Source organism: Syngnathoides biaculeatus, chromosome 16 (genome assembly GCF_019802595.1).
Source record: "Syngnathoides biaculeatus isolate LvHL_M chromosome 16, ASM1980259v1, whole genome shotgun sequence".
NCBI classification, from domain to species: domain Eukaryota; kingdom Metazoa; phylum Chordata; class Actinopteri; order Syngnathiformes; family Syngnathidae; genus Syngnathoides; species Syngnathoides biaculeatus.
Window position 1 is genome coordinate 18,595,367 of NC_084655.1, and position 60,948 is coordinate 18,656,314.

At 44.9% G+C, this 60,948-nt stretch overlaps 7 protein-coding genes across 17 annotated transcripts in view; 4 read left to right on the forward strand and 3 right to left on the reverse strand.

Annotated features, from left to right (window-relative positions):
- srcin1a (SRC kinase signaling inhibitor 1a) overlaps positions 1-6,367 on the forward strand; it is a 102,703-nt gene extending 96,336 nt beyond the window's left edge. For 5 of the 6 annotated variants that reach the window (XM_061845413.1, XM_061845414.1, XM_061845415.1 and 2 more), the window contains 2 exons: positions 577-705; positions 6,251-6,367. In XM_061845413.1, the coding sequence (XP_061701397.1) occupies positions 577-705; positions 6,251-6,256 (135 nt within the window). In that variant the 3' untranslated portion in view covers positions 6,257-6,367. The remainder of the gene's footprint in view (positions 1-576; positions 706-6,250) is intronic. The other variant, XM_061845419.1, reaches the window with a different exon arrangement.
- On the forward strand, positions 6,319-6,777 carry LOC133514643 (transcription elongation regulator 1-like; the record flags this gene model as incomplete). Its single annotated transcript, XM_061846474.1, has 1 exon — positions 6,319-6,777. A coding segment is annotated over one exon (459 nt), but the record flags the coding sequence as incomplete, so codon positions are not given.
- A 7,363-nt stretch (positions 6,778-14,140) lies between these two features.
- Positions 14,141-27,979, reverse strand: fmnl1a (formin-like 1a). Of its 2 annotated transcripts, XM_061845422.1 has the most exons (28): positions 27,858-27,979; positions 27,632-27,746; positions 27,262-27,410; positions 27,005-27,163; positions 23,449-23,532; positions 22,809-22,895; positions 22,631-22,701; positions 21,591-21,674; positions 21,343-21,498; positions 21,137-21,245; positions 19,587-19,663; positions 19,429-19,522; positions 18,716-18,790; positions 18,524-18,634; positions 18,303-18,452; positions 18,121-18,222; positions 17,282-17,879; positions 17,077-17,201; positions 16,789-16,991; positions 16,473-16,707; positions 16,342-16,410; positions 16,184-16,264; positions 15,915-16,044; positions 15,672-15,835; positions 15,495-15,596; positions 15,330-15,422; positions 15,035-15,140; positions 14,141-14,941 (listed from the first exon to the last, which is right to left on the reverse strand). In XM_061845422.1, exons 4-28 carry the CDS (start codon positions 27,107-27,109, stop codon positions 14,877-14,879), a joined length of 3,276 nt encoding a protein of 1,091 aa, XP_061701406.1. In that variant the 5' UTR covers positions 27,110-27,163; positions 27,262-27,410; positions 27,632-27,746; positions 27,858-27,979; the 3' UTR covers positions 14,141-14,876. The 2 variants fall into 2 exon arrangements, with proteins under 2 accessions (XP_061701406.1, XP_061701405.1); XM_061845421.1 differs by having other exon boundaries at positions 27,005-27,410.
- On the forward strand, positions 27,903-35,921 carry mlx (MAX dimerization protein MLX). 3 transcript variants are annotated; one of them, XM_061845450.1, is made up of 8 exons: positions 27,903-28,011; positions 29,665-29,704; positions 29,786-29,875; positions 30,010-30,119; positions 30,204-30,303; positions 31,724-31,946; positions 32,469-32,670; positions 32,755-35,921. In XM_061845450.1, the coding sequence occupies exons 1-8, from the start codon at positions 27,973-27,975 to the stop codon at positions 32,809-32,811; spliced, it is 861 nt and encodes a 286-aa protein (XP_061701434.1). In that variant the 5' UTR covers positions 27,903-27,972; the 3' UTR covers positions 32,812-35,921. The 3 variants fall into 3 exon arrangements, 2 of the variants coding, with proteins under 2 accessions (XP_061701434.1, XP_061701435.1); XM_061845451.1 differs by having other exon boundaries at positions 31,724-31,823; positions 32,755-35,909; XR_009798714.1 differs by lacking the exon at positions 32,755-35,921 and having other exon boundaries at positions 31,724-32,061; positions 32,469-32,607.
- A 30-nt stretch (positions 35,922-35,951) lies between these two features.
- psmc3ip (PSMC3 interacting protein) lies at positions 35,952-40,818 on the reverse strand. 2 transcript variants are annotated; one of them, XM_061845452.1, is made up of 8 exons: positions 40,527-40,818; positions 40,198-40,298; positions 40,014-40,103; positions 39,803-39,914; positions 39,207-39,352; positions 36,288-36,341; positions 36,152-36,211; positions 35,952-36,081 (listed from the first exon to the last, which is right to left on the reverse strand). In XM_061845452.1, the coding sequence occupies exons 1-8, from the start codon at positions 40,546-40,548 to the stop codon at positions 36,025-36,027; spliced, it is 642 nt and encodes a 213-aa protein (XP_061701436.1). In that variant the 5' UTR covers positions 40,549-40,818; the 3' UTR covers positions 35,952-36,024. The 2 variants fall into 2 exon arrangements, with proteins under 2 accessions (XP_061701436.1, XP_061701437.1); XM_061845453.1 differs by having other exon boundaries at positions 40,530-40,816.
- Positions 40,819-41,706: 888 nt separating this feature from the next.
- Positions 41,707-50,590, reverse strand: retreg3 (reticulophagy regulator family member 3). Of its 2 annotated transcripts, none has more exons than XM_061845440.1 (10): positions 50,486-50,590; positions 49,542-49,756; positions 48,387-48,493; positions 46,836-46,866; positions 46,618-46,744; positions 45,274-45,358; positions 44,873-45,010; positions 44,712-44,791; positions 43,964-44,096; positions 41,707-43,106 (listed from the first exon to the last, which is right to left on the reverse strand). In XM_061845440.1, exons 2-10 carry the CDS (start codon positions 49,754-49,756, stop codon positions 42,568-42,570), a joined length of 1,455 nt encoding a protein of 484 aa, XP_061701424.1. In that variant the 5' UTR covers positions 50,486-50,590; the 3' UTR covers positions 41,707-42,567. The 2 variants fall into 2 exon arrangements, with proteins under 2 accessions (XP_061701424.1, XP_061701423.1); XM_061845439.1 differs by lacking the exon at positions 50,486-50,590 and adding an exon at positions 49,997-50,399.
- tubg1 (tubulin, gamma 1) lies at positions 50,578-60,114 on the forward strand. Its single transcript, XM_061845442.1, has 11 exons — positions 50,578-50,718; positions 51,062-51,174; positions 52,747-52,914; positions 53,013-53,081; positions 54,701-54,780; positions 54,859-54,985; positions 56,452-56,538; positions 56,640-56,789; positions 56,859-57,011; positions 58,085-58,246; positions 59,463-60,114. Exons 1-11 carry the CDS (start codon positions 50,670-50,672, stop codon positions 59,658-59,660), a joined length of 1,356 nt encoding a protein of 451 aa, XP_061701426.1. The 5' UTR covers positions 50,578-50,669; the 3' UTR covers positions 59,661-60,114.
- The last annotated feature ends 834 nt before the right edge of the window (positions 60,115-60,948 follow it).

Genomic DNA, 60,948 nt, shown 5'->3' on the forward strand with positions numbered 1-60,948 from the left:
ACCCTTTCTGTGTACCGTGGCTTATAACCAGGTGCTACTGCTAGGGCAGCGCTAACGCTAGCGTCGCATCACTGGATAAACCGCAGGGTTGAAAGCTTGTGGAAAAAAGTCACGGCTCGTAGGCCGGAAATTACGGAATTGGCTGCAGTAATTTTTTTTTTTTTTTTTTTTACGAGTCAGTACTATACAAAAATTATACCGTATATACCCAACTACATTGAAATACCGTAATTCCCATCTTACAGAGTGCACCTGGTTATAATCCTCGGAACACAGAAAGAGTTTAACGCTAGCGCCGCGCTAATGGCATTAAACTCTTTCTGTTTACCGTGGCTTTTAACCAGGTGTGCTAATGCTAGCGCCACGCTAACACTCGTGCCGCGGTTGAAAGCGTGTGAAAAAAGTCACGGCGCGTAGGCCGAAAATTACGGTATTCTCCTGAGCCAACCTTTTATTCTTGTAAATTTCTGCTTTATACCCATTTAGTACCATAAATTCCTGTTAATTCCCACGCCGTTTGGAGATCTTTAAAAGTTTGTGCAGAGTCTTTAAAGACACTCGTGGGACTTTTTCCAGGGAGGGAACGGCGCCCTGTGCAAGGTCCCGCCGGCCCCGGCCTCCAAACTGAAGCACCTGCAGCAGCAGAACAGCACGGACAAGTACAAAGGGGCCAAGAGGGAGGACTTCCTGAAGGCCCAACAGCAGGTAGGCGGGTTTCCTTTTCATCTGAGGATGGGGGGGGGGGGGGTGTTTGCACGTCGGGGTGACTTCACCTGCATGCGACCTCTCCTCCATGCTGTGGTAACCACAATTGCTGTCATCGTGAATGTTCCTGATTCACCGAAGCGCATTTGTTTCTTAAGAACTATTCGGAAAAACAGATAAAATTGCTGTTTATTAATATTCTTCTGTATCGCCTTTTTGGGTACCTCAACATGCCCGACTTTTTTTTTTTTTTTTTATGTCTTAAATGTATTTTACTATCCAGCATGAAATTTGGTGAGCTTGCCTGTCATATAGTACAGAAAAAAAAAGTCTTAAAGACCCAAACGTTATATTGAACAGGAAGACGGCCATTTTGGTTTGGCGCGGCCATTTTAGGCGAAGTCTGGGCGACGAGGGTATACATTAAATTGGAAATAAGGATTATTTTTACAAGCTCATGTAATATGGTTGCAAGAAAATAATAAGTATAATTAATTGTAATAAATAAAGGAGATATCTATGCTCCCTTGGATTTTGTTGTCTCTATTCGTACCATATTACCATAATTTCCAGCCTACAGAGCGCACCTGATAATGAGCCTCACTCAGTACATTTGTAAAGGAAATACCATTTGGTACATGCATTAGCCGCACCTGTGTAAAAGCCGCAAGTACCCACATTGAAACACGAGATATTTACAGAGAAAGATGGTACACAGAAAGAGTTTTCAAAGTTTTAATACCTTAGCTTAGCTAAACATAGCAACAAAACGGTAGCACGAACTGGGCTGGTTAAAAAAAACAGCCGCAGCAGCAACACGGTAGGACAGCACTAACAGGGCCAGTTAAAAAAAACAAAAACATACCTAAATCAACAACGTGCTAGGGCGATGCTAATGCTAGCGCGGCGCTAACAAAGCTAGTTAAAAAAAACATCACTGAGACACGGCAGTAACACATAAGCAACAGGCTAAAAAAAAAACAACATACCGGTAAAAGTCACTTCCTCGGCACATACGTTCCTCCGGTGTCACTTTTCCGCTCGAGTGCCCTCTTGCGGCCATTAGAAAAAAATGCACAAATTAGCCGCATCACCACATAAACCGCAGGGTTGAAAGCATGTGAAAAAACTCGCGGTTTATAGGCCGGAAATTACGGTATATTGTATTACGTATCCTGTTAGTATTATAAGTATATTAGGGGTCTCTCAATGGCCATGAGGCCCTGATCCATAGTCCGCTTTGAGGAGAGATTCTGGGTTTGACGAGGAAAAAAAATTGACGTCTCCCCGTTCGGCTGCCTGCATGTGACTAACTTTGGTCTTGATTAGGCATCAAAACGGTCCCGTAGCTTTGTTGATTTGATGAGACGACGCTCGAGCAATCAAGATGTTTTTCCGCCGCGCCGCCGCTCGTCTTTTTTGTGATTACTCTCGTCATCTGTAAGATCATTCACCGGGATGCAAATCAGTTCTTTCTTTTTTGGTTTCTCATCAAAGATGGCGAGCATCCGCATAACAGAAACTGGTAGCGCGATGCTAACGGGTGCAATCCATCGCAAATGACTACAACTGCAATTGGCTGGCGACCAGTTCAGGGTGGACCCTGCCTCCTGCCCGTTGACAGCCGGGATAGGCTCCAGCACTCCCCATGACCCTCGTGAGGATAAGCGGCAAAGAAAATGGATGGATGCATATATTGGATGCATATTGCAATCACCTTTTAAATAACACCTAAAAAAGAACACTAATTAAATACATCATGTGGCATGGGTCTGGATGCTCCCCAAAAATTTTGAACAATATCCATCCATCCATGACCCAAGCCGCTTATCCTCACAAGGGTCACGGGAAAGCCGGCGCCTATCCCAGCTAGCTTCGAGCGAAAGGCGGACTATACCCTGAACTGGTCGCCAGTCAGTTGCAGGGCAGATATCGACGCCATCACTGAGCGGGAATCGATCCCACGCTGCCCGCACCAAAGTCAGGCGTGTGTGCCACTCCATTTTGAACAATATATGCATAGTAAAATAAATGGCTAAATAGACAAAAACATGAATATAGTGTATACATAACAAATATATGTTTAATGCATTTTTAAAATTATGATCTGTTTTAAGTCAGGCACATAGTATGATCATGGTGTGTGCGTGTAAAAAATTCAAATAAAAAATAATATATATAACAATTATTATTGATGACAAATGCAGCAGATGAAAAATAATCTTGAATTAAAAAAAATATCAAAAACAAAATGTAGACTAATTTATGACTATATGTGTCGCAAATATGTAATATAAAATCATTCACAAACAAAACATATGGCAATGTAATATATGCACGTATATATATGTATATACATATATATACGTACGTGTGTGTGTGTGTTTATATATATACACTTTGAAAATAATTAGAAATCACAATAAAATTGTTTAAATAAATAAGTAGAAAAGCTATGGATATGTGTAAAAAAACAAGTGACATCACATTGGGTCAACATCTTTTATTATCTTTTATTTTATTATTTATTTTTTAATTGTATTTTATTATTATTGTGCAAAGGTCAGTCCGGGTATTTGTAATTTTGTCCATTTACTGTAGCGCTTAGCCGTATCACAATTGCGGGCGTGCGACGTCTAAAATGACTCGTGGACATCGAGCCGACTTGCGAAACTCTAAAGTCGTAGAAACGCACAGGCAAATTCATCGACTGTTCATTTTTTAATGATTAATAATCTTCAGCCGACGTCACGCGGCCGCCACCCTCGAGAGACATTGATGTCCGCAATTAGCTTAAAGTGTCCGCGCGCTTTCTTTTCAGCGAGACTTTTCAAACGCGGACAAAAAAAAAAAAAAAAAAAAAGAGGAACGGCGAGCTGCGAGTCGGCGTCACGCTGAAATAATGAGATTAATTTGGCTTTCATGAGACGAGCGCGGGAATCCGCTCGGCTCGCGGCGAAGCTGCCGGCGTGAATTGCGGCAAGCGGAAGCTCGGGAGAACAAAAAAGAGGAAATAGCGAGGAAGGGGAGAGAGAGAGAGAGCACTCACTCTCTTTCTCATCATCTTCATCCTCATCCCCGATAATCAGAGAGTGAAGAGGCGCCGCTGGGATTTCCAGCAATCCCGTCTCACTCACTCTGAGACCACCGGAGATTCTTGTCATGTTGAAAAATTACTTTTTCTTTTTAATGTTCCCACGTAAAGAGAAAAATAATATTAATATTAATCCTTGTGACTTTTCTTGACATGCTTCATGAACTTCCATTTTATGCTTTCTTACCGATGCATAATATTTACACATGAGTCACTGTCGTATTTTACGGTTTGCAGCGCTTTAATAATTCTCCAAGATGTATTTCCAGAAAACGTCGTAATAAGAACTGGCTTTTAATTGCTTGGGTGGTTTTGGGGGCATCTGGCCGGCCACCAAGAGAGTGCAAGATTGAGCAACTGAGTAAATATTTTACTTTATTTTATTTTATTTTATTCTGTTTTATTTTATTTTATTTTATTTTATTTTATTCGCTTACTTCCCCAAATGGGACTGGTTTGTGAGCCAGAGATCTTGTGAGTCTCGCAGGATTGTGAAGTCACGTTTGTGCCATGCACGCGGCTCAGCACACTAGTTCACACGTGTAGTTCGGCGGCTTACGTCTATAAATAAATACCGGAATTCCCGGCCTACAGAGCACACCTGGTTGGTAAGCCTCACCCAGTAGATTTGTAAAGGAAATACCATTTGGTACATACATAGGCCGCAGCCGTGTAAAAGCCGCAAGTGCCCACATTGAAACACGAAATGTTTACAAAGAAAGACGGTACACAGAGAGTTTAACGCTAGAACCGCCACGCTAACGCTAGCACCACAACGCTAATGCTCGCACCGCCGCGCTAACACTAATGCTAGTGCCGCGCTAACAGGGCGGGTTAAAAAAAAACATACTGGTAAAAACACCAAGACATACAGTAACACGCTAGCGCAGTGCTAACAGAGCTGGACCGGTAAAAGTCACTTCCTCGGCACATATATTCCACCGTTCTCACACTTACCTTTTCCGCTCGAGTGCCCCCTTGCGGCAAATTAGCTGCATCGCCACGTAAAGCGCAGTGCTGAAAGCGTGTGAAAAAAAGTTGCCGTTTATAGGCCGGAAATTACGATATGAAGATTCTAGAGTGTCATATATTTTACTATTATAACTCTTGTGAAGCTTCCCAGCAGAGAAATGTAGCTATAAACTTAGCCATTTGCGTATTGGCACACCCCGCAGTCGAGGGCAGCTGGATGAGAAAGGAGGCCCGTCCCCTCAAAACAGGAAAATCAAAAGCAAGGATAGAAATCAAGTATAAAGGTTTTTCTTTTTTTTTTTTTTTTTTTTTATAAAAACATGATCAGGACATATTTTTTAATAGCGCTGGGAATTTTTTTCAGATTGTGAAAAATTTTTTTCGTATATGCCATTCAAAATCTGCTGGTATTGAACCAATTGTGGCCGAAAAACGGGGATATGACAACGTCGTCAAACCGAACCGCAAAGGTATCAGTGCCGAAGTGTCTGGAACGAGCTCATTCTCGAGGAAGTAGGACGATTGATTGGTTGAGGACTCTTCGAAACACTTGACTTGCCTCTCACGTTTGATGAAGGAGGCGCTCGTGTTACTTCCTGTTGACGCTCTTGTTGTGAAAAGCGTTCCACGGAAACGGCGCCGCGAGCCCCAGTTCGGCCGCTCGTGTCGGACTTGGGCCTGTTGTCGTCACTCGGCACACAACGTGAAAAGTTTACGAGTCGCGCCAAAGGTTTTTGAAATTTAAGAGTAGACAAAAAAAAAATATATATATATATATGCAGACCAAAATGGTGACGACCTGCCATTTTCTGGATGATGAAACCTTTGATCTGTTAAATTAAAAATACAATGCAAAAGTCCACATTTTGTTAAATGTCATCTTCCATATTCCGGCAAGTACGCAATCTGGATCAGTCAGCCGCAAGATGTCTAAAAATTAAATACTGCAATACATTTATATAACTATATATATTTTATATATTCGTTTTGAATATTTTCTTACCTTGAATATTTTTTATTGAAACATCATTATTCGTTTTGCTTTTTAGGATTCAACAAAAATATTTTCTTGATGTGTCGGAAAATTTTTTTTTTAGTTTTTTTTATTATTGGAAAGAATTTGCCCTCCGCTGTGATGCACGACTGCAAATATGTATTCAAACATTGCCACCTAGTGGCTCATCCCGCCATTACATGTGATTGTGCTGTGCAGTCGTTGAGATTATTTTGCATTTTTTAATGAACCGCCGTCATTAAAAGTCAAAATAAAATGTGTGCCGGTCTTCATGTGTCGATGGGCGCCGCCCCCGTCGCACATGCTCATGTCCGCCTGAAATAATGTCTCCTCTGTTTGTTCTGTCCCCCCCCCCCCCCGCCCTCCTCCTCCTCCTCGTCTTCCTCGTGGTGGCGTGACCCCACCCGCCTGGTCAACGCACGATAACCGCCCCTCCTCCTCCTCCTCCCCCCCCCCCCCCTCAGCAGTGAGCATGCGTGCGCGGGCAACCGCCACCTTGTAGGCCCCCATTCCATCGTTCCGCCCCTCCCCCCCCCCTCCTACTCCCCCATCCTCATCCTTCCGCGCCCCTCATCGCGTGTCCTGCTCTGACCTGAAGGGAGCCGCGGGCGTCGAGTCGGGCATCCGCCGCAGGCGGGCGGACGGCCCCGCGTTGAGAGCGTCGCCCGTCCAGGCCAGGGCGCTGCTGGCCAGCTTGTCGGCGGCCGGCCTGAGCGCCGAGGCCCTGCTTTTGTCCTCGGCCCTGCGCCAGCACCGCCTCCTCCGCGAGCAGCAGCAGCAGCAACGGGCGTCCGCGTCCTCCCTGCCCTCGCCCAGCAGCCGCTCGCCCTCGCCGGCCTCCTCCTCCTCGCAGATGCCCACCGCCACCTTGTCCTCGTCCTCCTCGCCCACCACGCCCGTCCTGTCGCCCTGTTCGCCCACGTCGCTCACCTCGCCCACCTCGTCCAAGACCGGTCTGGAGGGGATAAGCAGCTGCAAGAATGGACAGTGACAGCAAATTCTGCGTCGGCATTCCCTCGTTTCGGACCACTATCAAGTGGTTCCACAATCCCAACCCCCCGGACCCCGACGCACAAAACCGGACCCCTTTTGGTGAGCCCACCTGATGTAAGCTGATCCTGTTTTAGGAAAATACATAGAGCTGCAATAATCACCACCACCACGTGAGTCCGCTCGATGTACACGTGCATCTCGATAAATTGGAATATGGCGGAAAACCATCGTCTATTTCAGTATTTCAATTCAAAACATATTCATAACATAGATTTTTAACTGCTTGGGTCGAGTGGAGGGATTCTTCCAAAGACCCTCCCCCCCATCATCATCCAAATGAAAATGATGCTTTCGAGACAAAAATGTCCAATAAGACAATGACAAATGCATATTTTTAGAGAGAAAAGATGCAAAGTTAAGAAAATAGTCGTGATTGTTTCATTAATCTTGACAAGAATTTTTATTTTTTTTTCCAGAAACTGATGCCTTGAGATATGAATGCACCGCGTGTTTCCAAAACAATTGCGCTGTTTAGCCTTTCATCCTGCTATATTAATACCAACGCTACATAGCATCAATGTTTTGGTGTTCTTGAACACAACCTGACAATATAACTATTCAGTCTCATATTCTTTATCCTCTGCGTAGAATGTAACATTAGTGGTGTACTGATGAGCTGTGAGAGGAGTTCTACGTGTCAGTGAACAGTATATATACATCCCTTCTGACTTATACTGGGCTGAAGTGTTCAAAACCAAATATGATTTGCTTTGAGTTAGGAGCGCGGTGACAGGATAAATTCAACTCGTATCTCAAGGCACCACTGTAATCGTAATATTGTAATATCGAAGGCGCAGATATAATTGAGACGGGAAAATTTTTAGTTAGGGCGGCACGGTGCAAGACCAGAGTTCAATCCCGGTCCCCGCCTGTGCGGAGTTTGCATGTTCTCCCCATTGCCTGGGTGGGTTTTTGCTCCGGGCACTCCGGTTTCCGCCCACATCCCAAAAACAGGCAAAAGACTCAAAATTGCCCGTAGGTGTGATTGTGAGTGTGGCTGTTTGTCTCTATTGGCAATTGACTGGCGACCATTTCAGGGTGTACCCCGCCTCCTGCCTGTCAACAGCTGGGATAGGCTCCGGCAATCCCCGCGACCCTTGTGAGGATAAGCGGCGAAGAAAATGGATGGATGGAAGTTTTTAGTTCGGTGTTGGAATTTGAGTGCACAGTGCAAATTTAACGCTCGTTGGGCAGAAACTCCCTCTCCCTCTCAAATTTTGTCAATTTCATATTTTTTCCCAAAATGTGTTCTACTGATCAATTTGCAATTTTTTTCATTTTTTTTTTTTTTTTTTAATTATCAACCCTAACCAATCGATAGTGTTGAAAATTGCGCGGCGCAATGTGATTGGCTCAACGAAGCTCCCATTTTTTTTTAAGTTTAGTTTTTGACCATTTTGGAGACGCGAGGCCATATTCAAATTTATTGATATGCGTGTGTCTTTGTGTGTGTGTACGTGTGCGTGTATGTCATTTTCGAGCTCTTTGGTATTCTAACTCAAGCCGAAGTGGTGCTGTTTATATGATATATTTGAGGGACAAAAGTATTGGGAGAGACATTTTTTTGTTTGTTTTAAATCAGTTATGAATTGGGTTTGACCCTATGAATCTTAATCTTTCCCCTTAAAATGACATTTTGGATCGTTCTAAGTGTCGGACTTGGTCAGAACATTTTGTGGAAATTCACTTGGGTGATTTTGTCGTGGAGGAACTTGTGAGCCCCTCATGAGTAATGTATTAATATTGTCATATTTTTGTCATTTTATGTTAGGCAACAGCACATTATTAAATGAAGCCACAACTACAAAAAGGATAAATAGTATATATTAAACATAATGACGAATTGTACTACGAAACATTGATTTACAAAATATGATGTTGATTTTATACATTAAGACAATCACGGTAACACCAAGACAAAAGGCCCTGTTAGCGTTCGCATTACATTATTAATAATACAACAAAAAGGCCCCAAGCAAGCACAACGAGAATTATCCCTATGATAATGATAATAATAATAATAATAATGTATGATCAGTCCGCTGGGGACCGGCGTTATAATCGGATTATCGTGCGGACGTTTGCGTTGTTGAAGAACAAAATGAACATGAGGACTCTGAAGGCGTGAGCGCACTGGCACGTTAATTACAACTTTATAACAAAGCACAACACGCGCTCTCGAGTCCAGAAAAGGCGTTGTGGGTACGATGAGCGCCAAAAGTCCTGCTGGCGCCTCGTTTGGGGTCCAGCTGCACAATTTGCCCAAGCACTGCTTTTTATTATGATTTTTTTTCCTTTTAGAGACACCCTGCGCCTTAACAATTTCATTTGTTTTGTTTTTTTAATTGCAACCCCATTCTTCATATTTAGGGTGGAACCGTATTTATTTTAAAAGGGGGGGGGGGATGTTAAAGATAAGCCAAGTGAAATATGAAATACATCATTCATGTTTCAAGATTATTACTATTTAGCACCCGATGGTGGAGATTAGAGATATGAGCATCAAGCTGTTTCGCTGATTCTTTTTTTTTTTTTTTTGGGGGGGGGGGTCGTCCCTCCTCCACTACCATACATCAGAACTTCAGTGCCTTCATTCGCATCCATGTTTATCCGGCACAATTGCAATGTGCCATACGTGCCACCCCGACAATCCATCTTCTCTTCACTTTAGAGCGCCTCGTCGTCAGCTGTGAGTGTGTGCGTGGAAAAGTGGAACAGCATGAACTGTTGGATTTGGGGGGGGGGGGGGTTGAGAGGCAGCGTACAGGCTTCGGGACTGCGCGGCCACTTTAGAGCGCCTCGTTGTCAGCTGTGAGTGTGTGCATGGAAAAGTGGAACAGCATGAATTGTTGGATTTTTTGGGGGGTGGGGGGAGTTGAGAGGCAGCGTACAGGCTTCGGGCCTGCGCGCCCACTTTAGAGCGCCCCGTTGTCGCAGCGTGGAAAAGCCCCGCAAGAGGCTTTAACGCAGGGGTGTCAAACTCATTTTTCTCGCAGGCCAGATTGTTGTTCCGGTTTCCCGTTATGACTGTGGAACAAAAATATTTAATCATGTCATCATATTTACATCATCAACTTTTGAACTACTTTTGGGTAATGTGTTTTTCAACTATTCATGTTTGGTGACACAAAAATGCTTGTAGTATCTCAACTTTACCATTTATGATATATGGCAATTTGAAATTTTGATACAGATTTTAACAAGAATCATGGAAATTGACACTCTAGATTTGGCTTCGCGTGCCACATGAAATCATGTGGCGGGCCAGATCTGGCCCCTAGTCCTCGAGTTTGACACCTGCACATTTTCACACCTCTGACATGTATTAATATGAAGACATTAAGATGCTATACGATGGCGCATCCATTTTTTTTTTTTAGGTCGTAGGACTGCTATTGAATTGACAGTTTATGGTTTCACCACATTTATCGAACCACGGCCATTTGAAAGTGACGATATTGACTTGATTTTTCACGATTTTTAAATCCCAATTTTATATTCTTGCTGAACCTTTTTTTTTTTTTTATTTGTCAGGTTTGTTAACAACACTCCTTTCTGTGGTGTTTCAAATTTACTCCACTTTTACTTGCACAGGGACTAGCATGACTTTTATTTCCCCATCCCCTCTGATAGAATTGCTGAAATTTATAAGAATGACGTGAAAGTAGTGCCATAATTCCCAGCCTACAGAGGGGACCTGGTTACAAGCCTCACCCAGTACATTTGTAAAGGAAATACCATTTGTATCGAAGTAGATTAGTGCCACCAGGATTTGAATTTGAAATGTTAAGTGAAATACGCTGTCTGAAATTCAATAATTCGCTGTCTGAAATTCAATAATTTTACAAGTTTTAACACATTTTTTAAAATAATTTTTAATTTTGAATTTCAGACAGCGAATTATTGAATGTCAGACAGCGTATTTCACTTAACATTTCAAATTCAAATCCACTTCCCAATTCAAATTCAAATCCTATTTCAAATTCAAATCCCAGTGATACTAATCTACGTACATATATTTGGTACATACATACGCCGCAGCTGTGTAAAAGCCGCAAGTGCCTACATTGAAATACGAGATATTTACAAGGACAGACGGTACACAGAGTTTAACGCTAACGCTGGTGCTATTGCTAACATCGCGCTAACGCTAGCGCCGTGCTGAAGCTAGCACTAACGCTCGCGCCTACGTTAGTGCCGCGCTAGTGCTATCGCAGGGCTCAGCAACATTTTTGAGGCTGAGGGCTACTTCGTGAGCACCGATCGTATGAAGGCCTACGTGACCTGTTTGCGGCAAATTTCAGACACAGTTCATTACAATTAATTCAATTCACGTAAGCAAGTCATATTCAGAATTTAAAACACAAATAATGGTAACAATTTGTGGCCTATGGTATTTTATATGGTCTTCGCGGGCTACCATTCGCCCCTCGGGCACCACATTGGTGACCCCTGTGCTAACGCTAACAGGGCCAGTTAAATTAAAACTTACCGGTAAATACCACTGAGACACACCAGTAACACAACAGCAACACGCTAGCACAGCACTAACGCTAGCGCAGCGCTAACCAGGCCGGTAAATCACTTCCTCGGCACATATATTCCACGGGTCTCATTCTTACCTTTTTCCGCTCGAGTGCCCCTTTGCGCCCGTTAGAAAAAATGCACAAATTTGCCGCATAAAACGCAGGGTTGAAAGCGTGTTTTAAAATTACGGTAAATGACAACAATTTATCATAACAGTGGAGATGGAACTTGCGAAGAAACGAGTGTATTGACAAGCGCAAGTCCAAACAATCCCGCGCTGCAAATGTCAACAATCGTCATTTTTGTAAACAACTTAAAGTGTAGGATCGTGAACGAGAACATGAATCCAAATATGAAACATTCCCTGATTTGACCCGCCCCCTGAGTTTGACTACCCTATGACATCATCACTCGTGTCCGAAGAGCACACTTGGCACATTTTCTAAAGTTTGTGTGTGTGTGTGTGTGTGTGTGTGTGTGTATATATATATATATATAGATATATATATATATATATATATATATATATATATATATTATATATATATATATATATATATATATATATATATATACACACACAATACACAAGAGTGCGATGTCAGTGTTTGATATACAAAGACACAAGAAGAAAGTTTGATTATTACGATATACATATTTATATATACATACAGTATATATAGACTTAGACTATAAATACTATAAATAAGGATCTATTGTAAAATGTCATCGCAATTTTAGTTTTTATAAATTAACAATGTGACCATTTTGTACAGGTTTTTTTTTTTCCCCTCAACCCCAAGCTCACACTTCACACAGAGATTATTTATTCATGCGTACAGGACATTTTTTTATGATTATATTTGGTGAATATATATCTGTATAGCCTCTGTAATATACGTACATAGAAGTTCTTTTTTTTTCTAGTATTTTCTTTACGGACACATGTTCTGTAATGTATGTAATGAGGAAGAAGTGACCGAAAACATGTTTTATTTATTTAAAAAAAAATAATAGTATATATGTTTTTGTTTTATTTTGTGTATGTCTCTCTATTTTATTTTATTTATTTTAAATTCACCTGCATTGCCTGTTTTGGTGCTGTTGGAGGTACAAATTTGTGGGGTTAAATCCAAAGTCGACTTTAGTGTTGTATTCCGGTCTGCGTGTAAAAACCTAAGCTAAAATAATAATAATAATAATAATAATAGTCAGGAAAGCAGAACCGCTGAGATGAATCTACAACGTTGTCTTTCAAGTTTTATCTCATTTAAAAAAAAAATATATCAATACAATAAACCTATGTGCTATTTAGTATGTACTGTATATAGTACATGTACTGTATTTTTACATGAATGTGTGAATGTTCAAACAGCATCACAAAGTAGAAGAAATAAAAATTGTGTAAATATTCGGTGGTCCCTAGCCAGTCCCAGAAATTGTCACGTCCCAAAAAAAAAAAAAAAAAAAAGCAAAATGTATCGATTTATTATAAGCGTTAGTACGATGGCGGGTTCAAAGGTATCAAAACACCACAAATGCATGTATCGTCTCGAGCGGTCGCACGATGCATTCAAGATGATTTCGAAAATATATATGATGAATATAATAGTAATGTTTTTTTTTCCAAAACTGGAAGAAAAAAAAAAAGAAAGAAAGAAAAGTTGGTGGAGTTGAGATGTTCTTCTGGTTTTGTGTTAAACTCAATTGCAGGCATGTTAGGTAGTGTGACGTCCGGCGGGATTTCTGAGCGCATGAACGCACCACGCCCCAGCGTTTGTAGTTAGTGTGACATAACGGACGAAAAGTGACATCATAGATCTATTATAAATCTATATATATATATATATATATATATATATATATATATGATTATGTCAATTTATTTAAAAGAAAAAAAAAAAGAATACCAATGCCGAAGTTAATTTATCAGTGTGGATGGCATCATGTGAGGAAATGTGACAAAATGTTTTGTACATAATTTGCTGTGATTGTGTGTCCAATAAAGTGCAGCTCCTATTGTACAGTTCACGGACTCGATGTGGGTTTCTTGTCTCTCGGCCGGGGCTACGGTCAATATCAAGCTGTGTCTGACGCTAACGGCTAATAAGTACTTGTCATGGTGGCTGGATCGTGGTACAAAATGAAACCTCTTAAGTCAAACACAATTAGCTGTTCAAATGAAATTAACAGAAATAATTGGAGGAATGACTGACAATAAATAAAACATACAATCATAAATCCTATATTAGCTTAGCAAGCATTTTCTGAAGCATTTTCCAGTGCTCGGAATACTAAACTAGCATTGGCGCTATAAATCACTTAAAAAAAAAAAAAAAAAAAAAAAGACCGGATTGCTCATTGGCCACCAAAACGCAAGTCGCCATCCGCCATCTTGATACTCCCAAAACAACCATGCCGACCTGCGCGTTAATCGCCAGTTTCGTGGCTGTGAGAAAACATTCCACAGGTAAGTTAGGAAGATTCACTTTGACACTGTTAAAAGTTTGTTTCTCAAGAGTTTTTTTTTTTTATTTTCTGATCAGCTTAATTCACTTGAACAAAGTTTTGTTTACGGTTGTTGTTGTTCACCGTTCACATTCAGAGGCCGACGGTTTTTCGCGAAAAAGCGATATCAATATTTTCCCTTACTTCATCAGTGGGTAAGCAAGAAAACACATTTTCTGTGGAATTTTTGATGAATTTCATAATACAGAACTCTGCAGACTGAATTTTATTTTCAAATGCGAGGAAACAAGTTGAAATTTTCTGCGTGAAATACAACGTCGGAGAGACAACAAATGAACAATGCGTTTAGTGTGTATTTCATCTTATTTTTCATCACGAGTCCTTATTTGCAAAAATTTTCACTGCAACTGTTATTGTCTTGAAGTATATTTTTTTTGCACGAACTGTGGAGTTTTACACTAAAATCAAACAGGTGACGTGTACCTGTCCAGCAAAAACGATAATTCTGCTCTGCTTGTGTACTATTATTATGTCCATTTGGAGCCACAGTTTCAGCAAAGCTCCTGAAGCCCACTGTAAAAGGCCACCGCATGGCTGAAAGGGTGTACTTGCAATTATGGTGCCAGTGAGTGCAGCGCTTTAAAATTAAATTAAGAGTTATAACATTTGAGAGACTGTTTTTGTTCATATTCCAATTGACCTTTTAACAACTGTGAATATTAAAAACATATTTAAGTCCAAATTAAGTGTGTGCAACGCCGCCCGTGGAGTGACAAAAACACTAAACAAGCTTTTAGAATTAAAAAAAAAAAGTATATATATTTAATTTCATAAAGAACAATGCAGGTATCCATCTGTAAATGCATAGGAATTTCTTTTCAGAACATCTTTTATTCAAATACATCTCGTATTTATTTACAATGCAACTTCCTGCTAAAATGTCAACACACGATCGTCTTGTGTGACGTTAACGTTTTTTTGTTTTTTTTTTGTTTCTGCGTGCGCGTCAATCCGCTTCCGGCCTTGAGGTCGCCGTTTCCTTCAGCTGTCGGGCCGTTGCGCTTGCCGGCGACCGTCTGCGCGGCGGTACGGCGTGTTCCTCAGATCTGAAGGGCGGCCGGGGAGCAAGCAATGAGGCGAGGGTGCGAACGCGCAAACACTTGGCTTCCCACGCATCCGAACCGGTCGCTCGGTCTTACCTGTGATGATGTCTTCCAAAGCGCCGTCCTTGCCCTCGCGCACCTGAGGCTGCACCTGCTTCCGCTTCAGCTCGGCAATGAAGTCCATTTTGGGCATCGGGGGACCCTGAAGGGAATTGAAGTCACAGAGAAAACTGATAAATATTACGAATTCCCTGACTGTAAAACTGTAAAACATTCTTGAAAGTATACTTGGGAAACATCTGTTTTGTTTATCTTACTATGTACCATGTGGGAACTCTGTTCGGTATTCGGACTGTATCCATAAAAATACCGTTAGACCCCAGATTATTACCTTAAGGCTTCCAGACTTTGATGGCAAACTATCTTTCCCTTCGCTCATCTCGAGCTCCATTTTCTTCTTCAGCTGATTATCTTGCTCGGCTTTCTGCGACGACAAGGAAAGAATGGACGGCTCGAGGTGTTCCACGTTTTTGCAACCCCCACCCGACCTTCTCACCTTGTACGCTTTGATAAATCGCGCAAAGAGCGGGAAGAACATGGCCGGCTGCGTGGTTTTGGGGTTTTCGCCAAAATACTCCACGACTGAGCAGAAGGACTCCTGGGCAACGGAGAAATGGAGGTCAGGTTCAGGTTACGTGACGTCCGAGCGCACTTGTGGGACTTGAGGCTAAACCTGTGCAGTCTTGCTGTCTTTGATCAGAGACTCCAACTGCTCGCTGTTGCTTTTGATGAACTCCTTCAAGACCGGGCTGTCATCTTGTACCAGGAACTCATTCTTGGTCATCTCCATCCCTCGCTCCAGTAAGCGGATATCCTGGAGGATGCTGTCCAAGGACACTGGCAAAGAGACGGGCGGGTTTTTTTTTTGGGAGTACTTGCATTCTGCCATCCAAAAGACGTAAGTATGAACAAGTACCGAGGGCCGCCTTGTCCACAAAGTGGAGCTCAGTGTAGAAGTTGGCCAAGTCTGGATACTTCTCGTGGACAATGTTGGCAATGAAGTGGAGCAGCGTCTGTGTGCGGTCTGTGGACTTTGTTTCCAGTAGCTGGAAGGCAAACACAAGGTAACATGATTATGTAAAAGCCTTATTGTATCGCTGGTCTCCGTTTCGAGCATTTGAAGCATTTCCACTGTACTCCCTCCTAACTTGTGACTGGTACTAAAAATCTTGGAAAGCTACTTACAAGGTCCAGACTCTGCAGTCTAAAGCCATAAGCTGCCCCCCTTTTGCTGCTGTTCATGTAGTTGCCAAATGCCAAAACAATCTAGAAGGGGGTCCCAAAATGACAATGTTAGGAAGTGTCTGAAGGCTTCCCGAGTCAGTTAAATCTCTTGAACCGACCTCTAAGATCTTCTTTAGTTTCACTGAAGACTTGATGGACATGGACGCCGCGATGATGGAATTGAGTTGCTGCGATGAGAAGAAAGACTCGAATCATTTGTCCAACACTTTAAGAAGAAGGCTGGACTTACCGGCTGCAGCCGCCTGACGCTTTCTGGGAAGTTCCCCATGAATGTGAGCGTGTTAATGCGCTGGCTCAGGCGAGGGATCTTGCCGAAGCGCAAAATGAAACGGTCTTCGTCCGTCAGGTCCTCGAGGGGTCGTCCGTCCTTCTCGTAGTTGATCAGCAGCTTCATCTCGTAGTCTGAGGGTATGAAGTGCACTAGCAGCTCCAGGAAGTCGATAGACAGGGACTGCTGGTCGTACCTGTAAAAGGGAGACGGACAACAAGAGTGTTTTTTAATTCCAGGCAGTGACGAAGAAGTTCACAATCAGGCGATCCCATACGTCTCAATGGCAGTGCAGATCTGCGGCGGAGTCATCCCCCCTTTGCGCAATGTGATGGCCAAATTCTTGGCCTTGTTGGAGTCAATTAAAGATGTCTTGCTGGAAGCCTTTGGCCCTAACTTCTTTTTCACCTTGGTGAGATCTGCAGGGTTACCCTGTGCCTTGGTCTTGAACTGCTCTTCAAACATCTCCATGTTCAGCTCCTGGAGACACAGAAGGGTAATTAGACTTGGATCTTTGTCTCCAGACCTCCAGAGACTGTTCTCTGTCCAAGGTGGAAATTCTTACCTCCAAGACTTGCTCATCATCCAGCTCATGGAACACGGTTCCCGTAACCTGATTCGGTTTTAGAGCCTGCCAGTTTAACAACGGCATCCTAAACTTAGTCTGGATTGGTTTCTTACTCTTCAACCCTGAGGAGACGCAAATAAGATCACGTTACAATCTTTTCAGGATCTTCTGGATCCGTTCACCACTCGGAAAGCCTCCGTACCGGACAGAATGTTGGTTTCTCCCAGAGGGGGTGAGGAATAAGCACCAGGTGGAGGCGGAGGAGGTGGTGGCCCTTCTCCAGGGGCAGGTGGAGGAGGAGGAGGCGGAGGAGGCGGCCCTCCTCCGGCAGCATGTAGAGGGGGTGGAGGCGGTGGTGGTGGTGGCGCTCCTCCAGAGACAGGCAGAGGGGGAGGAGGCGGTATCACCTGTTCTTGGGTATCAGGTGATGATGGGGGTGGCTCTCTGCCAAGAGCAGAAGGCGGTGGCGGTGGAGGAGGAGGAGGAGGAGGTGGTGGCGGCGAAGGACAGATTGTAGCTGAGGAGGTATATGTGGGGGCAGGCTGGGGCGCTGGTACTGAGATGTAATCGGTCACGGTGATGGGCACAACTTTGATGTCCAAAGCTCCTGACGGGGTCCTGGCGAGGCAGATCAAACCCTTTTCCTGAAGCTCCTGGATCTTTTGCTCCAGCTCAGAAGGTGCCTGAGGAGTCGCCGTTCTCAGACGCTCTCTCTCCTTCTCCCGCTCCCTGTCCAGCTCCTTCTCCCGCTCCCTCTGCTGCAAGGTGCTCACCTGAGAACACGAGTCTCTCAGGCTTTCCTGGAATGAAAGACTACTCATCAGGATGGTCTCACAGCCGGGCAGCAAGTAGGAACGCGAAAAGATGTTCAGAAGAACGCAGAAAAAACACAGTGCTCATCTATAGTATAGGTCACATTTGAACATCATGCAACGGTATGTGTCTCATGGGTTGCCTACTACTTGGGTAAAAACCCTTTGAGGCCTCAAAAATAGGCAGGGAAACAAAGAGCTGCTGCAACTACTGAGTAAATATTCATACCTTAAGCAACTCCGTCTCTTTGGTGGCCTGCATGAGTTGAGTCTCGAGCTCGGAAATCTTCTCGGCGCTCTGAGACTCCATCTCCTGGAGCTGAGCATTGAGCTGGAAAGAAGAACGGAAGGAAGATCTTAGCTTCACGTCCAACGGCCTCCTCCGTACCCGCGCGGCAAACGCCAGCCGACCATCACGTTGTGGTCCTGCAGCTTGTCCACGTGCTCCAGAACGCCGCCTCGGCTCTCGGCGTCCTCCAGCAGAGCGCCGACGTCCAGCACGTTGTCCAGGTAGGCCTGGATCTGCACCTGCAGCTTCTCGCTCTCCGTTTGCCTCAGACTCTAAAAACGTAGCAGCAAAACAACGCTGGACTCGATTCACGGGTCACTTCGGTCGGTACAGTTCGTCTCACTTCCAGATACTTGTCCAAGCCCAGGTTTGTGAACTCGTACTGCAGGTGCACACGGAAGTTCATGTTCTCCACGGAGTGCACCACGATGTTGATGAACTGCATGCACGCCACCTGCAAATTGGCGAAATCCATTTTTTTTTTATCATCTGTACCAAATTGTGATCAGTTTTTTCAAAACGTGAGGAGACCCACCATGAAGTCAATGTTGCAGTCGTCGTTGACGAAATACTCCATCAGCTTCTCGAAGCGGGTCCTCTCCTTACTCACCTGAGAGAGTCAAAAGTGATTTCAGGATTTTTAAATACATCTTTTAAAAGTAGTGGCAAAAAAAAGATGATTTAAAAGTCGTATATTAACATTTTATTAGAATATCATTTTCAATATTTACTATTTATTTATATTTTATTTTTTATATATTTTTTATTTTTATTATATTTATTACTAGGATACTCTTCCTGATGTAACTTGCCCATCAAGGTTTTATATAATACTATTTATTAAATACAGAAACACAGAGTAATAAATTCTGTAATATTTTGATGAACAAATCCAGTTTTATCATTTATTCAAATTTAACAATTTTATTGATGATTATACATACATTAAAAATATATAGTATACAAAATATGCATTAACATGTTTTGTATAATACTTATATTTTAATGACCTTGTTCGCCGGGGATCCAAACCGAACCCGGACGAGGCAAGCCCCATAAAAAAAAAAAATGAGCAAACCCAAAAAGTTTTGAATTAATTACAATTAATAATAATAATAATTGATTCAAATCAAAAATTATAGTGGGGGGGCACAAGCAAAATGATTGTAACATGTACTTGAGCGTGACAGCCATTGTCTTCTATTTCTTCTTTTCTATTTCTGTTTGATCTATTTATGATTGAGGAACCTCTCTGAAGTTGTCAAAGGCCGACAGGATGATGTCATGTCCTCCTCTGACCAGGCACACGGCGGCCAGCAGCTCCAGAACCAGGGCCTTGGTCCTGCCGCAGAATTATGAGATGACGTCACAGGTATGCGCGCCCACGCACGCACACCCACACACACCTGTGATTCCTGCTGTTCAGACTGAGCGTGATCTCGTTGACGCAGCGCGGGTGCGTCATCACCAAGTTGAAACCCGACTGTAAGCGATAAGAATAAAGATGAAATAAACTCAGAAATCATGGATGGGGGCTGAAATTTTCATCGTTGGTGCATGCCCACTGTGAGAGAGATCAGATAAAAAGAAAAATCCAGAAATCACAATGTATGATTCTTCAACGAATGTATTTGTGTGATACAGCTGCAAATAAGTAGTCGAACACCTGAGAAAACCAATGTTAATATTTTGGTACAGTAGCTTTTGCTTGCAATTACAGAGGTCAAACGTTTCCTGTAGTTGTTCACCAGGTTTGCACACACTGCAGGAGGGATTTTGGCCCACTCCTCCACACAAAACTTCTCTAGATCAGACACAGTTTCAACTCCCTCCAAAGATTTTCTACCGGGTTTAGGCCACAACACAACTTTGATGTGCTTCTTATGGAGCCACTCCTTGGTTTTCCTGACTGTGTGCTTGGGGTCATTGTCATGTTGAAAAACCCAGCCACGACCCATCTTCAATCCTCTGAATGAGGGAAAGAGGTTGTTCCCCAAAATCTCACAATACATGGCCGCGGTCATCCTCTCCTTAATACAGTGCAGTCGTCCTGTCCCATGTGCAGAAAAGCACCCCCAAAGCACAGTGGTACCACCCCCATGCTTCACAGGAGGGATGGTGTTCTTGGGATGGAACTCATCAGTCGTCTTCCTCCAAACACGGTTAGTGGAATTATAACCAAAAAGTTCCATTTTGGTCTCATCTGACCAAAAAACTTTCTCCCATGACTCCTCTGTATCATCCAAATTGTTATTGGCAAACTTAAGACTGAGCTTGACATGTCCTGGTTCGCGCAGGGGAACCTTCCGTGATTTCAAACCATGACGTCTTCGTGTTTTACCAACAGTCACCTTGGAAACGGTGGTCCCAGATCTTTTCAGGTCATTGACCGAGTCCTGTCGTGTAGTCCTGGGCTGATTTCTCACCTTTCTAAGGATCATTGAGAACCCCACGAGGTGATACCTTGCATGGGGCTCCACTCCGTCATGTTTAGCTTCCTTCATTTTCTAATGATTGCTCAACAGTGGAGCTTTTTGCCAATTTCTCCATAACCCTTTCCAGCCGTGTGGCCTTGTACAATTTTGTCTCTCGTATCTTTGGACAGCTCTTCGGTCTTGGCCATGTTACAAGTTTGAGTCTTACTGATTTTATGGGGTGGACAGGTGTCTTTATGCAGCTAATGACCTCACACAGGTGGATTCGATTCAGGATAATACATGGAGTGGAGGTGGATTTTTAAAGGCGGACTAACAGGTCTTTGAGGGTCAGAATTCTAGCTGATAGACAAGTGTTCAAATACTTATTTTCTTCACTGTATATATAATAATAGGGACAAAGCCAGCAAGAATGCATTTGATCGATTTTGATTAACAAGAGAGCCCAAAACAAAAACAAAGTAGCTGTGCATGATCTTGGCTCACAGCCTATGCTTTTTGTTTTTGTTTTGTTTTTGTACCTGATAGTTCATGATGGCCCTCAGGCACATGATGCACACGTGCACGTCATCCCTGTGGCTCGGCGAGTGAGACTTCTTGAGCATCCTGTTCCCCAGAGAGGAGCTGATCCTGTTCACCGTGACAACGTGAGCGTCGCCCCGCCAAAACGAAAAAAAAGGTAGCCCAGATTCGTTTATTTGTGTGTTTGCGTGAGGAACCATCTGACCTGACGGTGAGCGCTCGAGCCGCCCGGGTCACCCCGTGCGAGTGCGATCCGCCGCCAGCCCCGCCGGTCTTGGTCAAGTCCTCGATGGACCTCCCGTTGACGGGCTTGGCTTTGTCCCCCGGGGCGCCGCCGTTCTCGCCGCTCTCCACGTCGAACCTGCGGGGGAGGGCGCAACGTCTGCGGTGACTCGGCGGACGGCGGGTGAAGATCGGTGAGCTTTTTCGAGCGACTGCTGCCGCGCTACTCACGGGGCGTCGCACTGGGCCTGGGACAAGTACTCCACCAACACATCCAGACCTTTGTTCTGCTCGTTCAGGAACTCTTGAGCCCAACTACAGGATGCGGGAAATGATTACTTCGGTCGAGGAATCTTTTCTTTCTTTTTTTAGAATGTTTTTAATAAGCACACATCCATGTTTGTGTCGAAAAACACCTCACAAGAGAGCAGCACAACCACGTGACTTCTTTCAGCCAATCAGGACTAAACACTTTATACAGTAAAAAAGTAAACATCATTTTTATAGCTAGTATCATGAAAATGACAAATATCTATTTAAAAAAAAAAAAAAAGCTCCTGAAGTAAAAAAAAAAAAGTTATCTTTTTATATTTGTACATTTAAAAATATTTGTACGTGAAAAATATCTATTTAAAAAACCTCCTGAAGTAAAAAAAGAAACTTTATACATTTATGTATTTAAAAATATTTGTACAGCTATTGTCATGAAAATGACAGATATGTATTTAAAAAAAGCTGAAGTAAAAAAAATATATATAACTTTATACATTTAAAAATATTTGTAAGTGAAAAATATCTATTTAAAAAAAGCTCCTGAAGTCCACAAAACTTGTAACTTTATATATTTCTATATTTAAAAATATTTGTATTAGTGTGCACCCTAAAGGCTATGTAAAACTATTATTATAAAATATATTATGATGATAATAAATGTATATTATTACTGGTTAAAACATATTGGAATGACGAGTTGTTATATTTCAAATGTTGGACGAATGAACATCAATTAAATTGAAGAAATGTATTCAAAGCGCCAAATAATTTACACTTGTCAGAATTATTGTAAAGACATGATTGTAATAATTGCAAAAATTGCATTCAATTTTGTAAGTTCACAATGAAGTGAAATATGTTTCATCCATTCCTAAAATTTATATGAATTCCACAATAATCCATACATATTTTGGGAACGGATGAAACCTATTTCATATAAAATAATTTCAATTTCAAAGTTTTTTTTTTTTGAGGGGGGGTGCGTTGGCGTCGCTCACCCTATGTGGTTGGTGCGCAGGGATATTTCCAAATCCTTGAGGACTTTGGTGGCATCTTGAATTCTTTTCCTCTGATGAACATGCAAGCAAGCAGCAGAACACGTCAGCCAACAGCGCCACCCTGCGCTCGCTCTGCATCGTACGACCGCGATAACGCGACAACATCGAGTTTACTGACCCGGCGAGGCACCACCACCTGATCCTGGTAGAAGCTCCGGATCTTGGCCGGGTACGCGGACGGGGGGCTTTTGGCCTGGAAGCGCTCCTGGGAGCAGAAAGAAGCGAGTGAGCTGATGAACGCCGATGAACGGGCGGCGTCGGCACGGCAACCGTGCGGGAACACACAACTTTTCATTGAGACAAAAATGAAGTCGAATAAGTGGAAAATTAGCATTTCCAGTTCTCCTGAGATTCTGGAAAATCGTCTTTAGGCAGTTGCGGCACGGTTCTGAGGACCGGGGGGTTCAAATTCGTGATCGTGATTGGTCGGCTCCGCACACAACACTGGAAAAGTGCCATTCGTATAAAACTTGAGGGCCGCGCTGCCATTATAATATCATATTGACACGGGGGCCACAAAATATCATCTTGCGGGCCGCAAAATGGCCCGCGGGCTGCCAGTTTGAGACCACTGCTCTAAATTGTCCAGATCGGAAGCGCGACTGTTTTGCGTCTCCACGCGCCCTGCGATTGGCGCTGACGGCCGGGATTGGCTCCAGCACTCCCGCGGCCCTCGTGAGGATAAGCGGCTCAGAAAATGGACGGATGGATGTGTATTGTCCAATTGCTAAACGTGAAACGAGGATGCCTGAAAGTACCTGGTCGCAGACGAGCTCCCATTTCTTGTCGTTGTCGTATTGACTCAGCAGCTGCAGTTTGTCGGGTGGCAGGTTCATGTAGCTCTGAAAAACAGCAAAGTACTCGAATTAAAGTCACGTATTTTGGAATTTTTTTTTTTTTTGCTTTTGCTTTCATATGGTAATAACAGAAATGTTTTGCCACGTTTTTCAAACGTCTTGTGAGGTTGTTCTCGATTCTATTTTGACCTCGGGCAATGACGTCACGTCTTTTAGTCGCCATTTCTTTCGCGAGCAAGCTTATTTCGGTGTATAAAAGTGATCATCATGAAGTTTTAGTTCACTTGTCATGAATTGAAACATGTAATTTTTGAAAATTATTACTATAGTAGGGCGGCAGAGTGGATCAGCTGGTAAAGCGTTGTCCTCCAAGTTCTGAGGATCCGTGTTCGATCCCGGCCCCGCCTGTGTAGAGTTTGCATGTTCTCCCCTTGTCTGCGTGGCTTTTCTCCGGGTGAGCACTCCGGTTTGTTCCCACATCCCCAAAAAATACATACAACATTAATGGGACCCTCTTAATTGCCCGTAGGTGTGATTGTGGGTGTGGCTGTTTGTCTCAATGTGCCCTGCGATTGGCTGGCGACCAGTTCAGGGCGTACCCCGGCCTCCTGCCCGTCGGCAGCTGGGATAGGCTCCAGCACTCCCGTGACCCTCGTGAGGATAAGCGGCAAAGAAAAATGGACGGATGGACGGATTATGACAGTAACACATGCGTCTTTATGACACCATTTGGATCGTTGGGCACTTCTAAAGAGCTCAAATTGAAAAAATGTTTTTTCCGGCCTCCTGAATTCAATGGAACCATGATTTGAGTCACTGACAACGTATATTTGGTCCCCCACCCCACCCCACCCAATCTTAGCGTGCTGTAGGAACTGATGAGCAAAGGCATCACGGCTCCTCGAAAAAAGAACTACGAGCGGAAATGTCTTTGCCGGGAAGTTGGCGTGCGTTCGTTTTCTTGCCGTTGCTTTCGCTGTGGTTTGACAGTTAAACGAGCGCGATGCCCCCACCCCGCCCCAACATACGAAAACGGGGTAATTTCAGAAGAGAGCGTGTTGCTCATTCGCTCAACCAATGATGTAGAATCACTGTTGCGTGCACGCTTCCTGACTTGTTTGGCCCAGACAGGAAGTGAGGTCATCACTTGGGGTGCGACCCTCAAAATGGAAAAATCGCATTGTTTTTATTCCGCTTCTCCTGAAGTAGCAAATTGTGTCAAAAATAAAAATTTAACCCCGCGTGTTAACACTTTGAAATTCTTTATTGTAAAAATGATTGACGTACACCACGAAAAAATGAAAAGATTCATCAACATTTGATGCCGACGAAAACCACATTTTCATTGTAATTTTAGATGGCAGAAATTGTTATTATTATATTTAAACATATTTTTGATGCTGCTTATTGCGGAGGAAAACTAAATTTTCATTGTCATTTTAAGTGGCAGAAATTATTATTAAATTTAAACATCTTTTTTGCTTTGTTCTGTTTATTTCATACACCAATAATTATGACAGCAACTTATTATTGTTATTTATTTATTTTAGTATTATGAATGAAATACTCTAAAGTGACCTCAAGTCCGTGGAAAGGCACTACAATAAAAAAGTAATTTGCTTTTTTTCAAATGGCACAAAAATAGTATTATATTATCCATCCATCCATTATCTTAGCCGCTTATCCTCACGAGGGTCACGGGAGTGACGGAGCCTATCCCAGCTGTCGACGGGCAGGAGGTGGGGTACACCCTGAACTGGTTGCCAGCCAATCGCAGGGCACATCAAGACAAACAGCCACACCCACCATCACACCTTGGGGCAATTTGATTTATTTTTATTTTTTTATTATCGTTTCATTTTTAAATCTATTCATTTGTCCAATTAATCTTGCATGTTTTTGGGATGTGGGAGCAAACCGGAGCACCCGGAGAAAAATCCACGCAGGAGCGGGGCGAACATGCAAACTCCACACACGCATTATTATTATTAATAACTTTAATAATAATATATTTATGATGAGAGTCACTGACGGTGTAGTGGTACACACGCCTGCCTTGCCTCGTGAGGATAAGCGGCTTGGATAAGGACACGACATATATTTAAGACTCATGTTATCAATTTTTAGATTTATTTCATTTTTTTTAAATTATCATCATTACAACGCTACTTGGTATTGAAAACAAAATCAAAAGTAATTGAAATATTGACAGTCAAAAAGGGAGAAAAAAATAATAATGATCATCATCATTACAGCGCTACTTGGTATTGAAAATAAACAAAATCAAAAGTAAAAATTGAAATATGAATGGTCTAAAAGGGAGGGGGAAAATAATAATCACTTTTGTTGCCGCAAATGCTGCAAGCGGCAACATCCCGAGTGCAGCGTGTTGAAATTGTGCTGCTGCTTTCCGGTCTTATGGTCTGCGGCGGCGGCGGGCGGGGTTTTTTTTTTTTTTTTTTTTTTTTGGGGGGGGGGGGGGGGGCGTGTTGCTCCACTTCCCCTTCAGGCCCTGCACGCTCACCGAACCAAACAGTCGTGCGGCTCTTTTCTAACGCGTACTTTCAGTGGCGCCCTCGGATACAAATTGAACTTGTTCTTTTGAAACATGCTCCTAACTCAAAACATTTGTATTGCAAATCGTAATCCAGCCCACTGACCCCCACCCCACAAAAAAAAACGTAAAAAAAAAAATCTCTATTTTTAAAACTGCGGTGATGACATAAATAAAATTTAACTTCTTGTCACACTTTCTCATTCATTTCAATGGATGTTGCGCTGTGCATGGTGTACTCACCTTGTCCACTTGGGGGCAGCATAACACAGACACGGATGTACTTTGCATGGAGATGCGCTAATATTTCGCAGAGGATAAATATATGCCAGTAATCGTTGTTATATTGTCTCTTTGTATCGCCATTTGAGTTTTTCAAATATTCGTTTCTTACACGGTTATAACACCATTGCAGAGGTGCTAATTTTTTAGCCTTCCCCTTTAGCATTTTCCATCATGCGTTAGCGCTGAGCTAGTGGAGTCTACGTGCTTGTTTGGATGACACACTGTGGAATTTGCTCCTTGTTTGATGTTTAGTTTGACAGTAAGCTTCAATTTCTGATTTTCCTTTCGGCTTGTCCCGTTAAGGGTCGCCACAGCGTGTCATCGTTTTACGTCTAAAATAAGCTTCAACTGCGAGTGGCAATAAACTTTGTTGAAGAATATTTACTTAGTCTTTGTGCCAAAGTGCTGCTTGTCGTCAAGTGTGCGACCACACAGAATTCATATCTCAAATCTTTGCTCGCAAATCAAGGCAGAAAATTAAAAAAAATCGGGTTGAGGGCTCACATCTGAAGGCACCACCGGACTTTATTTAGCAAAACTTTTCCGACTGTGTAGCTATTTTTGCGCTTTTTTGCGATCGTGAATTTACTCGCAACCGGATTATTCTTGCCTAATTCCGCATCGGCGACCTCGACGGGATTTTCGACGAGCCGACGGTGAAAAGTGTCGTGCGCTCACCAGCACCACGTTGAAGCGTTCCTCCAGCTCGTCGGCGGCGGGCAGGGGCAACTTGGGGGGAGCCGGCGGCTTCTTGGGCAGCGTCGGGGCGCCGGGCTCGCTCATGACGGACGCCGCGCCCGCCGAGCTCCTGGACTCGGGGCCGTCGGGCGGCGCCTCCTGCTCAGAGCCCCCGGCATTCCCCATCACTAATCTCCACAAGTAATCCAGGAGGAAAGCCGCGCACAAACACCTTCTCCCGAGAAATCAGCGCATACCAGAGCGGGCCGCGCTCCCTCCGAAAGAGCTCGGAGGCCTTAGACGGGGCCTCGCGGGGAGAGGGGCCGCATGGCGAGCTGGTTAAAGACGGGGCGGTGCGGCTCGAGGAGAGCTCTGAGCTCGGCGTCTGAGCGGAAGGCGACACACTCTGAAACCCAGAAAGACAGAAACCGCACAAGCAGAAAAGCAGAAGGGTAACTTCCTGTGCGCCGAGATCGCGGGGTGGAGCGGACACAGAACGAACATCGCGGTGGGGACTGTTTTGGGTGGATGCATGTGTTTGAGGTTAAGCGGGGGGATCGTGTTTTTGAATCACAACGTCAATGGATCATGTTCACTTGGTGTCACTCTGGGGTTTTGATCTTTTACCCTTTAATGGAGGCCAGCTTGCTCGCGGGCCGGGCAGGTGATTCAATGGGAGAAACAGCGACGCCGTGTGGCCAGAACCCGACTACTGCATGACGGGCTGCGACATTTGCGGGCACTTGGGACGAAGGGAAAACACACACACGAGCCTCGGTCACAATGCCTGGACGTTGACAACAAACGCCGACATGACAGAAAGTTCGACCAATAATTAACAACACATTCTTACTTCGCCGACCGACCGCGTACTTTGTTTCGACACCCGATGAAGTTGTTTTCACTTTCGGTGCGATTAATCGTTACGACCACAACAAACGCACCAACAATTTTCAGGGACTTCCAAAATGGCGGATCCGACGACGTCGCCCGAGGACCACAGCAAGGTAAAAAAATCGAGTTGTGTGCTCGTAACAAACATCATCTTTTTGTTGTCATTTTACGCGGCTTTTGTGACATCAGCCACAAGTAAGCCATCGTGCGTTGGTTCGCTTTCGGGCCGCCCTGGCTTCCAATCAGTCTCTCTTTGTTGTCTTGTTTTTTCAAAGTAAAGTTAACGTAGTAGTGAGGCTTTCTTAATGTCGCCAAACTGTAATAAACGACGCTTTGGGGTGTTATTTCATTTTATTTTAAGCGGAGAACGTCTGCTTTATTTGGGTCTTTTTTTGGGTAAGTGTGTTTGAGATAAAGGTTTCGTGTTTGTAACTATATTGCAGTCAACGAATTTTTGAACTGCAGCGTTCAGTGTGATATGCGAGAGATCTTCAAATATGGTCAACAGTTTTATTGTCATCTTAATTCGTTAAACACAACTCAAATATATTCTTGATATTTCCAGAGTTGGAACGCCACTTTAACGGGAGAAAAAGCTCAGAACCATCTAACATATTCCACACTATAAACAAAAAATGTTTTATTTTGTTTACATTATTTTTATTTTTTTAGATGTATTGGATATATTTCAAGATTTTTAATAATTTTCTATACCGCTTGGCCTCATTTGGGTCACACGCTTGAGCCTAACCCATCTGATCTCGGGCGAGAGGCGAACTACACCCTAAATTCGCCCAGAAAAATCACCAACATGACTCAGAGCAGCGACACACAACTGCTCACGTCAGAAATAATCCCAGATTTGAACCCCCAACCTCAGGACTGAGGCCGTTAGGTTAACCACGAGTTAACCCTGCTGCCAAATAATTACACGTTTATGTCCTATGTTTATTTTTTCAAAATTATATTACACTTATATTAAAATTACTTGCAGGGAAAAAAAACAAATTTCAGTACTTGGAGGCACGGTTTCTCAGCCAGTCAGGCGTTGGCCTCACAGTTCTGAGGACCTGGGTTCGATCCTGTCCCCGCCTGTGTGGAGTTTGCATGTTCTCCCCGTGCCTGCGTGGGTTTCCTCCCACATCCCAAAAACATGCAACATTAATTGAACACTCTAAATTGCCCCATAGGTGTGATTGTGACCTGTGATTGGGTGGCGACCAGTTCAGGGTGTGCCCCGCATCCTGCTCGTTGACAGCCGGGATAGGCTCCAGCGCTCCCCGTGACCCATGTGAGGATAAGCGGGAAAGAAAATGGATAGATGGATATTACACTTATATTCAAATTACTTGCAGATTTTATTAAAATATATATTTCTGTACTTAACATGCTGTTTTTGTTGTATCTAAGCTCCAAGGGGCGTGTAAACATTGTAATATGCTGTGATGTATAAAGACAGCTCTCAGTGTTCACTTCATATCTATAATTAGAACCAAATCTATACCTATTGTGGCTTTGCCAAAGCGTCTATTTTTCGCTTCCTAAGCCCTTTTTGCGGACACGTGGAGTAACTATTGTGTGGCAGTGTCCTGATTTTAAACAGCGGACAAATGATGGTCTCGTGCACGTGCGAAAAGGAGGAGCCAGGCCATCGCTCAGTGGGTGTCCCAAGCGTCTTTGTCCGAATGTAGGGCGGCACTTTCGCCGCATCTTACGTTTTGTCTCCTCTCTGTGTTCCCGTTTAACGTTGCCCGGCGACGGCTCAGCACTCGGATGTGGCGTTCGGCGACAGCGTCTTCGACCCCGGTGAGTTTGTCGCACCTCGTCACCTCACGAAAAAGCCGACGACGATGTCCAATAATGAACGAGCGATGTGCGTCGTTGCAGGACTCTTTGCTGACGCCACCAGGACGGGAAACGTGGTGTCGAGGGCCAACAGCATCAGCTCCACAAGTGCCTCCTCTGTACCAAACACAGGTTTTCCTCCTGCTATCCATCCATTCATCGCAGTGATGAAAAACATTTTCAGCCACCACATACACTGCTTTATTTTTTTAATGAACCACGAATATTTCAACTCAGCGTGCGTTGCTCTTGCATTATGACACCAGACGACGAGGACAGCGACTGCAGGCACGAAACGTCATACAAGAACTCTTACAAAGATCGGCGGAGGCAAGCGCACACGCGGGCCGAGCAGAAGCGGCGCGACGCCATCAAGGTGACGTAGCAATCTGCTCGGAATCGCGACTTGACTCGACGCCGTTGCGTTTTGAGATCTCACGGCGCGAATCTCCGTCTCTAGAAAGGCTACAATGACCTGCAGTCGGTTGTGCCGACCTGCCTGCAGTCTGAATTTGCGGTGGGGGCGCAGAAGATCAGCAAGGCCACCATCCTGCAGAAGAGTAAGACACCACAAACCGTGTCGCGAACGTCGGATGCACGTCAGCAAAGCTAGCACATTCGATTTCGAAGCAGAGTATAGAGCTCGTGCACGTGACGTCACCATTTTCATGGCGTCATATTGCTGTTCAAAACGATCTGCTCGACAGTGTGGGGGACATTGAACCGGAGGAGAATATTCACAGTGCCCGAGACTTGTTGTGGTCTTGGTTGTTACAAGAGACAAGAGCGTCAAAGAGGTCATTCTATAAAATACTAGCTGAAAAAAATCGATGTATTTCGGCAATTGAACGTGGTGGATGGTGCCCAACCAAATACACACGACTGTGTAGCGATCGCTTCATTTCAAGTAGGAATTGTTCTTCTCAATCTCAAATTACCAAGAAGTATTTATAATGCCAAATTGACTCATTTGAGAACAATGCGTATATATTAAAAAAAAAAAAAAAAAATATGACAGGGAGTCGTCTCCAATGTACACAGAAGGGTGTTGCGGCCACACGTTAAATTTCGGTAATCCTCTCCCCAACATGTTTTTTTTTTTTTTAATACGCGTTCTTAAATGTAAAAATAATGTAAGTAAACGTGTGGCCGCAATACGCTTCCGTGTACCGGGGCTGGAGCCTATCCCAGTGGTTTTTCTTTTTTTAAATACGCATTGGACTCATTTGAGAACAATGCATATTTTTAAAAAATTGTTTGTCATGGAGAGGTTTACCGAAGTTTAATGTGTGGCCCCAACACGCTTCTGTGTACGGAGGAGCCGACTCGCTGTCGTTTTTTTTTTCCCAAACATAGTTAATGAATGTGAGTTTGTGTAAAACCAGGGGTCATTTATTTCAATATTGGTATTTGTATTGAAAAAAATTTTAGTGGCTCCATCACTATGTGGGATTTATTCTTGATTGAGAACAGATCCAGCAACGAAGGACTTGTACACGTCTAGACTTTTCTGCGCTTTCAAACTGTAAATCTCGACGACTTCCTCACCAGATCCATGCGTAGATCCAGTTGTCCGAGACAAACGGAAGCGGGTTAACAGTCCACTTTCTTATCGGTGAAAACATCGATCTTCGGCATTAAATATGAGTCTTCTATGCCAAGTGTCTCTTATTTTTCCACGTACCTTCGTTTATTATCACCTTCTAAATGTTTAACGGGATCGGACAAAACTACGGGAGACGTATTTTCGTGTCGTCTCCAACCGACTTAGCATTGAAGAATGCTTTGCCAGACCGGCAATATGGCCAGTCATGTGACTGCGGTGACGTAGGTGCACGAGCTCTATAAGACGTCACGTGTGTCTGTGACGAGACTTTCTGAACTCAAATGTAAATAAAGGAAGTGAAGCTGTTGTAATGGGCTGACAAACAAAACCACAGGTGCCTCTTGTAAAACTACAACTGACTTGTGTATGCACAGCCATCGAATATATCAAGTTTCTTCACAAAGAGAAGAAGAAGCAGGACGAGGACGTTTCCCGACTAAGGAAAGAAGTGACGGCGCTCAAGATCATGAAAACGTTAAGTACCGTCATTTCTGGCCTACAAGCCGCAACTTTTTTCACACGCAGTTTATGGGGTGATGCGGCTGATTTGTGCATTTTTTTTTCTAACGGCCGCAAGGGGGCACTCGAGGGGAAAAGGTAAGAATGAGACCGGTGGAACATATGTGCTGAGGAAGTGACTTTTACCGGCCCAGTTAGCGCTGTGGCAGCGTGTTGCTGCTGTGTTACTGGCTTGTTTCAGTGATATTTAACGGTAAGTTTTATTTTAACCGGCTCTGTTAGCGTTAGTGCTAGCTCGGTACCAGCATTATCGCCACCTTTAGCGCAGCGCTAGCGTTAGCACTAGCTTTAGCGAGGCGCTAGCGTTAGCACTAGCGTTAGCGAGGCGCTAGCGTTAGCGAGGCGCTAGCGTTAGCACTAGCGTTAAACTCTTTCTGTGTACCGTCTTTCTTTGTGAATATTTCGCATTTCAATCTGGGCACTTGCGGCTTTTACACAGCTGCGACGTATGTTTGTACCAAACGGTATTTCCTTTACAATGTACATGTACTCGGTGAGGCTTGTAACCAGGTGCACTCTGTAGGACGGGAATTACGGTAGTGTGAAATGCGCTCGGAGCTGCGGGTAGCTCATATATCCTTCTTTATCATCTCTTCGTAGGAACTACGAACAGATCCTGAAGACGTACCAGACTCATCCACAGCAGGGAGAAGATCAGGTGTCGGACCAGGTCAAGTTCAACATCTTCCAGAGCATCATGGACTCTCTCTTCTACTCCTTCAGCAGCTCCGTATCCGTCAACAGCTTCCAGGAGCTGTCGGCCAGCGTCATCAACTGGATCGAGGAGCACTGCAAGCCGCTGGTACGTCAACTTCACGCGCCCCCCAAAGTCATCTCAAGGTATTTGACGTCACCCCTCCACCCCCACTCCCACCCCCTCCCGTAGATGCTGAAGGAGTTTGTCGTCGGAGTGTTGCAGCAGATCAACGGGCAGCTCTACTGATTCAGGCGGTGACGGTACAATGTCGAGAATATTCTCGCTGTTGGGGGGGGCGGACTTGACGTTTGCCTCATTTTGAAGGTTTGAGCTCGTTTAAAATGGTGATAACATGTCCGGTAGGCAAATTAGACATTTTCAAAAATCTGACGAGAGATTATGTCGAAACACAGGTCTCAGGGTGTTATCAAGCGCGACAGGTGTCAAGTGTGTGTGTGTGTGTGTGTGTATTTTCTCACTCAGGGCTCACACCCTGCTCAAGAGATCCTTTATCTGAGTTTTTGGAGACCTCACTAAAATGTGCAGATGTGCCTAATATGGCCAGTGAGTGTACATAGACAATGTGAAGTCCGTAGCGATGGCTTCACCGCATCACCACCAAGGGCAGCCGCCTCGGTCCAGGGCAATTCAGACAATGCTTCAGGATGTACAAAGATAACTTGTCACTTCTAAGTGTCAGACTGCGAGCTCTCGTGTAGCACGAGCCTCTTTCACGCTGCGCTGCACACTTGTAAATTAGCACATCGGAGGCGTGATGGTGGAGCCTCTAGGCAGATGCCCGCCCGTTCAGATACAAAAGCAATTCCAATGAAGTTGGGACCTCGCGTTATACAATAAAAACAGAATACGACGATTTGCAAAATCATGTTCAACCCGTATTTCGTTGAATTGAATGTACAACTGCAAGGAATTTGGGGATTTCATCATCCACCATAATATCACCGAAAGGTTCAGACTCTCTAGAGAAATCACTGCATTTAAGCGGCAAGGCCGAAAACCAACATCGAATGCCCGAGAATTCTGATCCCTCCGGTGACATTGCATTAGAAACCAATGTCAGTGTGTATAGAATATCGCCACATGAGCTCAGGAACACTAGAGAAAACCAATGTCAGTAAATACAGTTTGCCACTATTCCATAAGTGCAACTTAAACCTATACTATGCAAAGCAAAAGCAAAATTTATCAATATCACACAGAAACAACGCCAGCTTCTCTGTGCCCGACCTCATCTAAGATGGACTGATCCCGAGTGGAAAAGTGTTTCTGACGAGTCCACATTTCAGATTGTTTTTGGAAATTGTGGATGTCATGTCCATGGCCAAAGAGTAAAAGAACAATCCAAACAGTTATGGATGCAGTTCAAAAGTCAGAATCTGATGGTAAGGGGCCATGTTAGTGCCAATCTCATGGGTAACTTAAACATCTGTGAAGGGACTTCAATGTTGAAAGGTACATGCAGGTTTTGGAGAAACATGCTGCCATCCAAGCAACATCTTTTTCATGGATACCCCTGCTTATTTCAGTAAGACAATGCCAAACCACATTCTGTATGTTGCAGACGTAGTAAAAGAGTACTAAACTAGCCTCCTTGCAGTCCAGACCTGTCTTGCATTGAAAATGTACGGCACATTATGAAGTGTAAAATACACCAACAGAGACTCCAGACTGTTGAACAGCTGAAGCTTTACACCAACCAAGAATGGCAAAGAATTCTAGCTCCAAAGCTTCTACAATTAATTAGTGTCCCCAGTTCCCAAACGTTTATTAAATGTTGTTAAAAGAAAATAACAAAAAACATGATCCCGTCCCAGCTTTTTTGAATGTGTTGCAGCCATAGGATTCAAAGTTTTCCCCCTTCACGAAGAATTTTTTTGACCACCACCCCACCCACAGTCCCCGTGAGTACACCTTTATATAATCTTTATAAACATTGTAGAAAGCACAAAATAGAAATACAGATCGTAGGTCATACGGTAGAGCAAATACTCTGAGGGCAACACTGCCATCTGCGCCAGTGGATGTGCAATTACACTTTATTCTAGTATGGCAAATCATGTTCTTCGGGGTCTCAGACGCCCCCACTGGCATCTTTGCGCACCACTATATGATAAACACAGTTGTAATGTACTGTCTTCAATTAAATATAAGTTGAACATGATTTGCAAATCATTGTGTTCTCTTTTTGTGTTTAACACAACATCGCAACTTCATTGGAATTGGGTTTGCAGCGCTCGTCGTTGCAGGACATTGCCGTCACCCTGGTGCAGTCACACTGGCGTTGCAGTTTCCCACATTAAGAAAATTGACGCTCGGCAAAATCATGCAGGGGCTTTTGACGCACTCAAACTTACAAACCAGCGACGGTCTGTCCCCGTTACACCTCTGATACTACCTCGCGAGCTGGCTAATTCCAGAGTTGACTAAAACCCCTCCTATCCTAAATCCATATCATCACACAGGTAAGCGAGCGGGGAAAAGTCTTTGGCGGCCAGTGTGTAAAAGGGGGTATACTTTTTTTTTTTTAACGAAAACCGGCAGGTGATTTGTAAATAGGTGACAGGAAGCTAATTGTAATGATGACGCTGTACTTTAATCACTTCAAAATAATTTCATCAGAAATGACTTGAACAATCATTTTTGTTGTTCAAACGCACAAATGACAACTAAGCAGTTCTCAAAAGTAGCCGAACATTTTTATAGACAGGCAACACAGGAGCCTTCTTTTAGCTAACGCTTTTGATATTAGGGCTTATGGTTTATCAAAACAAAGACTTTGCAGGTGTTGATTTTGTTCTGATTTGACAAACAAGTCAACAGTTTGCCTCTCGCTCTGTTTTAACCAATGGTGTGCCTCAGGGGTCTATCCCAGATCATTACTGTTCAGTTTTGTATCAACACAAGTCCACATGCAGTTGATATTTTTTTGGAGTAATATGTATCACCGTCACACTAGTCCAGTACTATGGTCTGTTAGTTGTTTTTGAAGTGCTCCTTTCCTTATTTATTTCAGGCAAAAAATAAAAAAATGTGCCCTTATTGATTTTAAATGATTATATGCACTGTATGTTAGCTTGTTTTTCAATGTGCTGCTGCTTTCTGTCGGGGCCAGGATAATTCTGTATTTGACAGCCTTTCCCGACGAAATTAAAGTTTCTGTAATAATGAAGTGAAGTGAGCTGTCTACATTTTTTTTAAAACACTGTACAGAAACGTTGACAAGATACTCCCTAAAAGACACTTACTAATTTATACATATGGAAAATTTAACAAGCTTTCCAGTAATGCTGAATGGGGAAAATAAACCCAATGTCACATTGTACATCTTAAATACAGGAACTGAAATAAGAACAAAAGGAAGTGTACAGATTTTACATAAATTCTTAATCAGGGAGCAGGATCGTTTGGTACCTTTTTTCAATTACAGAAAACTGGTCTTCAAACAGTCGGCACGACCACCTTGTAGTCTTCGTCCGTCTCCACGCCAACCTCCTCCTGAAAGGACAACACCATGGATGTACAGTATCGTGCTTTCATTCAATTCCAAATGTTTCATTTCACCCACCAGGAACTGCTTCTTGCTCTTAGGATATCCTTCCAGGATTGCATCCATCATGTCCGAAGCCTGAGTGTATTAGGGGGGAAAAAAAATGGATTCCACATTGGAAATGACAATAGTGAAGAAGACTTCACATTATTACCAGTCTCTTCCTTTTCCGCCACTCTTTCACGTAAATGTTGTGCTCTTTCAAAACCTGCAAAAAAAAAAAAAATCACGAGGATCTAAAAACAAAACTTTAAAGGAGAATTCCGGTGATTTGGATTAATGTATCAAATAGGTCACGTCATATGTACTGTATCTTGAAAATTTGATGTTAATCCTCTCATTTAATGGTGTTTTGAGACGGTTTTTAACGACAATTACGAATTTTCAGCCACGCCGCCATTTTGGCGAGTCACATGACCTATGTGCACGGATGTGACGTATTATGTGCTGTGCCAAACATTCGATTAGACGGGGCACAATTATGCCCAGCGCTGATTTCTCGGATTTATCCTCATCTGGTGAGGAAATAGCAGTGTCGGTTTATCGGGAAGACTGAGAAATACTTCCATACAGATTTCAACCTTTAGGTGTAAATCATGTGGAATTTTCGGATGGTTCTTCGGACAGGAATGACGCAGAGTCCGACAAGCGAGCTCCGGTGGCCAGCGACCAGCCACGACCGAGCTTTGGAGGCGGGGCACAAGCGAGCTCCGGCGACCGGCCGCGAGCAAGCTCCGATGGCGGGCTGCGAGTGACCGCCGGCGGCGAGCTACCAGCCGCGAGCAAACTCTTAGCGGCGAGCGACCGGCCACGAGCGAACTCTTAGCGGCGAGCGACCGGCCACGAGCGAACTCTTAGCGGCGAGCGACCGGCCACGAGCGAACTCTTAGCGGCGAGCGACCGGCCACGAGCGAACTCTTAGCGGCGAGCGACCGGCCACGAGCGAACTCTTAGCGGCGAGCGACCGGCCACGAGCGAACTCTTAGCGGCGAGCGACCGGCCACGAGCGAACTCTTAGCGGCGAGCGACCGGCCACGAGCGAACTCTTAGCGGCGAGCGACCGGCCACGAGCGAACTCTTAGCGGCGAGCGACCGGCCACGAGCGAACTCTTAGCGGCGAGCGAACCGGCCACGAGCGAACTCTTAGCGGCGAGCGACCGGCCACGAGCGAACTCTTAGCGGCGAGCGACCGGCCACGAGCGAACTCTTAGCGGCGAGCGACCGGCCACGAGCGAACTCTTAGCGGCGAGCGACCGGCCACGAGCGAACTCTTAGCGGCGAGCGACCGGCCACGAGCGAACTCTTAGCGGCGAGCGACCGGCCACGAGCGAACTCTTAGCGGCGAGCGACCGGCCACGAGCGAACTCTTAGCGGCGAGCGACCGGCCACGAGCGAACTCTTAGCGGCGAGCGACCGGCCACGAGCGAACTCTTAGCTGCGAGCGACCGGCCACGAGCGAACTCTTAGCGGCGAGCGACCGGCCACGAGCGAACTCTTAGCGGCGAGCGACCGGCCACGAGCGAACTCTTAGCGGCGAGCGACCGGCCACGAGCGAACTCTTAGCGGCGAGCGACCGGCCACGAGCGAACTCTTAGCGGCGAGCGACCGGCCACGAGCGAACTCTTAGCGGCGAGCGACCGGCCACGAGCGAACTCTTAGCGCGCGAGCGACCGGCCACGAGCGAACTCTTAGCGGCGAGCGACCGGCCACGAGCGAACTCTTAGCGGCGAGCGACCGGCCACGAGCGAACTCTTAGCGGCGAGCGACCGGCCACGAGCGAACTCTTAGCGGCGAGCGACCGGCCACGAGCGAACTCTTAGCGGCGAGCGACCGGCCACGAGCGAACTCTTAGCGGCGAGCGACCGGCCACGAGCGAACTCTTAGCGGCGAGCGACCGGCCACGAGCGAACTCTTAGCGGCGAGCGACCGGCCACGAGCGAACTCTTAGCGGCGAGCGACCGGCCACGAGCGAACTCTTAGCGGCGAGCGACCGGCCACGAGCGAACTCTTAGCGGCGAGCGACCGGCCACGAGCGAACTCTTAGCGGCGAGCGACCGGCCACGAGCGAACTCTTAGCGGCGAGCGACCGGCCACGAGCGAACTCTTAGCGGCGAGCGACCGGCCACGAGCGAACTCTTAGCGCGCGAGCGACCGGCCACGAGCGAACTCTTAGCGGCGAGCGACCGGCCACGAGCGAACTCTTAGCGGCGAGCGACCGGCCACGAGCGAACTCTTAGCGGCGAGCGACCGGCCACGAGCGAACTCTTAGCGCGAGCGACCGGCCACGAGCGAACTCTTAGCGGCGAGCGACCGGCCGAACTCTTAGCGGCGAGCGACCGGCCGCTGGCGAACTCTAGCGGCGAGCGACCGGCCGCTGGCGAACTCTAGCGGCGAGCGACCGGCCGCTGGCGAACTCTAGCGGCGAGCGACCGGCCGCTGGCGAACTCTAGCGGCGAGCGACCGGCCGCTGGCGAACTCTAGCGGCGAGCGACCGGCCGCTGGCGAACTCCGGCGGGACGCGAGCGACAACCAGCCCCTAGCAAGTCCGACTCGGGGTCATTGCCGTCCGATGAACCTTCCGAACATTCTACATTATTTACAGCCACAGGTTGAAATCTGTATGGAAGTATTCCTCCGTCTTCCCGATCAACCGATACTATTTTTTCATCAGATGAGGATAAATCCGAGACATCAGCGCAGACCACAATTGTTTCTTGACGTAAGCGAGTCTTTGTTGCCGCGCCAGTTACGTCACATCCGCGTACGTAGGTCATGTGACTCGCCGAAATTCGTAATTGTCGATAAAAATCTTCTCAAAACACAATTAAATGCGAGAGGATTAAAATCATATTTTCAAGATACAGTACATATGACATGACCTATTGGACACATTTTTATTCCAAACCACCGTAATTTCCCTTAAAAAACAAAAGTGTAATAATACCTGTTTACTTGCATTCGAATTGATTAGAGCGCCCGTGAGGTGTTTGACGTCTTTGTCAAATTTTGTTAAAAATTTAGAAGCAAATTTATCTATATTTAGTAAACAATTGAGAAACCACAAGAGCCAAACCTTGTCTTTTTCCTCAGGCGTGACGTGATTGGCGACCGACTTTATCTTGTCCAGACGCTCGCGGCATCCCGAACACTCGTCTCTCAGCCGGGCGATCTCTGACGTCATTTCCTGCGTGGTCAGGCTGCCGTTGAGCTCCTTCAGCTCTGCAACGATATATTGAGCACAGACATTCATTCATAAATCATAAATTCCCACCAGGAAAAAAAAATGCTCAAAGCAACATATTCCCTTCAGAAACTGAATGGTAAAATTTCCATGTTTTGGATGAAAAATGACAAAGTCATTATATGATGTGATTTCCCTGTGTAGACTTTTATTTGTTTTTTGGGGAAAAACAGTAAAGCTCCACCCCCACCCCAAAAAATATATATATTTAAAAAAAAACAAACAAAAGGGGAGCCTATTAGTCACAAATTCTACATTTTGTTTTGGGATTGAGTTAAAATCAGTCAGAAGAATGGCCAAAATCCCCCAAAATTAAAAATTTACAATAACAGCAAGGACGTGAGGGCTGCTAGTTCAAGACCCAAAGCAAACGGAGGCATTTATGGAGATTAAAAAAATCTGATTTTAATAAATTTGTACTCCTCTACCTGCTTCCATCTGTCTGCAGTTCTGGCTGAGGGCCTGCATCTTCTCATTGAGGTTTGAAATTTGACTGTCCATGGCCTTCAGGTCTGCGTCGTTCACGTTTTTAAATTGATCCTGTGAAGAATAGTGATCAACGTGTAAAGATGGGGGCCGGGGGAGGGGTGTACTTGCTTGGGGTCATGAGGTCAAGAAATGCCCCTCAATCCCCTTTACCTGATCGGCAAAATAAATCTTCTGTTTTCCGTAAGTTTTCTCTTTTATCTTGCCCTCCAGCGCCAGCAGCTCCATGGATTTGACCACCGCCTTTTGAGGCAAACGATCACAATGTCTTATTTTTGATTATTATCATTATTATTATTTTCAACACACTGTTGTTTGGCCCAAGTCTCAGTCTGACCGTTTTCCCCAATCCGTGCTGTTTTTGGAGGTTGCAGAAGACATCCTGGGCGCTGTAAGGACGGTTCTTGGCATTCAGGTAGGCGAGAATGACAGCGGCGCCTGTGTGGGTGACGATGGGTTCACTTTGACCGTATTTACTACTCTTTCATTGTAAAAAAAATAGCCATTGTGCTCTTGTACAGCTTAAGCCGTGCGTGGCATGATACTGTGCTTCTCGTCACTAGCATGTGACTTTTGGCTTCCTAGCTAAACTAACCACATTCGCGGCAATTTACATTTTCCAATAAATTAAAACGAAATGAGGATAGTGGTCAAATGATAACTTACTGTTGTTGTCCTTTTTACTCATTTTCACGTCGTCCTCAGTCGCTTCCGCCTTCTTCCCAAACCGACTTTCGCGCAAAGTGAAGCGTCACGCAGATTGCTTATTGTGCGAAGATACACACGTAACGATTTATCTAACTGCTCGCACTCCCGCCGCGCCTCTTTGCCGAAACTACAAAATTAATATTTTTGAATAATTTAATTCATTGAATTATTTTTATGACAAATTGTGCAGTTCGTGCAAATCATATACGTAACAATAAACAGAGTGAGAGCTCATTGCACTCTTCTAAAAAAAAAAAAAAAAGACTGAATGGCTCATTGGCCACCAAAATGGAAGTCGCCATCCGCCATCTTGATACTCCCAAAACCATGCCGACCTGTGCAGCGACAGTTTCGTGGCTGTGAGAAAACATTCCATAGGTAAATTTGAAATATTAACTTTGACATTGTTAAAGTTTGTTTGTAAACGTTTTTTTTTTTTATTTCCTGATGAGATTAATTCACTCGAACAAAGTTTTGTTTACGGTTGTTGTTCACTCTCTGCTTTATCGGCCGACGGTTTTTCGCGAAAACACAGCGTATTTTGGGAAAAGTTTAACATGTCACGGAAATCGTATGCAAGCTTTCTTGGTAGTCACGCTGTCATGTCTTTCCTTTGCACTTAGCCTTTTTTTGTCTTACCAAGTCGAATTAAAAATCCTTCCTGTTACCAGAACTGAAAAAAAATGTCAACCTCACGCGACCAGTTTTAATCCTATTCGCCAAATTTTGAGGAAAAACCCCACATAATCCAACCTGTAAATCATGTCCGCCGTAAATTTAGGGAGTACCAAGATGGCGGCCAACTGGCTTCCACCAATCGACATATTGCTCCATGAGTATGCTGATAGCGGCTATCCGGTCTTTTTTTTCAGTGGCTCATAGTCGCCCGAAGCACATTATAGGGCAATTGTTTCTCATAAACTTTAGCTGAAAAGTCTCTTCTCTATACATTGCACAGAAAAAGAAAGGACACACCTGAGCAGACGCAATTCTTTCGAGCCCATGTTGAAAGTGAACTCAGGTGTTTTTTAGACACAAATTAGTTTAGTCGAAAACAGTTTATTCAATATAATTTTGCACATCAAAACATATATAAAAACGATTGCAGAGAAGAAAATACACAATTGAGCCGTGTCAATTGTTCTTTGTAAAGTGAATCCAGCGGTTTTAATGTACAGATTGTTCACAGGTGATATTTCTCCTCAAAACCACACATTAAAACTGAAATTCTGATCATAACTAAACTGCGGCTCACGGAACTAGTGCACGGCTGACAATGTCATCGTTTTATCAGTCATGGCATACTTACAAGATTCATGGGCCACTTTTACTAAACTGAAATACTGTAATAACGGTTTACTTGAAAGTAAACAAAGTACAGTGTAAATCTTAACTGTTTACGTACATCTTGAAAAATGTCCATCATAATTTACAACTACACTTGGGTGATTATGCAATTTAAAGGGAAAGACAAATTAATCCAGAATTTGCCTGAATTTGTTCACACGGCAAAAAAAAAAAATAATAATAATAATCACACAAGACTAACTTTCATCTGGGAGGATAAACACACAAAATATCGACATGCAACTTTGGAGAACAGCAACAAAGTCAAAATCAGCAGCGCAACAACTGTGGAAACGTACGAATTAACCACTTTCTGTGAAAGCAACACGAACGCCTCAAATGAGAACGTCACATTTGGTCCCGCGTTGGTTAGAGCCCTAATTTTGTCCGGACCTCTGTGGGAAAAGTGGCCGGTAGTTTGGAAAAACAGCATTTTTAACCCGGCAACTCGCAGCCTAAAAAGAGATGAACCCCCACCCCCCCAAAAAAAAAATAAAATTAATGATGCCGATTCATTATCCAATCAATAGAATCCAGAGACATTCAGTGATAAAAGTGATTCTGAACCACACGGGGCAGGGGTGGAACATTAAAATATATTTTGCTACTATCCAAGACTCCAACACACTCGTTAAAAGCGACTTTTTCACCGTTACTGCGGTTTACCGAGCAGGCTGGATAGGAAGTTCGAGCCCTGACTCGCTCTCCGTTGCCCTTCTTCCACAGACTCCATCTGGCTCAGTTCGGACTGATCCAGCATCTCAAAGTCTTCCACGTCAAAGTCCGTGTCCAGCTCCGAGCTGGATTGCTTGCGGTAGCCGCGGTGGGGGCCCGCATTGGGGGGCGCCCGCCTGCGCTGGGCGGAGGGACGTCGAGGCTGCATGGCGCCGACCAGCGCCGCCCGGATCATGTTGCTGGCGATGTCGCCCGCCAGGTCGCCCATGAAGTCGGAGGCGGGCGGCAGGCCGCTGAGGGACATCTCGGCGTCCAGGTCCTCCTGGTCCGAGTCCAGGTGAGCATCCACATCCAGCACGGAGGTGCGGGGACTCTGTAGCCCGGACAGAGCCGAGCTGGGAAGGCCGATGCTGGTGTCGTCGTCGTCGTCCATCAGGGTGGCGTCCGGGTTGATGGAAGGGAAGTCCGGGAGGTCCTGAGCGAAAGATTCCTCGGGGTCGCTGTGTTTGTCCAGATCTGAATGGGGAAAAACTAACATTCAGACAAAAGAGCCATCTTTTTTTTTTCCTTTTTATAACGATAATTCTCATTGAGTCCCAGGTAAGAACCGTAATTCCTGGCCTACAGAGCGCACCTGGTTCTAAGCCTCACCCAGTACATTTGTAAAGGAAATACCATTTGGTACAGACACACGCCACAGCTGTGTAAAACCCGCATGTGTCTACATTGAAACCCATATTGAATCACGAGATATGTACATAGAAAGACGGTACACAATGAGTTTAACGCTAGTGCCACCATGCTAAGGCTAGCGCTGTGCTAATGCTAACGCTAGCACCGCCATGCTAACGCTAAAGCTAACGCTAGCACCCGCCACGCTAACATTAGCCCTGCCAAGCTAATACCACGCTAACAGGGCCAGTTAAAAAAAACATACTGGTAAAAATCACTAAGACACGAATGTAACACGCTAGCGCAGCAGTAACAGGGCTGTGCCGGAAAAAGTCACTTCCTCGGCACATGTATTCCACCGGTCTCAATCGCTCTTACCTTTTCCGCTCGAGTGCACCCTTGCGGCCGCTAGAAAAAATGCGCAAATTAGCCGCATCGCCGCATGAACCGCAGGGTTGAAAGCCTGAAAAAAGTCGCGGCTCATAGGCCGGAAATTACGGTATACACATTTACACCATGGGACAATTTCAAAGAAGCAACCATTGATTTGTAGAATATGGGAAGAAGCTGAAGTACCCGATGAAAACCCAAACAAGCACGGGGAGAATATACATCAACAGCAAGGCCACAGCCAGGATTCGAACCCTTGACTTCAGAATTTTGTGCTGCCCAGAAAGGAGGATGGAAAATAATTAACGCACCCTCGGAGCCTTCGGTCAGCGGCGTCTGGCCCCGGGATAGGTTAAACGTTCCATTGTCAGTGTAGGAAATCTCAGCGTCGGAGTGCTCGGAGTCGGTCAGAGCCAGTTCCTTCGCCACGACGACGTCGTCAAACTTTAAGAAACCACGGAGCTGTACTTTAAAAGCTTGCAACTATACTAAAGTCAAGAAATTGAAAAATTGAAATGGATGTTATCATAAAAATATCTGATGTGTAACCATGTGACACTAAACTAAGTACATTATACACTTTGCCCTTAAATTCACCAAACCCGGTAAAGGATTATAAACTATTTCTACTACAGCTAGTTTTAATTTCCTTTTGCATTTTCTTTTTCAAATTCAGTTCACACTAGTGACTAACCCACACTGTGGAGTAGAAAAATCGACTGGTACACAGGTGTCAAACTCAAGGCCCGGGGGCCAGATGCGGCCCGTCACCTCCTTTTATGTGGCCCGGCGGAGGCAAATCACATGTATAGACTTCCATGATTTTTGTTAATGAACCAAAAATTTCAAATTGTCATGTCATAAATGATGACGTTGAAATATTGCGAGCATTTTTGTGTTACCAAACGCCAACAATAGTGATTTGTGATTCCAAAACTAGTTGATCATTTTTAACACTTAAATATGATTTTTATGGTTTCAGTCATAATGGCCCAGTGACAATTTTTTTTTTTTTTTTTTTTTTTTCTTAGAAACAACAGTTTTGTGATGCAATCTGACCGTAGGACAGAAGGCTGCCAGCTCCTCCTCACTGTCGCTGCCTTCACCTGAGATGACGCCGTGCAGAGGCAAGCGCAGGACTGCAGGGAAGATCCAAAAGCTTTTATTTTGTGCACATTCCTGTTGAGGAACGAATACGCGCGGCGGCGACGCTTCCTCACACTGGTTGTCGAGCGGCTTGGACATCATGTAGCCGCAGACGCTGAAGTCCAGCCGCTGCAGGACCGGCTCCAGCTTCACATACACGCGCTGAAAAACCCTGTTGTGGGCCGCCAGAGGGACCAGGAGGGTCGCCAACACTGGGGCGAGACAAAATGAGAAAATTTTGACAAAAATGGATTGGTTTTTTTTTAATTAGCTGTGATGGATTCAAGGAGGAATTTTGGCTCATCCGCCAGAAGTTAAGTGAGGGTTTTCAACACATCCGACCTATTTGTCTATCTGTCTCCCTGCCTTCACCCTGCTGTCTCATTTTTCTAGGCTGCCCTTCGCCTCCCGAGCCCCGACGATCCCCTTTTCAACACCTGTGAATTTTGAATAGCCCGGCTCGGCGGGGACTCACAAGCCGCGTAGGAAAGCACCAGGCCGGGAACGTAGCGTCCGATCGCGGCCAAAGAGGAGAGGAGGCAGCAGGTCAGGATGCAAAACTGCAACGCACAAGCGAAGCGAACATGTTGTGATGAGTGGTGGATTACGCATAGCAACAAAATCAGCCACACCAAATATGTCTATTGTAATCCTACAAATTGTGGTCTTTTCTTTTAATGTATTACCGTAATTCCCGGCCTACAGAGTGCACCTGGTTATAAGCCTCACCGAGTACATTTGTAAAGGAAATACCATTTGGTACATACATAGGCCACAGCCGTGTAAAAGGTTGAAACCGACATTGAAACACTAGATATTTACAAAGAAAAATACTACACAGACATTTTAACACTAGCGCTGCCGCGCTAACACCGCCACGCACGCTAACAGGGCCTGTTTAAAAAAAACATACTGGTAAAAAAAAAAATCACTGAGAAACAGCAGTAGCACGCTCACGCAGCGCTAACAGGGCCAGACTGGTAAAAGTCACTTCCTCAGCACATACATTCCACATTTGTAAAGGAAATACCATTTGGCACATACTTACGCCGCAGCTGTGTAAAAGCCACAAGTGCCCACATTAAAACACGAGATATTTACAAAGAAAGACGGTACACAGAAAGAGTTTAACGCTAGCGCGGCGCTAATGCTAGTGGTAACGCTAACAGGGCCGGTTAAAATAAAATTTACCGGTAAATATCCCTGAGACAGGCCAGTAACACAGCAGCAACACGCTAGCACAGCGCTAATGCAGCTGGTAAAGGTCACTTCCTTGACACATATATTCCACCGGTCTCCACCTGGTTACTAGCTTCACCGAGTACATTTGTAAAGGAAATACCATTTGGTACATACATACGCCGCAGCTGTGTAAAAGCCACGCGCCCACATTGAAACATGAGATATTTATAAAGAAAGACGGTACATAAAAAAAGTTTAACTGTAGCGTGGCGCTTACGCTAGTGCTAACGCTAACGCTAACAGTGCCATTTAAAATAAAACTTACCGGTAAATATAACTGAGACAGGCCAGTAACACAGCAGCAACACGCTAGCACAGCGCTAACGGGGCCGGTAAAAGTCACTTCCACGGCACCGGCCTCCCTCTTACCTTTTCCGCTCGAGTACCCCCAAGCGGCCGTGAGAAAAAAATGTACAAATTAGCCGCATCACCGCATAAGCCGCCAGGTTGAAAGCGTGTGAAAAAAGTGGCGGCTTGTAGGCAGGAAATTACGGTACTTTATGACGCGACGGTTAAAATATATAAAACAGATGATGCGGTGCACTGTTTATACTCATAACAACGACACTATCCTCACCCTTCCGGGGTTGAGCCGTTTGAACTGGATCACGTTGGACCCAAGCACAACGGCGCTGACCCAGGCCTCGGCCACGTGGTGGCACAGCTCGGGCACGCTGAGGACGCCGGGCTGCACCAGGCCCCAGCTGCGCGTGGAAACGTCACATCACATCATTGCATTCATGCTTCCATTCTAATTCTGTCAGGAATACAAAATGTCCGCTGCTGTTGACCAACCTCTCGCTTTCGGATTCGTCCTGGTTTCTGACTGCGAAGAAAATGAAAAATAAAAACTGATTACAAGGCGTCGTCAGTCGACAACGGATTACGAAATGCATACGGCGGCACGCTCAGTTTTCACCATTCTTCACGTTTTTCATTTGACCATTTTACAATCTTCAGAGCCTAAATGTGTTCTTCATACAAATATTTATTGTAAGTTTGACACTTCAAGGTTACAGTCGGCAGGCAACTAATTTTTCTATTTTGCGCAGTGATGTGAGAATACGAGGTCAAGCATCAGAAGAGGTTACCTACCGCCATACTGAGCATTTTTCATTGATTTTAGAGGAATGTCGAAGAACTACCGGTATTTGTCATACAAATCATCTTTTTCCCTGTTCGGGGTTTGCCGTTTTTCAGTTCAGTTTTGGCTTATGTTTTTAAGGACGGATCACAGGTGTCAAACTCGAGGCCCGGGGGCCAGATCTGGTCCGCCACGCGATTTTATGTGGCCCGCGAAGGTAAATCATCAGTGTCAAAATCCCCGATTCTTGTGAAAACATGTCCCGACATTTCACATTTTTATGCATCATAAATGGCAGTGTTGAGATGTTATAAGCATTTTTGTGTTACCAGACGTGAACAATGGCTGAAAAACCCGTTAAGTTTGATTTCAGATTCCAAAACCAGTTCATAAATTTCATGTCAATATGACGAGGCAACTGGGGATTTCTACGGTTTCTGACAGAGGCGTTGGCCTGACAGTTCTGAGGTCCCGGGTTCAATCCCAGACCGGCCTGTGTGGAGTATTCAAGTTCTCCCCGTGCCCGCGTGGGTTTCCTCCGGGTACTCGAGTTTCCTACCACATCCCAAAAACATGCAACATGAATTGGACACTCTAAATTGCCCCTAGGTGTGATTATGAGGTGCGGCTGTTTGTCTCCATGTGCCCTGCGATTGGCTAGCGACCAGTTCAGGGTGTACCGCGCCTCCTGCCCGTTGACAATTGGGATAGGCTCCAGCACTCCCTGTGACCCTCGTGAGGATAAGTGGCAAAGAAAATGGATGGATGTATGTTTAGGTTAGTGATGAAGAGTATGTCGCGTTTCTATTTGTGTATAAATTGGAGAATGGAACTCAGGACCCCCCCCCCCGTGTTCCTTTTAAAGATGTTTGTCACGTTTCCAAAATAGTCGCCGCGCATCTGAACTTGCTCAGCTGCAGCGTTCAAATTGATTATTGACTTTGTGAGCGTCGGTCAAAGATTGCCCACTGATCCAGTTGTTGACGTTAGATTTATTTGCGTTCCGAAAATAGCCCTGATTATTCTGGCGGGCACCGGTCTGCGAGCTCATCTGCGCCGCTCGTCAAGATCAGGACGGTACGAGAGGCGAGTTTGGACGCATGAATGTGACATTTAACTGCTGGAGGTGACACGCAAATCCCTCGCTGAGTCCGGCGTTTGTGCGGCGCCGACAGGTGGCTTTATCTCTTCGCTTTTGTCGCACCTGACTGAAAAGAACGCCGACCGCACGTCGTGCTTCCAGAGTGGAAACATGCGAGCACCTCTGAGCTTGGGCCAGATCTTGTTCCTCCACGTGTCAACGCACACCACCAAGGCCAGGCTGGACGCCAGTAAGAACAGCAGACGCAGAGAAGTCAGTGCAAAGAACCTGCAGGAAAACAACAACAATAACAACAACAACAACAAATGACCCTTGTTCTCACATCCACTGAACCAAAAAGCCTGCGAAATGATATAAGATTGTTATGTAAGGCTGGGACCTTAATACATTAAGCAAACACAATGCTGATCTTATACACGGGGAGATACAATTACAACAATTACTTTTCTGCATCGTTACACTATAATAACACGGTTATTATCGTGGTTGTTTTTTTTGCCGCAAAACAGTAATGCTGCAAAAAGCTACGGCCGGGAGATTGAGCCCACAAAGAATTTGCCTGTAATTGGGGTAGCCATGTGATCTCCGAAGTGCAAAGATCTGGAAAATTTGATTTAGACACGCCAACAAATCGGACAAACAAACAAAACCTTACAAAAATAGAATGATCATCGCAATCTTTACAATCGCAATATTCTGGTTGTCCTTCTAGGGTGAGCAGACGCGTCAATGTACGATATTGGCTTTAATCTGAATTTTATAGTTTAGATTGTACAAATCTGTCAAAGGGAGGGAAAAAATGTGGAAAAAATATGGAAATAAGCTTCTTTAGAAATGTTAATTCACTTCCTGAGCAAAGCTCAGGTGCCCCATGTAAGCACCTCAGGGGGCATTATTTGCAGTTAAATAAATAAAAATGAAATTGACATGGCATAACATTGGTACACAACACCTGCCTCCATAGACAGACTTGTAATACAATTTATGTTTTTAAAAAAGTGCATTTACTGGCAGGAAACAAAACGCAACACTGGGTACATTTGCACCATACATTTAACTCACTGTTTAGAATGCTAAAAACGAAGTAGTTCTTACACCACTACACACTACAAACACAATAATAAACATATTGTTACATGCATAACTCCAAATTAGTGAGGATTGTCACCCTTCCGAGGGCATTATTGATACAATTTTTGCACCACTTTTGATTCAAACGTGCTGGACGTGAAGTGAATTTTGTGACCAGTGTAATAGGGGGATAAAAATCATAATAAAAATAAAAAGAGAAGTGAAAAGACTTAGTGTCGCTCACCAGAACACAGCGTTGACCAGCACGTAGAGCAGCAGACACTGGACGGGTCTTTCCCACACCAGAACCGACTGCAGGTAGGTGAGCAGCGGCTCGTAGGGCCCCAGCCGGGACTGCAGCGCCGCTTTGGCCGCCCGCACCCGAGCGTCCCTCTCGCCGGAGCCCGGTCCGCTTCGAGGCGCCGCCGGCGCGTCTTCCGTCCCCCGCGCGTGGGCCATCTTGGGGGGGGGGGGGGACAGAAAAACGTGTCAGGAAAGAAACACTTGACGTGCGAAGTGGAGGAGGGCAATAAACAGCGCCAGCCAGGCAAACATTGGCTTGCTACAAGCTAGCCGCGTTTAAGAGCGATATCAACGGCCGAGTGTCTTCGAGGAGCCGCCCGGAGGTATTAGAAGCCATGTCGTCCCCCCCCCCCCCGAAGACATTATGTAAAGTGTGAAAAATGAGCTGACACTTACTATTTGAGCATTTTACCACGTCGGAGATTTTGTCGTTGAACTGCAAATATGGCGGAACCTGTTTTTCTCAGCCTTCTCTCGTCCAATCAGAATGCGCGTGGACAGAAGTGACATCTTGCGTTTTCGATAATCGGAATAATTACATTTTTTTTAAGTACAAGGTTGATTCAAATTTATCTAATTACTGAACTGTAACATTTTCATTTGCCTTAATTATAACTTTTATATTCTGTCTGTAATTACAGCTATTTTGAAAACGATATTTCAGATCTCACAAATGACTCATGAATGCAAGGACATTCAACTTGCGTTTTGTGACGAATAAAAATTTTGGAAAATAGAAATATTTCAACTAGAAAGTGAATAAGAGCCTTTGCGGATATTTTAGAAATGTAACTAACACTGTAATCTCCCAAGAAGAACGCATTTTTTTCCCAGTAACGTAATCATTCACAATGACATCGACAGATGTCAATAAATGTATCGTACCAACGTTGGCCTCTAGGGGGCAGTGTCACATTTTTACTTCCTCCAATAAAACAAAGAAGTCCTCGTCCGGCGTCACAATTCAGCAGCAGGCAAGCGGGAAACAAGTTAGCCGCGGCTAGCAGGCTAGCTAAAGAAGCAAACGGCGAGCACGCTGGCCAAATAAGGCGCCGCCCAAGACGCCAGGATGCCACGGGAAATCATAACGCTACAGCTTGGACAGTGCGGCAACCAAAGTATGTGAAGTCAAAACAACATTACGTCAATCTACGTCGCTTCACAGCCATCACGTCCATTTGGCTTAGCAAGTAGCTCAGATAGGGGGGGTTGTCTTTTAGCCACTGGTTGACGTCACCAAAATATTGTCATCAAATCTATTCAGACTTAATATCACAGCTTCGCGGAGCTATAACGCGCTGTCTAGTTTATGTTAGCAGAGTGGATCACAAGCGAGCACTGCTTTTCAGACTAGTGACTGCCGTCGCATCATAGATGCCAAACGCGAAAGACTGCATTAAATTCCACGTGCTCATCCGTGTGCATGAAATGTCGCCTTTTCTCGCCCGTGTGTGTCTGCAGTCGGCTTTGAGTTTTGGAAGCAGCTCTGTGCAGAGCACGGCATCAGTCCGGAGGGCATCGTCGAGGAGTTTGCCACCGAAGGGACCGACAGAAAGGATGTTTTCTTCTACCAGGTACGCGCAGTGCATTCGACGAATTTATGGGGTTTTTATTTTGGGGAAATTAATTTGCATGCGACGGCGCTCAGAATGTGGAGCACTGATCTAAAAAAAAAAAAAAAAAAAAAGATTGGATAGAGCATACACATCGACCGGTGTGACGACTGGTTGAAACACTGGGCCGCCATCTTGGTACTCCCAAAACGTGTGGAGGACATGGTTTACAGGTTGGATTATGGTTTTTCTCAAAGTTTGGCATAGAGAATTAAAACTGGTCGTGTGATCTTGACATTTTTTCAGTTCTGGTAAAATGAACGATTTTTAATTCGACTTGGTAAGCCCAAAAAGGCAAAGGAAAGACATGTAACACCATGACTACCAAGAAAGCTTGCATATTAGCTAGGACCCGATTTTTGTGACATGTTAACTTTTCCCATAATACGCTGCGAAGCACAATCATCATAACATAGTAAAAAACTAAGCATATTTTTGTCACAAAAACATCACATTTTAAGTCAGTCAGATACATTTTTGTTAATAAGGACTCGCAATGGGAAAGTACATGCTAAATGCATTATTTATTTGTTGTCTCTGTGACGTCCTATTTGAGACAGAAAATTTTAAACTAGTTTCCTCGCATTTGAAAATCTAACTGAATTTGCAGAGTTCTGTATGATGAAATTCATCAAAAACGTCACAGAAAATGTGTTTCCTTGCTGATCCACTGATGAAGTTTGGGAAAATATGTACATCGCTTTTTCTCGAAAAACGGTCAGCCTATTAATGTGAAGCAGAGTGAACAGTGAACAACAACTGTAAACACAACTTTGTTCAAGTGAATTAAGTTCATCAGAAAATAAAAACAACCCTTTACAAACAAACTGTCAGTGTAAATCTTTCTAATTTACCAGTGGAATGTTTTCTCACAGCCGCGAAACTGGTGATTAACCGGTCAGCATGGTTGTTTTGGGAGTATCAAGATGGCGGCTTCAATTTTGGTGGCCAATGAGCCATCCAATCTTTTTTTTTTTTTTTTTAAATCGGTGGCACGGACCCAAATGTTGCATACATGCAATGATGCAATGCTCCACTAGATAGCAGCAGAGGAGGGTCGAATCCATGTCCTACTTCAGAGTCGTGAACGTTCCAACAAAGACGCTTTTGCGTTTTTGTTTTTTTCGAACAACTTTAAATTCCAGGTGACTTTAATATGATGACTTTTGCAGATGTTCAGGCATTCTTGAAGACAGTCCAGTGGATCCACGGCCACCCGCAATCTCACATATTCCACGATATAGAGAGCCTGTATAAAATGGTTTATGTTTAGTTATGACTAATCACATTTAAAGTTATTGAAACATAATATCAGTTGTCGATGTTTCTCATGGACGGAGCGTCAGAAGGATAGCGTGGTAGGTGCGGCCCTGCCGGATCTTTGCTCAGCCTGTATTTTTCAGAAATATGCTGCTGAGAAAAGATTTAGTTGGTGGCCTGGTGTGCGCCCGAGAGACTCACAACAATTTTCATAAAGCCGGTTTAAAAAGTTACTTTTCGGTAACCGTGAAGCCATTTTGTGATTTTTGCCAGGCCGATGACGAGCACTACATCCCCCGTGCGGTCCTGCTGGATCTGGAGCCTCGCGTGATCCACTCCATCCTCAACTCTCCTTACGCCAACCTGTACAACCCTGAAAACATTTACCTGTCCGAGCACGGCGGAGGGGCAGGGAACAACTGGGCCAGCGGGTACTCGCAGGTCAGCACTTTTATCGCGACAGAAATGCCTTTGAGCGCCCTAAAGACGTCGTTTACACATCCAAACTTTTTTTTTTTTTTTTTTTAAACTCTCCGCAGGGGAAAAAAATCCAAGAGGACATTTTCGACATCATTGACCGCGAAGCAGATGGGAGCGACAGTCTGGAGGTGAGTTCTCACATCCCGAAATTCCTTAAGTAGTGGCTGCAGGTTTTTATTTCCCCAACTGCACAGAATACTGAGCACTTATCAGGGAGGAGGCATTTTTTTTTATATTTCAGTGGAGTAATTATTGAAGCTTGTGGCTTGATTTTAAATGCTTCCTATATTTTTGTGGGTTTGAGCTTCTATTTTGAGGGACGTGCTTTCAGCCCACCTGAGAGGCACTGGGGAAAAAAACGTGAAGACGTGCAGCTTGATTACTACTACAGTGTACATAAAATATATATCGTGATTTCCGGCCTACAAGCCGCAACTTTTTTCACATGATTTCAACCCTGCAGTTTATGCGGTGATGGGGGCAATTTGTGCTTTTTTTTTTTTTTCTTTTTTTTTTTTTACACGGCCACGAGGGGGGACTCGAGCGGAAAAGATGAGTGGGACCGGTAGTGTTAGTGCTGCGCTAGCGTTAAAACTGTGCTAGTGTGTAGCTGCTATGTTACTGGTGTGTCTCAGTTATTTTTACCAGTAAGGTTTTTTTTTTTTACTGGCCCTGTCAGCGCTGCGTTAGCATTAGGTAGCGCCGCACTAACGTTAACCTCTTTCTGTGTCCCGTTTTTCTTTGTAAATATCTCGTGTCAATGTCGGTTGCAATGTGGGCACTTGCGGCTTTTACACAGAGTGCCGTGCTAGCATTAAACTCTTTGTGTGTACCGTCTTTGTAAATATCTCGTGTTTCAATGTGGCCACTTGCAGCTTTTACACAGCTACCGTTAGCGCCGCGCTATCATTAAACTCTTTCTTTGTACTGTCTTTCTTTGTAAATATCTCGTGTTTCAATGTGGGCACTTGCGGCTTTTACACAGCTAGTGTTAGCGCTGTGCTAGTGTTAGAGCCATTCTAGCGTGAAACACTTTGTTTGCCGTCTTTGTAAATATCTCGTATTTCAATGTGCACCTGCGGCTTTTACAGAGGTTTTACACAGCTAGCGTTAGCGCCGTGCTAGCATTAAACTCTTTCTGTGTACTGTCTTTCTTTGTAAATATCTCGTTTCAAAGTGGGCACTTGCTGCTTTTAAACAGCTGCGTTGTATGTGCGTACCAAATGGTATTTCCTTTACAAATGTACCGGGTGAGGCTTATAACCAGGTGCAGTTGAATTACGGTAGTATATTGTTATACAGCGGTTATTTCCACATCTGATAAAAGTAATGGTATTTCTCAGCACGATTAAATGGACATTTTTGTTGAAACGGCACGGTTGTTTCGACTTTGAACTCCTATTCCTGCTGTCATTATTATTATTTTTTGTGTGTATGCTTTCTTTAGCCGTCCGCCTCGTGAAATAACAGCCATTTCCCCACTAACGTCTGCGATTCCTGTAAGACGCTCGCGTTCCCGACCCCCACGTCACCGTTGAGCGCGTGCGAGAGAAAGGGAGGTGCGGCAACGCGAGCATGTGTATGTTGGCAGGGCGCGGTGTGTAATAAGTGTGGCTCTAATAGCTAAGGCCCAAGTACAAGGCAGGTATTTACAGGGAGGGCCGTTTATAAAAAAAAAAAAAAAAATGCCATGTGTGATAATAAGCCTGCTGCCGGTTATTTTAAGTAACTTTTATTGCCCCCGCAGGGTTTCGTCCTGTGTCATTCCATCGCCGGGGGCACGGGATCCGGTCTGGGGTCCTACCTGCTGGAGAAGCTTAACGACAGGTGGCAAAACACGAGTGCAGAACAGAAACCAAAACCAGGTACGTCCGTCTTACAAAGGGGTGTCGTTCTTGTGAGCAGGTACCCGAAGAAGCTGGTGCAGACCTACTCGGTCTTCCCGAACCAGGACGAAATGAGCGACGTGGTGGTGCAGCCGTACAACTCGCTGCTGACGCTCAAGAGGCTGACGCAGAACGCCGACTGCGTGGTGAGGAGATTGTTGGCCTGGTTCTGGGAACTTGGACCTTTTGTTGTTTTCTTTTGCAGGAGACAAAACAAAACAGCTAATAGAATTAGGTTATGATGTCAGCCAGCTGAATACATTTGGTTCCCACGCTCCTGTGGCATAGCAAGGGTTGATGTGGAATTTTATTTATTTTTATTTTTTTTGAAGAATTGGACATAGTGTGAGAAACATGCCGTGAGCGACGCTGATGCACATGACTCCTCTGACCTCTTGTTTTATTTTATACAGTGTTGCCATTCACTCCACGGGCTGTCATCTTTTCTCACGATCGCAGTCCACATTTTGTACCGTAATTCCCGGCCTACAGGGCGCACCAGATTATAAACCTCACCCGGTACATTTGTGAAGGAAATACCATTTGGTACATACGTACGCCGCAGCTGCGTAAAAGCCGCAAGTGCCCACATTGAAACACGAGATATTTACAAAGACTGTACACAAAGAGTTTTCAAAGTTTTAATAGTTTAGCTTAGCTTCACATAGCAACAACACAGTAGCACGAACAGGGTTGGTTTTTAAAACAAAAAACAAAAATAACCAGCCGTGGCAGCTACACAATACCAACATGGTAGCACAGCACTAACAAGGGCCGGTTAAAAAAAAAAAAAAACAAAATCACTTGAGACGTGGCAGTAACACAGCAGATCCATGCTAGCGCGGCGTTAACAGTAGCGTGGTCCTCAAGCTAGCGCGGCACTAACAGGGCCGGTTAAAAAAAACATATCAGTAAAAATCACTGAGATGCGGCAGCAACACTCTAGCACAGCGCTAACGCTATCGCAGTGCTAACACTAGCGCAGCACGAATGGGGCCAGTTTAAAAAAAAAAAAAAACATGCCAGTAAAAGTCACTTCCTCGGCACATACATTCACTGGTCTCACGCTTTATTTCCGCTCGAGTACCCACTTGTGGGCGTTAGAAAAAATGCATCACGGCACAAGCCGCCCATTTTTTACATACATACGACGCAGCTGTGTAAAAGCCGCAAGTTCCCACATTGAAACACGAAATATTTACAAAGACGGTGCGCAGAAAGAGTTTAACGCAGAAACACGCAAGCGTGGCGCTAATAGTAGCATGGCGCTCAAGCTAGCGCTAACGCTAACAGGTGCCGGTTAAAATAAAACTTAGCGGTAAATATCACTGAGACACGCCAGAAACAGAGCAGCAGCACGAAAAGGGCCGGTAAAAGTCACTTCCTCGGCACATATATTCCACCAGTTTCCCTCTTACTTTTTCCGATTGAGTGCCCCCTTGCGGCCGTTAGAAAAAATGCACAAATTAGCCGCATCACCGCATAAACCGCAGGGTTGAAAGCGTGTAGGAAAAAAAGTCGCGGGTTATAGGCCGAAAATTACGGTACTCTTCTACTACCTCGACACGTACTGTGTACACGACACAAGCGTTATACTTGTGGCCCTGCTCAGGTGGTGCTGGACAACACGGCGCTGAATCGCATCGCCACCGACAGGCTGCACATCCAGAACCCTTCCTTCTCGCAGATCAACCAGCTGGTGAGTGAGTCTGAGCGCAAGCGGCGCGCAGCAAATTAACCCGGTAATTTTTGAGAAATTAACAGAAGGATGAAATGACGTTTTTTAATGCTTTGTCACAGGTGTCCACCATCATGTCGGCGAGCACCACGACCCTGCGCTACCCGGGGTACATGAACAACGACCTCATCGGGCTCATCGCCTCGCTCATCCCCACGCCGCGCCTCCACTTCCTGATGACGGGCTACACGCCGCTCACCACCGACCAGTCCGTGAGTGTGTCCTCCGTCGTCGGGCGCGGGATCGTTGGGATGCGTCGTTGACACGCCGGCGCCGCGCAGGTCGCCAGCGTGAGGAAGACCACCGTGCTGGACGTGATGAGGAGGCTCCTGCAGCCCAAGAACGTGATGGTGTCCACGGGGAGAGAACGTCAGCCCAGCCACTGTTACATCGCCATCCTCAACATCATCCAGGGGGAGGTGGACCCCACTCAGGTACCGCCCGCCTCCAAACTACCGTCATTTCCGGCCGAGAAGCCGCGGCTTTTTTTCAACCCTGCGGGTGATGCGGCTAATTTGTGCGTGCAAGGGGGCACGCGAAGGGGAAAAGGTAAGAGAGAGACCGGTGGAATATATGTGCCGAGGAAGTGACTTTTACCAGTCCGGCCCTGTTAGCGCTGGGCTAGCGTGTTACTGCCGTTTCTCAGTGATTTTTACCATTATGTTTTTTTAACAGGCCCTGTTCACGTTAGCGCGGCGGCGTTAGTGCTGGCGTTAGCGCTAAAATCTCTGTGTACCATCTTTCTTTGTACATATGTACTCGGTGAGGCCAGTAACCAGGTGGAGACCGGTGGAATATATGTGCAGAGGAAGTGACTTTTACCAGTATCAGCCCTGTTAGCGCTGCGCTAGCATGTTACTGCCGTTTCTGTGATTTTTACCAGTATGTTTTTTTAACAGGCCCTGTTAGCATTAGTGCTAAAATCTCTGTGTACCGTCTTTCTTTGTAAGTATGTACTCGGTGAGGCTAATAACCAGATGGAGACCGGTGGAATATATGTGCCGAGGAAGTGACTTTTACCAGTCCGGCCGTGTTAGCGCTGCGCTAGTGTGTTACTGCCGTATCTCAGTGATTTTTACCGGTATGTTTTTTATTTATTTTTAACTAGCCCTGTTAGTGCGGCGGCGCTAGCGTTAAACTCTCTGTGTACAGTCTTTGCAAATAGCTCGTGTTTTAGTGTCAGTTTCAACATGGGCACTTGCGGCTTTTACACAGCTGCGGCCTACGTATGTACCAAATGGTATTTCCTTTACACACTTTCCGTTGCGTTCTGCAGGCCAGGAATTACGGTAGTCTGTGGCCTCCGTCTCTTTCTTTGCTACACGCACTAAACACGTTATTTGTGTTATTTGCCTGCTTGGGTTGACTCCTGCTATTACTACTACTTTGACTGACAAGAAATATCAAGATTAGTGTGGTCCACAAAAGTCTACACACCCGTTTTTTAGTTAAGTCAAGTCTTGTCGCCGTTTAAAGGCGCCACGATGACTGGATTTCATTTTGTCAGGTGCACAAAAGCCTCCAGAGGATCCGGGAGCGCAAACTAGCCAGTTTCATCCCCTGGGGTCCCGCCAGCATCCAGGTGGCGCTGTCCAGGAAGTCGCCGTACCTGCCGTCAGCCCACCGGGTCAGCGGCCTCATGATGGCCAATCACACAAGCATCTCCTCAGTAAGTCTCGTATTTGTTCTATGCAGAGGATAAAGAATGTGTGTCGTGTTCTCTTTTCTGCACCATTTGGTCAAGCCGTCTGAAGGAGTCCAGCGCTGCAACAGAAATGCAATTTAGCATTCAGCTAGCCACTAAGTGACTAAATTTCAACTGGAAGTGGCACTAAACAGCGTGAAACCTGAACAATTGTTCAGTGTTGCCTGCAGGTCAAAACAAAACATTTTACCGTAACTTTCGGCGTACAAGCCTCGACTTTTTTCACGCTTTCAATCCTGCGGTTCATGCGGTGATGCAGCTAATTTGTGCATTTTTTCTAACGGCTGCAAGGGGGTATTCAAGCGGAAAAGGTGAGAATGAGACCGGTGGAATATCTGTGCCGAGGAAGTGACTTTTACCCACCCTGTTAGCCCTGCGCTAGCATCAGTGCTGTGGTGGTGTGTTGCTACTGTGTTACTGGCGTGTCTGTGATATTTACTGGTAAGTTATTTTAACCAGCTCTGTTAGCGTTATCCCTAGCGCGGCACTTGCTTTAGCGTGGCGCTGGCATTAGCGTTATGCTAGCGTGTTGTTGCTGTGTTACTGGCATATCTCAATGAGATTTAGTATTATTTTAACCGGTCCTGTTAGCGCTAGCGCGTCTCAGTGATATTCGCAGTAAGTTTTATTTTAACCGGCTCTGTTAGCATTATCCCTAACGCGGCACTAGCTTTAGCGTGGCGCTGGCGTTAGTGCTATACTAGCGTGTTGCTGCTGTGTTACTTGTGTGTCTCAGTGATATTTAGTCTTATTTTAACCGGCCGGCCCTGTTAGCGTCAGCTAGCATTAGCGTATTGCTGCTGTGTTACTGGCGTGTCTGATATTTACAGTTTTATTTTAACCGGTCCTGTTAGCGTTAGCGCTAGTGGGGCGTTGGCTAGCATTAGCGTATTGCTGCTGTGTTACTGGCCGGCCTGCGACATTTACAGTTTTATTTTAACCGGTGCTGTTAGCACTAGCGCGGTGCTAACATTAAACTTTTTGTGGACCATCTTTGCAAAAATCTCATTTTCATTGTGGGAACTCGCGGGTTTTACGCAGCCGCCTGCGTATGTACGTACCAAACGGTATTTCCTTTACAAATGTACCCGGAGAGACTTGTAACCGGGTGCGCTCTGTAGGCCCGGAATTACCGCGACCGGTATCTTAAGGTTCTGTTTCGGTTCTCCCCTCCCGCAAGCTGTTCGAGCGGACGTGCCGGCAGTACGACAAGCTGCGTAAGCGCGAGGCCTTCCTGGAGCAGTTCCGCAAGGAGGACATCTTTAAGGACAACTTCGACGAGCTGGACAACTCGCGGGAGGTGGTGCAGCAGCTGGTGGACGAGTACAGCGCCGCCACCAGGCCCGACTACATCTCGTGGGGAACGCAGGAGCAGTGAGCGCAGGCCGTTTGTTGGCATCTCTCACGAAATGAGTGTCCCGTTGTCTCACGGTTTCTAGCACTGACACGCAACTTATCGGCCCGGTTCGATACTTTTCGGCACTTCCCACCGAACCGTCCACCGCAGCCTCGGGAGCCACGGCGCAATGCATCATGGGTAGCTGCGGCCAGTGAGAATGATCCGCTTGTGAGTCCTTGTGCTTGTCAAATGTATTTTTAAAAGGCAGGTTCCGCAGCTGGCAAATAGAACACACTTCCTTCGGTCCGATAGAAAATGGCCGCATCGACAAAGACGATCGAGGTGCTTTATGAATGACGCCGTCGCAAAATGACTCAAATTAATATTGGGAGTGTACCTAATAATGTGGCCAGCGAGTGCGCGGGTCACGTTTTATTTTACGTTACTTTTTGGCCCTATTTAAAATGTACAATAAAGATGATTTTGATGATAATTTTGTTGACAGCGTGCAATTATATCCAATATAAAATGAATCATTTTGTATGTGTGCATTTTAAATTTGCTAGCATAAAAAAAAATTACAGATAGGAAACTACAATTAATGACAAAACTGTACAATCTGATAAAATGGTGGGGTTTTTTTTTATTATTAATAATTACATTTTTTTGTCTTATTGCACTTCCAAGTTAGTTAAAAAAAAATAGTGCAATCAACTATACACACGTTAGATAAAAGAGGTACCATGCAGCGTACAAACGAGCTGAATATAAAAACAAACAAACAAAAGCTTTCTTTTCTTGTTTTGCTACATCATATCCCGGAGCTGCCTGCAGCTGTGAAGCAAAGTCGAGCAGATCCGTCTGATATCCACGAAGCTGCTGGCTTTTCTTTTTTTACTTTTTAATTTTTTTTTTTTTGTATTTATCGTCACATGGGCGACAAAGCCGCACGATCAGCTCCACGAAATTGCTCCGAAAATAAAGGATTTAACAGACAACTGCGGGGAAAAGGGAAAATTGTAACGATATATGTATCAAAAAAAAAAAATACACATCTTTGGTCCGTCCTATAACTTGGCAAAAATTGTGGCCTTTGTTGTTGTTTTTGTTTTTAAGCATCAACACTGACAAAAAATTGTCAGACGGTCCCTTGCTTGAGATTTTTCCGGCTTAAATCCATCCAGCCGTCCGTTTTCCGTACCTCGATCGTTCGTTCCAAAGCCCGCAAAATGCACAGCGAACACCTCCCGCCAATTCAAAGCCAAAATTCCATTCCTGGAAGGCCTCGCTTTTATTCGGAAACATATGGAAGTAGACCAGCGCCACC

Excerpts from the sequence above, each read along its gene's own strand:
- fmnl1a (XM_061845421.1), bottom strand. The coding sequence starts at position 27,190 with ATGGGGAATGCCGGGGGCTCTGAGCAGGAGGCGCCGCCCGACGGCCCC. Across the intron at positions 22,896-23,448 it reads GGGAGCTCGTCTGCGACCAG|GAGCGCTTCCAGGCCAAAAG; the intron begins GTACTTTCAGGC and ends TTCTGCTCCCAG. Across the intron at positions 16,992-17,076 it reads ATGATGAGCAAGTCTTGGAG|GAGCTGAACATGGAGATGTT; the intron begins GTAAGAATTTCC and ends CTGTGTCTCCAG.
- mlx (XM_061845450.1), top strand. The coding sequence starts at position 27,973 with ATGGCGGATCCGACGACGTCGCCCGAGGACCACAGCAAG. Across the intron at positions 28,012-29,664 it reads CGCCCGAGGACCACAGCAAG|CACTCGGATGTGGCGTTCGG; the intron begins GTAAAAAAATCG and ends GCGACGGCTCAG. Across the intron at positions 30,304-31,723 it reads GGCCACCATCCTGCAGAAGA|CCATCGAATATATCAAGTTT; the intron begins GTAAGACACCAC and ends GTGTATGCACAG.
- psmc3ip (XM_061845452.1), bottom strand. The coding sequence starts at position 40,548 with ATGAGTAAAAAGGACAACAACA. Across the intron at positions 39,915-40,013 it reads AGATTTATTTTGCCGATCAG|GATCAATTTAAAAACGTGAA; the intron begins GTAAAGGGGATT and ends TATTCTTCACAG. Across the intron at positions 36,082-36,151 it reads AGAGCAAGAAGCAGTTCCTG|GAGGAGGTTGGCGTGGAGAC; the intron begins GTGGGTGAAATG and ends TTGTCCTTTCAG.
- retreg3 (XM_061845440.1), bottom strand. The coding sequence starts at position 49,756 with ATGGCCCACGCGCGGGGGACGGAAGACGCGCCGGCGGCGCCTCGAAGC. Across the intron at positions 45,359-46,617 it reads AACGGCTCAACCCCGGAAGG|TTTTGCATCCTGACCTGCTG; the intron begins GTGAGGATAGTG and ends TGTGCGTTGCAG. Across the intron at positions 43,107-43,963 it reads GCTGACCGAAGGCTCCGAGG|ATCTGGACAAACACAGCGAC; the intron begins GTGCGTTAATTA and ends TTCCCCATTCAG.
- tubg1 (XM_061845442.1), top strand. The coding sequence starts at position 50,670 with ATGCCACGGGAAATCATAACGCTACAGCTTGGACAGTGCGGCAACCAA. Across the intron at positions 52,915-53,012 it reads GGGCCAGCGGGTACTCGCAG|GGGAAAAAAATCCAAGAGGA; the intron begins GTCAGCACTTTT and ends AACTCTCCGCAG. Across the intron at positions 56,790-56,858 it reads CGCTCACCACCGACCAGTCC|GTCGCCAGCGTGAGGAAGAC; the intron begins GTGAGTGTGTCC and ends GGCGCCGCGCAG.